Below are 70844 nucleotides of genomic sequence, written 5' to 3' on the forward strand. Positions count from 1 at the left end.
GGCTATTGGAGGTGTCCACTATAGTGGCGGAAATAGAATTTTGGGGCTATAGACAACAAAATTGGGGCTATGGACAAAAACTGGGGCGGGGCTATTAGGCGTGTCCGCCTTATAGTGGACACTCTAAAGAACCTGCCATGTTTGAGGTTTCATTAAAACATGAATTACCAATCAATATTTTGTAACCATAAATAGAAACCTTCGATTTCATCATCAACTAATTAAACCCCATAAAATCTAACGAATGTTCATACTAAAAATAGCAGAATACAGCAAAAACAACAACAATCTTGTAGTAAGAATTAAGGATAGGGAAAAAAGTTAGGGTACCTTAAATAGATGATGCATCATTGACTTAAAACGATAGTAGATTTTAAAAGAAGGATGATCCCATGCAATAATATGCTAATCAAATCCCTCGGTCAGGGGGAGGCAACGAGGAGGGCTGTGGCGGGGGCCGCTTGCGCTTCTTCTTCTCGTAGCTGATCCCCCTGGCCTTGGACTGCGAGTCTCTTACCTCGCGGAGGTAGAGGCGGACAGCCCTGGCCGCAAAGGGATTGGCCTCGGGCTTGCCCCCGTTTTCCTCATAGGCGGCTCTGAGGCGGCCTATGAGGGCGTCAAGGCTGCCCCAGGCCTGGCGGAGGGGGCAGGGGCAGGGGGAGGGGGGGTTGGGGTGGCCGAAGAAGGGGCAGAGTTGCGTGTGGACTTTGGTCTTACCGAACTGGTCGAGGTAGCGGAGGAATTCGAGGACGTGTGCGCCGCTGCAGAGGCCGAGGGAGAGCGGCGGCCGGTGGTTGCGGAGGTACTGCCCGAACGTGTTCCAGTCGCGACGCTTCTGGTTCTCGTATCGGCTCAGGGTCGTGGCGGAGGACCCGGCTGCGGGGCCCATCATGGCGCCCGCGACGGATGAGGACGAGGAGGAGGACGAGGGCGAGGAGGAGGTGGTGGTGATGGTGAAGGTGTTGATTTCTCCGCTTGATGAGAGCATTTCTTGAGTGATCGGATCCATGATTTAGTGATCTTCTCTAGAGAGAGAGAGAGAGAGGGAGGGAGAGAGGATCTAAGCTAGGGTTGGAGAAATTAACCAACAGAGGAAATAGCAATGATTGAGCATGAAGGGAAGGAAATAGGGTTTGGGCATTTACCATAAATAAAGGGTAGGTGAAAATTGTATGGGAAATTGAGGTTGTAGACTGAAAAAGGAGAGGGGGTGATTTTTAAATTTTTTTTTTCTTTTTTCACTTTGTTTAACAGTGGGAAAAAACATTGACCTTAAAATCTCCTTTTTTGGCTGTTGTTTGTTCAATCCTAGAAAACTTAGCTTTTATGTGGCTGCAAGAAAAATGAAGGGATTGGGGGATTTACTTTTACTTTCCTAAAATGGAGGGAGGAGTAGCATGGTGTGAAATGTGATAGTGTTAGTGTGCTTTTACGAGAGAGTATTGGTAATTGGAAAATGGTAGTATAGGTTGTTGGGAAAGAGGGACCTAGTAGGGTTTTTGTGGATGTAAAAAGAGGTTGCAAGGTAGGGCAGGGAGATTATAGATAATATAATTAGATGCTCAAATTGGGACATAGAACCCCTTAATTACTCTATTCTTAATAAATTTTTAATAGTAGTGCAGTGGATTATGTTTATATTTATATATATGTTAATAAGGAGTAGTATTTAATGGTGTATAATATCATTAATAAACTAAGAGATCATATATGTAGAATTTTGAGTGAGTATTTGGTGTGTTTTTGTACACTGTGAGCTCTCATCAAATGTTTTATTACACATGCATATTTTATTTTTGTATATAGGACGTGGAATTGTATGGAATGTGCATTGCAAAACCACATACGTATATTTATAGTGTGAGTCTAAATGAAATGCAAATTCTAGAAACACTTTCTTTGATTTGACAACACCTTTATAAGTGACCACAATGTCTCAGTTAAGAGCATCTCCAGTGGGCGGACATCCCACTAGGACATCCCAAAAACACCTCACGCCACGTCATTAGGACTTCTCATCCCACTGCCACGTCACTAGGACATCCCCTGCACAATCCGCCATTCCCATCGCCCTTCCCACTAGGACATCCCGCAATAAAAAAAATCACAATAATTTAATTACGTAAAAACGGAAATATAATTTTGACACGGAATACGGGAAAGTAAAATACGGGCAAGAATACATATTCATAAAACATAAAAAAAAACATAGTTAGAAAAAAAGCAAAATACATAGTCATTCAAAAAAAGAAAAATACATAATCCAACATCCCCGGCTCACTCCGCGCTGTCCTCGTCGCCCGTGCCGCCCCCGTCGCCCGTGCCGTCACCTTCGCCCGTACCGCCCCCGTCGCCCGTGCCGCCCCCGTCGTCCCCTCCGCTAATCTCGGCGCCATCATCTCCAATGGGGGGCATCCCCAAATCGCGCCGACATCCATCGATGACATCCTTCAGCATCCTCTTGTACAGCGGATCGGTCGTGCTATGCCACCTATGCATGGTCCGGACCAAGCTTGTCGTTAACTGCGCGGGGGCGAGGCGGTCGATATCTTCTTGGGGAGCGGGGGCCTCCGATTCGACCTCGAACGACCCGCTACCGCTGCTGGTTCCCCTAGCCCTCCGCTGCGCAGCCTTTTGCCCAACCGGGCGACGACGACGGCGAGAGTCTGATTGCGGTAGCGGGGACACTTCGTCGGCTTCCGGGAGCTCGTGCGAACCAGCACTACTGCTGTATTCACCGGAAGCGTTGATCTTCGTCCGCTTCGCCCAGCCCGATTCGACTCCCCCACAAAACTTTGGGGAATCCTTCACCACGAGAAAGGCATCCCACTGGTCGAATTGTTTGAGTTTCAAGGCTCTGTCAGGGTACTGAGCAAAGGCACGGTTCCGGACATCCTCCTCGGACATACCGCTGCTTGCCTGGCGAAGGTTGTTTTGGTAGAGGCCAGCAAATCGACTAAGCTTAGGCCTCAACCGCTCCCACTGTTTCCGGCACTGTTCGGGAACGCGACGCTTCGCCCCAGCCGGTTTGTGTGTGTGGTAGGCTTCAGCGATCCGATGCCACAGTCTGTCAATATGCTGGTTGGCACCGACATAGGGATCCTCGACTATTGCAACCCAAGCCTTCGCAAGCGCGACGTTTTCCTACTGGCTCCAGATCGTCCTCTTTTCCGTCTCCTCCTCATCTGCCACCGTTCGTGAGGAAGACCCTGGGGCTTTCCCCTTGCCCTTGCCACGTCCCTTCCCCCTGCCCCCGCCCACATCATCGGGCGTCTGCCTGACTGGAGATATCCCCAACTCCTCAAAAGAGAAAGTATCTATGCCGGTGAACTGAGTATCCGGAACATAAGTGGAAGGGGTATCAGTAGACTGCGTATCCACAACCGGCCGATAGACATCGTCCGCAAGTGGTTCAGGGCCCCTGCCACCCCCTCCCACATGCATCATCCCCGGCATCATCCCCGGCATCATCCCCTGCATCATCCCACCCATCCCCATCATATTTGGGGTCATGCCCCCCATCCCCATCCCCGGCATCATCATATTTGGGGTCATGCCCCCCATCCCGGCTGCCCTGGGCATCATACCACCCATACCACCCATCTGTCCCATCCAATTGTACATATAAGGGGACATCATCCCACCCATTCCACCCATCTGTCCCATTGCCGGAACCGTTGTCGCATTTCCGCTGACGTTTCCCTCCAGGTCGATGGGAAACGCCGGAGTCTGCGACTCGCTCGTGGCCGGGGAGTTCCTATCGTTCTCCATTAAAAGTAGAAATGAAATTTGTAGTAAAAGAAGAGAGAAACTTGTTAACAACAAGTGGTGCAAATGAAATGAAGTTCAACGAGCCGTATATATAGAGTTTAAAAAAAAAAGAAATTTCGGACATCCGAGCGGGACGTCCGACCCTTGCCACAGTGGCGGACGTCCGCCCGCCCGTCGCAGGGACGTCCGAGGACACCCGACGTCCTCACGGGACGTCCGTATCCGACCCTAAACGCCACAATGGCGGACGTCCCGGTCGCCCGTCGCGACGTCCGACCGGATGTCCGACCGGACGTCCGCCATTGGAGATGCTCTAAGCCCAATTGATACAGTATATTCACTGTTTCCAATTAGTGATATAGGAGTACTGTGGCTTTATAATTTTTTATTTATGATTAACATAATTTACAATAAATAAATTCTATATCCATGAGATGCGCGTTGGTGTATTCATAATTATTTACGAAGGTCGTCCACCGTCAACATTAGTACTGAAGTAGCTAGGGGGTATTAATAATTGGTTTCCATGTGAATACCTAATGTAGTAAATGGTCCATATAATTTTTGCAGTAATATTTTTTTGGATACAAGTACTACATGTTATCAATTTTGAACTTACTCCCTTTTCGGCAATTAAATGAATTGTAAGTCAAAATTGGGTCCCTCTAAATGAAATAGAGGCCATTTATTTGAAAAGTCGACGTCCTGGACAATCTAAGTAGATAGAGATATAGTGGTCTTTTGTATGAAAGTGACTTGAGATTGTGATTCAATGAACTCGGAGTAGAATGAAAACCAATCAAGTAGAGCATTCTCACTCTAAAGTGTGGGTTTATTGAATTCAATGTATTTTTAATAATATACTATAATTTACTACTATATTAATAAATTTAATAATGACATTAAAAATCTTGGAACATATATAGTTTATTTGAATCGATATATCATAACCATCATGAAATCAACTACTACTATTTGGGAAGGAATAATGAACTTTTCTTTGTTATGGAATGTTCTAATTAAAAAAAATAGCGAGTAATAGAGTAGTTGTAGTATATAAACAATTTAGAATAAAAAACAAAAATGAAAAGCAATAACTGAACATAGAGATAAAAACTATTTATAATTGCTACGGAAGAAAAGCAGCAGAATTACGAGGAAAGAGTTGGTGATATCAACCAACCTCATCCACAGAGGTGTGGTTTCATGCATAATAATTTCAACTTAATGAAAAAGTTTCAAACAACAGTCATAAAACACGCATGATATAGCGCCTATCAACTAGCTAAGAAAATTGTAAGAAAGAATAGACTACCAAGACAAAGCACGCAAAAAAGGAACGAAAATACACAAAGGATCAAATAACTACCAAAGCAATAAACATAAATTCGACTGTAAACAACTGAATTATAACCCTGAACTACGCCAGTCCGTAATATTTGAGAATTTAAATGTCCTACATTGCTCTATTGGCCAACTACAAAAAGTTCAAAGCACAAATGATTTAGCCAATTTATAAAGTTCAAGGCATCACCATACATGAGGGCATGTCAATGAGATTTAACTAGGCTCATAAACTATTGTTGTGGTATCATCACACCGTCGATTCATCTTTCTTCAACGCTAGTGGTTGACCTTATCGAGCTATGATACAAATCGCATTAGTTACAGACAAGTCGTTGATGACAAGATATACGAGGAGCAATATAATGAGGAACACATAAACTAAAGGTTGTTAGGATAAATATTGAAAATCATGTTGTAGGTGCCATTAGGCAGTGGCGGGGTAGATCAATATCCGGGGCGCGTCAGAAGGGACGAGGCAGCTAGGGTTTGGGTCGGCTTCTGCCGCGCCTTCGTATCTTTTAAAATTCATTTTGATTAAGTACAAATTAAATTCACACTTATACGAGCAAATCGACAATCCGTCATTCGACACTCTATTGTAATTGTTCTGGTTCGGCAACATGTCCAACACAAACAAATCGAATTAGATGCACCAAATTGCATGCCATTATCAACTCTAACGATGATGTTGATAATTTAGAAAAAGAAATTAATGTGAAGAAACTGATAGTAAGATAGATTCGAATTAATTTTAAGTTCTTGGGGGGCCTCTATTATTCTTGTTTCCACTTTGATTAACCAAAGCACGTGCTCATGTTTTAATAAACAATTTATGTGAAAGTTTAAACAATCATCTGAGGTAATTGAAAAGAATAATTTTTGAGGCAATTTAGTACTAATAAGTATTTAAAAGATAAGACATTTTTACTTTTTGGTGCCACTTTCGCGCATCATGTAATTAAAATTAATTTGCGAGGTAATTTATTGCTGTATTTAAAAGTACAATTTAAGAATATTTACTATTGTTTTACCTCCTACCATTATTAATACTAGTAGTGTTGTTGTAATAGATTGAGATAGATAAGTAATTTGATGTGTTTATTACTACATAATTTAATATAGAATCCTACCACATAATCTTTGACACATGTCGATATGATCACTCAAATAAACCTACCCCTACCACCTAAAATTCATTTTCCACACATTATTAAACTATATTCAATGTAATCGGAAATAAAATACTGACACATTTTCGTACTATTATTCATCAATTCAAATATATGCTAATTTCAAACATATAGTAGTATTATGTTTAGCCATAATGTAGTAGAAAATGATGGTTTAGATTATGCTTTTACATATGAAGTATTCTTAATGAAATAAGGCCATCCACAATAGGAATAGCCCAACAATAGCCCAGCCATAGCCTAGTCACTGCCACATCATCAGCACTAAAAATCCTCCTGCCACATCATAAATAGCCCTGCCACATCATAAATAGCCCAGCCACATCACTAATAACAATTATATAAAATGACATAATTAACAATCACACAATATACGGAATTTAATTTACGAGACATATACGGGAAAAGTTTAATAATACTATTAAAATTTTAAAAAGTACAATAATTTAAAAAAAGTACATTAATTTTAAAAAAAAATACATTAATAAAAAAGAGTGACAATTCACTCCTCGTCTCCGTCGTCGTCGCCTCCGTCGCTGTCGCCTCCGTCGCCACCATCGCCGCCGCCACCATCGCCGTCGCCTCCGCCGCCTACGCCGCTGCCGCCGCCACCGGTCTCCCTCTGTATAGCCTCCAACTCGTCCTGCAGGCTCATGAGCAAGGTTTGAAGCACGCTCTTCTCCACGGGATCCGTCGCCACCCGCCATTCGGCCATCGTCTTGATCAACTGAGCGCGCGTTTGGGCGCGAGCGAAGAATTTGAGCTCCTGGGTGGATTGGCCAAGGGGGGATGCCGACTGGACCTCCTGGGAAGCCCCGGCGTTTCCTCTCGCCGCCTGCTGAGCGCGCTTGCGCCCAATCGGGCGAGGTCGGCCACCGACCGAACGCGGCGTGGGGAACTCCTGCGTCGTCTCGGGGAGGTCGTGGGAACCTCCGCTGCTGCCGCTGTAATCGCCGGTGTAGTTCAGTCATTGCTTCTTCGGCCAACCAGAGTCGACGCCTACTCGGAACTTCTCGGACTCGCTCAGTACAAGATAGCAGTTCCAGTAGGTGAAGTCCTTGTATAAACCCTTCAGTGGGAAGGCTTTCTCCGCTATTCTCCTGCAGTCATCCTCCGTTTGGCCACTGCTCATCATGCGGAGTGCGTTGGTGTACAAACCCGAAAATCGGGAGACCGCCGCCCTGATTCGGTTCCAGCCCTTCCGGGACCTCCCCTCCGGGCAAAATCTCTGGTAGGCTGCTGCTATCTTGCCCCACATGTTGACGATCCTTTGCTCGTTCGAAACGAGAGGATCGTCGCAAACACTCACCCACGCCTTGCTGAGCGCGACGTTCTCGTCGTCCGTCCACCTCCTCCGTACCTCCTCCTCACCCGGCTGCGACGACTCGCCGACCTTCTGCTTGCCCTTCTTCTTTGGGGCGCCACGCCCCGGCACTGCCCCCCCTTGAACTAGAGTCTCCGGAGCTCCGAGAGTATCAAACCCCAACTCATCTAAGGAGAAACTATCAAACCCCAAGGGTGTTTGGGTCGATGTGTGCGAAGACCCAGTCGAAAAATCAAAACTAGGGTGATAGACATCCCCCGCCGTCGCCGGGGACCCCCCCCCCGGAGTCCCCTGTGTAGCCGGTACGACCCCCGGAGTCCCCTGTGTAGCCGGTACGACCCCCGGAGTCCACTGTGTCGCCGGTACGACCCCCGGAGTCCACTGTGTCGCCGGTGCTCCCCCGGGCATCATCTGCATCCCGGGTACCCACCCCGGTGTCGGCGGAAACCCCCCCGGCGGACTCCCCCCCATTGGGGCCCCGGGCATCATCTGCTGCCACGGGTACATGTTGTAGTACCCGGGCACCTGACCCTATCCACTTCCCACAGGGATCGTCGGAGTTTGTGACCCGCTACTCCCGGAACTAGGCTCGTTGTTGAGATCCATTTCCCGTTGTTGATCTTGAACAGAAATTAAGATGGAGAGAGTACTCGTTAAAACAAGTGGTGCGAATGAAAATGACGAGCAAAGCGCGTATATATAGTGTTTCGGAAAAAAAAATTAATTTTCGCGCTAGGCGGTGCGCTGGGCGATCCTGGCGCTGCAATAGCGCCGAACGGACCGCCCAGCCGACCGCCCAGCGCCACGCGACCGCCCAGCGCTGCGCGGTTTCTCTCTCCAATCGCCCGCTGGGCGGCTGCAATAGATCGCCCAGCGCCGGCGCTCGGCTGGGCGGTCGCTGGGCGGTTATTGTGGATGGCCTAAGAGACTATTTATAAAATGTATGGAGAAAAAAAAGTAAAGTCAAGGATATATATATTTATTTATTTTCCCTCATTTATTATGGGTAAGCAGTCCACATAAGACCATCAATTTTCTCATATCAAATTGTCAATCTCCATCTCCTCCATCAACATCAAAATTTTTTCATATCGCAATCTTCAACGTATTATTTTCTTTAGTGACATAACATTTGCCACATTTTTAGGTTGCCATGTACAACTTTGATTAAGAACAATAATATTATTCGAAAACACAATATACATAACTATCACTTACAATATATGTATAGCACACAATCACAAACTCAACCTCTCATTAATCCCTTCACCATATTTTGAATTGCTACTACAACTCATTCGACTAGTTCGATAACTTCAGCCTTCCATCCTCGATTCCTGCAGATGACCAACAGCTTCCGATAATCGGAAATCAAACGGCGTATATACGAATAATCTGATCAATCCTGGATCGACACACGGGACAACCCCAGCTCTTCGCCTTAATTTCGTTCAAACACCTCATGCATCCAGCCATGTGGCCACATGGGACGCATGCGCCCTCGAGCGGGGCGTCGAGGCATATAGTACAAGAGGAAGTTGTTTCCTCGCCTTCCTTTGCATTGGCTTCACCAGTCAAGGCATCCACAGTGGACGAAGATAGATCAATTGGGCTAGTGTCGATAGACGGGTAAATAATGGGACTGGTGCCTATATCAGCATCTGAAGCGGGAGGAGCAGATGGAACAGAAACGGACAACAGAGGGGTCGGTGTGGTCGTTGACGTGAGAGGCTATAGATCCAGCTTGCTGAGTTTCTGATTTGACCCCACTTGCTGCTCCCTTCTTGTGAGGCTCAACATGATTGGAGCTATTGCTTGAGCTGGCTGTGCTTGTGGATGGACTGGCTTCGGATCCAAGATATGTGTCAGCATTTGATGCACCCTCGTGTGTGACTGACTGAAGAGAAGCACTGATCGCCATTGCCAGTAGCTCGTCGTCTTCTGCACTTGATGCACCTGCAGTCGGTGGAGCAGTGGGGGGTTGGTTGCCGAAAGGAAATGACGGGTGCATCACCTGATTTTCAATCCATTCATTCAGTTCAAGAATTCAATAACAATACATGAATGACAGAGAGAGAGAATGTGAATACCTGAGGAATTCCTTTACAGGCACTGCAAAACCTTTGCAATTGGTGCTTTTCACTTTCAATAGCAGGTGCCAGTTTGATTCGAGTACCTGCAAATGCAGGAGACACAAAAATGATTCCGCCTTCAACGACACATGTTTGCAACTATTTTCATGAAGAACGACATAAATCTCTGACACCGGTGATTAGTTCAAACTTTAAAGTAGCACTTCTTCAACTCTTTCCGTCATAATTTTAGATTCCCTTATCGAAAGTGAGAGTGAATGAAATAAAGCAGTAAGTGTACAAAATTTCGCGCCACTGGTTGGCCTAGGAATAGAAACAAGGGTAAAAATCCATTAAAGTCTCCTATTAAAAGACCTATTACCCAATATATGCCCCGCCGCAGCACATCTACTAGTTAATCCTCAGCTAATGAATAGACCAATCTAGCATTAACATGGGTAATCATAATAAAGAATAAATGTAACAACTTACTTTTAGATATATCAGATATGATTGCTGCAGGATCTGGCTGGTTGAAATTTGGTTCTTCTAAGTTGGCCTTCCATAGTTGAATAGTCATGCTTGGTTGAGCATCCTGATAAATACCACGACAACACATCACCAGGTTGTTGCAAAGTATACTCTTACAAATGAAACTATTTGTAACCTCTCTAAACCCTTGAGTTTGTCCGTGTATGAGATATGAACTTGTGGAAAGCATCTACGACAGATAAGCACACACTACAGTTGATTGGCACGGAAGAATATAATAAGGTACCTGTGGACTGGTATAAATAGCAAGCTCCAACTTGAAAGGCCTTGCAAGATTACGGGAACCGCACGGCAAGACAACCACCCATCTGCAAAGATATTAGAGAAAGAAGTCAAGGTATGTGTTAACAAGAACATAAATCTATGCAACTAGAAGAGCATATTGAAAGGCAAAGAAGACCATTTACAAGTCAAAAGGACTAGATCAGAAGAAAGCTAATGGCTCCTACTTCTTAATCAAATCGAATGATATGTGGTATATGGACATTGGTTAGTAATCCAGTAAGAGAATTGAATGAAGTGAGAACCAAGCTATATTCGAGAGGTATCACCCAAAGGACCAACTCCAACACGAATACTCTACACTAAACAATATAAACAGAAACACCAAGTTTGTACTCACACTTTTCTTGAGAGCAGTTGAGGCGCAAAACGTTCCAGAAATCCAGGTCCGTATTGTTCCCGCAGCCAACCAGCGAACAAGCAAAGATGGCTCTGAGCAGCATACCAGAAAGAGGTGAGCTATCAGAATCACCGTTAGCAAAGAAACTGAACCAGAATGAGTTACGAGTATACCTCAATAGCTCGTACAACATTGACAAACCCTTTGGCTCTAGCAAGATCAAGTGGGGTATTACAATCATCATTCATTATAAGGGCATTTGCTGAAGTTTCAATGGAAAATCCAAATAAGAAGAGATAATAAACACATTTAATCTACTTGACTCAGAATCATGGCAAATCGAGGGTGTGGGAATGCTCACCTCCGTGTGAAAGAAGTAATTTAACAGTCTGATCCAGCCCTCTTTTGGCAGCATGATGTAAAGGAGTTCCTGCATGGCGACCTTCAAGAGAAAAAGAAAGTTTTTGAAGATAAAGAAACATGCAAGAGAATCAAACAAAAACTGGGATAATTTGAATCATAAGTTTTCATAGCATGTACTTGAAGCGTAAAATCATGTTTTGCCATCCGAGAAACAGAGAGAACTTGAAACATGGCTAATGATGATTTATGTGATTGTAGTAGCATGAGCACAATCAACTGACAATCAATTTTCTTTTTTTAATGAATTAGCAACCAATAGTTTATTGACAATTTCCAGTTTCAAGCATTGCAGTTGCAGATAGGGAGGGAACGGCACTATTAGAAACGAGAAGGTAGGCAAGTAAAATCACGAAACACTGCATATATGGAACGGAAGGAACACACGAAATTACCTGGACGGTATACATTGACATTGGCACCCAATTCAATCAAAGTTTTTGCTACGTTATAAAGCTGTGGGTTCATGCAAGCTACAATCAGCGCAGTCTTGCCCTCGCTGTCAATCCACTGCCACCAGAAAAAGAATTCAGCACACAAAACGTGAATTCTTAAATACGGTTTTAACATAATAACATCAAACAAACTATCCCATCCCCGACCCTGTGAACTATGGATTCATACTAGTTATGCAGTTACGCTGTTACTTGCAATCGACTTTAATTCGCTATGATTCAAGCTTGGAGCATCAAGTGATACAGGATTAATGTGTATGATGCACCCATAAAACAACAACATAAAAAAAACACCGAACATCATTTTAGCTATTAAAACAAAATGATTTTTTTTGCTACCGAACACTCGAAACTTGTTAAAACAAAAGAAACACAAACCCAGCTTCACATATGAGCCAATTGTGCCATTTCATATGTAATCGGATAGGGATAGGGATAGGCATTGACTAACATCAACAGCATAAAACCTATACATATAAAACACGGGAAATTTTGCAAGAATGATTAGATGGGATACCTCAAGACCAGCACCTTGAGTTCTGAGAGCTTTGATGCCCTCAATATTCCCATAATTCACCTGCTGAAACAGCAATTGATCTTTAGATGTTTGCTGCCCCATTGATTTTCTTCCTTCTTGGAACAATCAAAAAGGAAGGAAAATACGAAGAAAAAATGATCGCCCAATTCGTTATCCCAAAAAAGGGATAAGAGAAAGAAAAATAAAAGTGGAATTATATAATCAAAGAACTTGGTGAATTGGGGGCGACGCGGGTCTGGATATGGAGATGTTTCATATGAGGTTGGTTCCTTACTCAATAAGAAAAGAAAATCAAATGCAAGATTCACATTTCCATGATTTAAAATTTTAATCAAAGTGACTGAGATTTAATAATTTAGCCTCTTTAATTTCCACGAATCTTACTTATTCCAAGACAATAATTGTGGTCTTCCATACGATAAATCAAAGAAAATTGCCGAATAATAAAAATAGGCAAATTTTTTCATAAAGATACAAAGTAATATATTTCAATGAAATATAGCGATAGCAAAATGGTAACAGTTTTTAAAAATTAACAAATTATTTAATATATATTTATTCGAGACTAAGTTTAAGTAAATGAAATTATAAATCCAGGCGCGGCTTGAAGCCGATTACCTTCCAATATTATTGTTTCTAATTAATTTGTGTAACTTTAGGTGGAGGGGGTGCTTCCTTTATGTATTACTAGTATTAATTTATTGTCTTATTTACATAGATTTCAAATTTATACGGAGTGGTTTAAAAAGGAAGACGAAACTTCATCAATGGATGACATGTAGAGAAATGTAGAAATAAGATGATATGTACATTGCCGGATAGTGGGATCTTCATCTTGGCACAAATGGAAGACTGAGGGTCCGTGGTGGCAAACGTCGGGTCATCCTCCGGGTTAGGCCTAGATGAGATCAGGTCCGACCCGGAGGTGCATTGAAGGATCATCATGGCCAAGAATACTGCTAGATTTCATGTTTTGTACTTTTTGTGTCTCTCTTCTTTTTTCTTCTTAATTTGGTAAAGGCTTTGCCATTTTGGAACGGTGAGGATCGAATTATGAATCTCACTTTTTTCTTCTTAATTTGGAACGATGTCCCTGAACTGAACGAAGATATTATAGATACAGTTAATATACTATTATACCGACAATACACATGAAAACTTTAATAATTCGGGGCAGATGGTCTAGTCGTTGTTAATAATGGCATAATTCTGGGGAATAATTTTATGCAACTTATAAGAAAAATACTTAGATAAATTATTCAAGGTCACTTCATGAAGGGCAGAAGGGTACTGCTCTTATTTTATAGTTGTATAAAAATATAGAGTAACACAAAAAAGTACTCTCACATTTTGAATGTATTGTATCGTAGCAAATAATATTCCATTCCCTCAAAAAAGAAAAAGAATCTCAAGTGACAATACATGCAATCTTTTCTATTGTCTTCTCCCACATGTTGACATGAATACATGTGAATAGTGAAGATTATTGATCACAGTAATGTTTTTTCACTAAAATCTGAGAAAATATTCAGAGAAACACAAGGGGTTATAGTTTGGATTCACTAGCCTAATCAATTGCGGGATCTTTGAATTTTTTGAAAACAGATTCAATATCCTGTGTCACCTCAGGAGGCAGAGGCCTCTCAGTCATCAAAAATGCATCGACGTTTTCTCTTAGTTGGTCCATAGTAGTGGCGCCTATGATCGAGCTGGTTACAAATGGTCGGTCTCGTGCAAATGCAAGAGCTAACTCAACTAGACTCAGCCCATGTTTCTTTGCCACCTCGAGGTACTTGATCGTAACTTCCTGGGGATTTATATTAGATACAGATAGATCAGTGCCATCTCATTAAGTTTGAGGGTACCTTGACTGATAGTACATGTGATAAGAGCAAGTATTTACAGGATTAGATGATCAAACAACTGAAATTGGACAGCATGTGGAGAATTAGTCTATATAAGTTTTATCTAACTTATTGCCCAAAGCAAACACTCCCTTACAGGATTCAATAGCATGAAATGCCAAATGTTTTTATTAATGTATATGTGAAGGATGTAGACAATAATGATCTAGGAATAAAGTATTTGATGAAAGTGCTCATAAAAAGTGGAGTAGCATCTTTTCTTACCTTAGCGAAAGATTTATTGTATCTTTCCATGTAGCCAGGAAATAGGTTAAGCCTGCCTTTCTTTGCAGCTTCCGAGTTGATGTCTAGATACTTCCCGCTCAATGATCCACCGGAAAGGGGAGAATAAGCAAGCAAACCAATGTTGTAATTTTTTGGATGGCACACTTCAACCAGGTCGACTGCTTACTGAGTCGACTTGCTGTATGGTAAAATTAGGACATTGAGTGTCATGATAGAACTTTCTTCAAGTTCTTCTTGAGTGTGCTGAAGTATAACTTACTTTCGAATTTGCACCTAACCAGCATACTATAATTATTTTGGATGCTGACAATTTTTGGTAGTCCTTCAACTTTTGCAGCATGAACAACTCCATGGCTCCATATGATGTTTCATTGGAAACGCCAATGTACCTCACCTGTTTAAATTTCGGTAATTGGCAACCATTATTGAGTTGTAGTTATACTAAACTGCTTGGCATTGACTTGTTCAGTATTTACTTATTTATTTGAGAGAATTTAAGCAATGTAATACTCTCTCTGTCCACGAAAAATAGAGCACATTTGTCATTTTTGATTGTCCACAAAAAAAAGAGCACATTTAAAAAAAGGAAAGTTTTCAACAACTTTTGTGGACGGAGGGAGTATCAGACAAAGCAATGTGTTCTCCTAGATAAAATTTTACATGAGATCTGTGGAAGTGTGTAATAATGCATCTTAGACATGCTCAGGAAAAACAGATTCAAAAGAGCAGCCCAATCCGAACCACTGTCATTCATCTGATCAGAAACTCATGTATTTCATTTCAATGGAGTCAAGAAACGACATATACACCCAAAATCTGACTAGCTACGAGTCTTATCTGCTATCATCTTTTCGTGGTGAGGTTTTTTTCTTGCTTTTGTGACGTAGTGATTAAAAAATATCAAAACAAGTGTATTAGTAAATGACCCTATAATGTGCTTGATATATGAGGTCTTTGTTCATACTATCCACAGATAAGTGAGGTCATAATATTATTAGTATGATTATGTCTTTGCGAAAAGAAACTTAATAAATAAGGTATGCCATCAATGAATAAAATAATCTGAATCTGATCATTTGGTCAACACATTCAGTTAATAAGGTCAAAATTTTCCGGAAACAACCTGTTCCCTTCCACTTTTGACTGTTGCAAATGCCAAAAACATTACAGAAACAACAGAAGTGTACCTTCCCCTCATCAATGAGTTCTTGGAATCCCCTCAGTTGCTCAGCAAACGGTACACTTTCCCTCCACTTTGAATGATCATACAGATATTCCCCAGATAATGGAACATACCGATCAGGCATGGAGTGTCAATTAGTTGTTTATGAGCAGAATTGCAAGTATATCTGGCTTAGTGTGTGCATGTGAAGACTGCAGAGTCTATGATGCCATTTCATTGTTATCTCAATTGTTCTAAAAGCTAAACCGGCTACAGCTACATCATTATCAATGAGGATATTTTGTGCAAATGAATGATATATAGACAAGTAGAAACTTCAGAAATTTCCTAGGACAACTCCACACAAACACCTCCTTCGAGAGGAAGCTACAAGTCTCAAACCTATAGAGTGGAACCTATATCATAAAGATAAAGTTAAAATTTCATTTACCCAGGATAACTGCTTCTGTATGGACTCTGATCTATGGATGTCAATCGGGTCGGCCCGTCGAGTTTCGGGCCAACCCTACTCAAGTTGCGGGTCAATCGGGTGCGGGCTAATCGGGTTGCGATTTCTTTCGGGTTTTAAAAGTTCAGTCCTAACCCTAAAACCTTGGGTTTCGGGCTGGCCCGGCGAGTTAATCGGGTTGCTACCGATGAGATTAACATGCTATCAATCCAATAAATAAAGATGTAAATTAGTTATATTCATAAAATGTAAAATATTTAATTATGATAAATTTGAGATATATGCTTAAACTCAATCATAAACATGATCAAATACTAATATTTGAGATATTTCGTGAAATTTTAATGCATATTTTAGAAATTTAAATATTTTTTTAGTGAATTTGAAGTTTATAATTTATTTATCAACTATTATATTAATAAAAATTCAATATATAATTTGTATGTTTAATATAAAATTGAGAGTTATTTTTTAAAGTTATCTATATTATAAAATTAATCAATAAAGTGTCGAATTAGAAGTAAAAAATAGAATAATAGAAATTTTATCGGGTTTCGGGCCAGATCATCGGGTTTTCGGGTCTGGCCCTAACGAGTTGCGGGTTAATCGGGTGCAGGCTAATCGGGTTTTAATTTTATCGGGCTTGAAATTTTCAGCCCTAACCCTATAAATTAGGCGGGCTATTCGGGCCAGCCCACGGGTTGCGGGCTGCATGACCTCCCTACTCTGATCTATGTTTATAAGCTTCTTTTTACAAGCAATGACCTAAATCCAAAATGTACTGCACCTAACAAGAAGAATAAATTTTGTTTTTTACCAATAGAAGAATTATATGAACCACCAACACCTGAACATACAAATGGTAACGACTGGGCATTACTAGTTGAGGAGTCCATAATTAGTATCAGATGGCAAAACTAAATACCTTCAGGGGTTTTTATGAGTCAACAAAATAGTTTCTGAATTAAATTAAATTCAAGTAAACACATCTTACATTCCAAAAAATAAGAAGTGAAATTGGTATAAGATGTAATGGATGTTACCAGTGAATCTGGAGTAAGTTGATGTAATCGGTATTAAGACGTTTAAGACTTTTCTCCACACTTTCCCTGATATTAGCAGCATCAACTCGCGGAGTCTCTCTACTGTCACGCAAATAACGGGATCGCTCCGAGTAACCAGACACTTTTGTTGCCAGAATAACCTAGTTTGAAGAAAAGAGATGTCGTGATGTCTCACAACTCTGCCATAATGCAAAAAGCATAAGAGGACTATTATATCTGATGCATTACATGTTGATGATCCAATGAAGTTATACAAAGTACATTATATTCTGTAAGTTCTGTACCACACATTGTGACACGGTACTGACATTAAATCTTGGTCACTTGGAGTCAGCTGGGGACTGCCACAAGTTACATTTCAGGAGACTTAACAGAAGGATCCATATTGAGTTTGAAATTGAAAATTATATGAATTATCATTATCACCTGTATAGCGGCAGAAAGAAGGATCAAGCTATGGTTTAAGACAACGGATTTTGTTATTTGCGCCTGGATTGAGGTTCTACCTGGGGTATCTCATTAAGTTATGTGTTTTGTCATTGATTAATTTTGGAAAGGATTGCATTAGGGTATAAAACAGTGCTGGTCACCATTAAATATGTTGCCTAGAGTTTTCTAAATGTCAGCAGCCATTAGCTTGGATGGCACCATTAAGTTATGTGTTTTATAATTGATTTGTTTGTGGACAGTAATGCATTTCTGCTTCATGCCTTGTTTCCATAAAAAATGAACAACTTACAACAATTAATGGAATAACAAATTCATTAGTATTTGACAGTCCGTAGCCTTACATTGTCAAGTTCTTTGGCCTAAAATTAGCAAAAATATCTATGCTACAGCCATGAGATTATCACAAGTAAGATTTACGAATTACAGCCGTGGCCATTGATATTGTAAAAAGTCTATGAGTTATGACACCCCACGAAATCCTGGATCATGGGTCATAGATAGATAGTAAAAAACATTAAATCCTTCTGACTCTCAAGGTTTTGGAACAGTGAGAAGAGGAAGGAAAAAATGGCTAAAACTCAATGAAGATACCAATCAAGCATGAAAGTGAAAGTCCAAAACAAAACTAGAGTTAATATAAATCCGCACCTTGTCTCAGGATTGAGTCTTCAGCCAGCACTGATATACGGATCTGTCCTCCCCTGGGTCTCTTCTCGCGGTGGTATCGGATACTTAAAAGGGAAAGAAAAAACAGAAACAGAATCTCTTATTAACAAGAAATGGCAAACAAAAAATGTGCTTAGAAGTACTATTTTGAAGAAAATGTGAACCCACCTAATCCGTCTGTTAAAACAGGCTGTTTTAAACTTATGCAACTTCAGTTGCGAAGCATCTCAGCCAGACCAAAAAACTTGAAAATAATTAATGAAAAACAATGGACTTAACATGCTTGATTCAATGTGCAAAGACAAAGTGCAGGAAAAATTGGTAGCCTCCATCCAAATATAACTAGCAAACTCCATCCCATTGTAGGATTATTTATAATGAATTCATCACATTCTAATTCGTAGTGGCACGTATAGTTTGGTGAAGTGCTCAAACGCGTAGCTGAGCTGCTCGTGAGCCTCTTTCTCCGTATTCTGCTGGCCGTAAGTCATCTGCAATGTGCTTAACCACACAATTCCATCACTCTATTAGAATATCTAAAACCTTCAGATACCCTAGGCATTGCAAATTTACAATGTGACTGAAAATTCTATACCATAAAATTACGGATAATTTCAATCAAAATCGAGAGAGAACTCACAGTGCCGAGAGTGATTTCGCTGATTACGAGGTCGGAGTCCCCGAGTTTTCTGTACTGCAACGAGTTCTCCTGCTGCTTTTTGCTGAAAACAACGAAGCTGCTGCTGCTCTTCTTCTTCCTCTTCCTCTTCCACCTCCAAAGCACCGCGAGGTTCCTGCCGCCGACCTGCGGCGGCGCCTGGTGTAACGGGAAACGAGTCACGGCGGCAGTGGAACATCTAGCGTCGGGGAGAGACGCGAGAATTACGGAGGAGTTAAGCGATGAAGCCATGGATTCGTTAATGACACGATAGCTGCCTTTGAGCCTATATAGCTATTCTAACCGGTGCTCCAGATTATTATATTTCGCTTAGGCCCTCCATCTACTAGGTTATTATTTGTCACACCCTTTTACTTTTTGAATGGGTATCGTTGCCGCATTTCCTAATAGGAGTATTGAATTTACCCAAATTCATTTCTCGTTAACGATTAAGTCAAGACTAGTAGTACCATCTCTATATTAAATACTCCGTATTTCCTAAAAAAGTATTAGAGTATTTTTTTTCCTTTTTAGCTGTTTCCTAAAAATAGAAAATCTCTATTTTAGAAAATGAATTGACAATCTATTAACATTATTTCCATCTTTTTTTTTCTCTTCATTTTTTTTACTATACCCATTTTTCTCACTTTACCTATTTTGCATTAAAAATCGTATTATTTCCAAAGTTTCTATTTTAAGAAAACGGAGGGAGTAATATATTCATTCAACCTAATAAATAATAATATTCATATAATTCATCAAATCAAATATCCCTACCTTATTCAATTTAAATAGTAGTACGAAAAACAATTACTCCATCTGTCCCATAAAGTTTGTTCCAATTGGAATCTTTCCAAAAATACTTATTAAATACACACCACAATCTCCTGAATGGGGGACTCTTATTCCACTACACACTCCATTTAATACAAAGTCAAACAATTTTTTAAAACCCTCGCTGAATTAAATTGGGACAAACTTTATGGGACGGATGAAGTAATGTTTAGTCGGGTTAGAGTGATATCTCTATCTCTAAGCGCTCATGAAGCAACTATACGCAAGGTAACCCTAATAGGGAGTATCATGCAACTAGTAAATCATGTGATTTCAAAAAAATAATCGTCAATTTTCGGTAACATAAAAATTCAATCTGTGAAATTGGAAGCATGTGGTATTAAGAAGTACTAGTATTAATAAATAATAAAATGGCCTGAACTATTTCAGTAGCATATTTTTTAAGCTGCATAATTTCCACATTCATGCTAAGTGCTAATTCCTGACATTCATCTTATTCCCATAATTAATCATTACTCCATAGCCCAAGAAAAATTAAAAGGTCACAAATATTTTACGAATTAAAGGTATGCATTTGCAACTTTTGTTTCTTGCAATTCAGTTTAAAAATGGTTGGAATGCAAAACAAAGTTAACAAAACAAAAACTGTAATAATATTTGAGTCGTTTGACAAAAATTTAAACATGAAAAGATTCATAATGTTATAACAACGGAAAATAAAAACTGAGAAATACTAAAGTCAGACCATGAAATTTAAATGACGGGCTTTAGATCAATAGGACAATCACGTATATGCACCAGACTGATTCAGGAAACATAATTGGGGAGTAGTAGTTAATTACTTCGACAAACGAAAATATGCTATACAGCTACAGTTGGATTAACTGAAAATAACACTTTGTCATTCACTAATGCGAAAAAATACCGTGAAACATAAATTCCTATACAATTGGAGAAATGGTAAACATTTTTTTCACGATTCAAAATCAATCAAAGAAGTCTTATAATTCGATCGTAACACATAAATTGGTATTGATTAAAAATGAGATTTCATTTACACTTTTACATCGATTGTATAATATCTTAAGATTGGTTATATATTTTTGAAGTGTATCCCTGTATATAAGTCTCATTACGTAAAAAAAAATAAAGTAACACAAAAAAGTAGTACTCCATGTCACATTTTGAAGGTATTGTATCGTAGCAAATAACAGTTGACATGCATGCATGTGGAAAGTGAATATTAGATCACAGTATTGTTTTTTCACTAAAATCTGAGATTAAATATTCAGAGAAACACAAGGGGTTATAGTTTGGATTCACTAACCTAATCAATTGCAGGATCTCTGAATTTTTTGAAAACAGATTCAATATCCTGTGTCACCTCAGGAGGCAGAGGCCTCTCAGTCGTAAAAAATGCATCGATATTTTCTCTTAGTTGGTCCATAGTAGTGGCGCCTATGATTGAGCTGGTTACAAATGGACGGTCTCGTGCAAATGCAAGAGCTAACTCAACAAGACTCAGCCCATGTTTCTTTGCCACCTCGAGGTACTTGATTGTAACTTCCTGGGAATTTATATTCGATATTAGTAAGATGAAGATCAATGCCATCTCTATTACGTTTGAGAATAACTAGAATGACAGACTGAAAGTACACGTGAGAGTAAGTATTTTTTGGATTAGATGATCATACAACTGAAATTCGAAAGTATGTGGTGGATTAGCCTATAATAGTAGACAATAATAATCTTGGAATAAAGTATTTGATGACAGTGCTCGGATAAAGTAGCATCATTGCTTACCTTAGAAAAAGACATATTGAATCTTTCCATGTAGCCGGGAAATAGGTTAAACCTGCCTTTCTTTGCAGCTTCCGAGTTGATGTCTAGATACTTCCCGCTCAATGATCCTCCAGCAAGGGGACAATACGCAAGCAAACCAATGTTGTAATTTTTGGGATGGCACACTTCAACCAGGTCGACTGCACGTTACTACAGTATGTTAGTTTACTAACTCGACTTCAAACAGAATGCTGTATGGTAAAATTATGACATCTTGAGTGTGCTGAAGTATAACTTACTTTCGAATTTGCACCTGACCAGCAAACTATAATTATTTTGGATGCTGACAATTTTTGGTAGTCCTTCAACTTTTGCAGCATGAACAAACTCCATCACTCCATATGATGTTTCATTGGAAACGCCAATGTACCTCACCTGTTTAAATTTTGGAAATCGGCAACCATTATTGATGTTGTAGCTGTAATAAGCTGCCTGACATTGACTACTTATTCAGTATCCATTTATTTATTAATTTGAAAGAATTTGAGTTAAGCAATGTAATTTTAGCATAAGCAATGTTCTCCTAGATAAAATTTTACATGAGATATGTGGAAGCATGTAATAATGCATCTTAGACATGCTCATCGGGCAAAACAGAGTCAAGAAGCAACATATACAGCCAAAATCTGACAAGCTACGGGTCTTATATCTGCTATCATCTTATAGTGGTGAGGTTTATTTCATGCTTTTGTGACGTAGTGATAAAAAAATATCAAAACAAGTGTATTAGAAAATGGCCCTATAATGAGCTTGACATATGAGATCTTTGTTCATACTATCCAGATAAGTAAGGTCATAATATTATTAGAATGATTATATCTTCGAAAAGAAACTTAGTAAATAAGTTATGCCATCAATGACTAAAATAACCTGAATCTGATAAATTTGTTCACCATTATTCAGCTAATAAGATCAAAATTTTGAGGAAGCAACCTGTTCCCTTCTACATTTGACTATTGCAAATGCCAAAAACATTACAGTGTACCTTCCCCTCATGAATGAGTTGTTGGAATCCCCTCAGCTGCTCAGCAAATGGTACACTTTCCCTCCACTTTGAAGGATTATAAAGATATCCCCCAAATAATGAAACATAACGATCTGGCCTGGAATGTTTATGAGCAGAATTGCAAGTATATCTGGCTTAGTGTGTGCATGCAGAGTCTATGATGCCATTTCATTGTTATCTCAATTGTTCTAAAAGCTAAACCGGCTACAGCTACATCATTATCAATGAGGATATTTTGTGCAAATGAATGATATATAGACAAGTAGAAACTTCAGAAATTTCCTAGCACAACTCCACACAAACACCTCCTTTCAGAGGTCTCAAACCTATACAGAGTTGAACCTATATCTTAAAAACAAAGTTAAATTTCATTTACCCAGCTTCTGTATGGACTTTGATCTGATGTTTATAAGCTTTCTTTTATAAACTTAAAATGTAGTGCACCGAACAAGAAGAATAAATTTTGTTTTTTACCAATAGAAGAATTATATGAACCACCAACACCTGAACATACAAATGCTAACTGTTGGGGATCGGTGGTGCACACCCGAACTCCACATTAGTATGATATTGTCCGCTTTGGGCAAATCCCTCACGGTTTTGCTATTGAGGTATTCCCCAAAAGGCCTCATACTAATGGAGTTGGGGCATAGCCTTTATATATGCTTGCAACTCTTGTTCATTCTCTGACGTGTGATATGGTTTGCTCTCAACGAGTGGGCATTACTAGTTGAGGAGTCCATAATTAGTATCAGATGGCAAAACCAAATATCTTCAGGGGTTTTTATGAGTCAACAAAATAGTTTCTGAATTAAATTAAATTAAAGTAAACACATCTCCTTACCAGTGAATCTGGAGTAAGTCGATGTAGTCGGTATTAAGACGTTTAAGACTTTTCTCCACACTTTCCCTGATATTAGCAGCATCAACTCGCGGAGCCTCTCTACTGTCGCGCAAATAACTGGATCGCTCTGACTCTGAGTAACCACACACTTTTGTTGCCAGAATAACCTAGTTAATTTGAAGAAACAGAAATGTCGTGATGTGATGTCTCACAACTCTTCCATAATTGCAAAACCATAAAGGACTATGCAATGCTTTATATTCATATCCCGACTTTTTCTATTTTTTTAGTTGAGCTCGAATTTGCAAGCCGATTTATTTCGTTAAATCCTTGTTTCTTTTGTAGTTGGGCTTGTCTATTAAAAATGATAAGAGTCCAAATCTAATAACAATCTTATGGGCCTAGCAAATAATTTTGTTTCAAATTCAAGAGCCCAATTTCAGATCATCTAAAACAGCCCAAAGAGAATAATGTTTATTTTCTTCCGGGCGTGACTGTTTCTACCCCTAAACCCTATTTAAATCCCACAATGAATCTCACCTAGAGGTGCCCACGGTTCCGGAATCGGCGGTTACGGTTCGGAACCGCCGGTTCCAGTTTTAGAAATTGTCGAACTGGAACCGAACCGAGAAGGTGTTTCGCGGTTACGGTTCCGGTTCCAAAACCGCCGGTTTCGATTTCTGTTCCGAATCGGCGGCTTTTTACGGTTTTTTGCGGTTCCGGCTTGGTTTAACGGTTTTTTGCGGTTCTGGTTTGGAACCGCCCGGAACCGGCGGTTCCAGTACGGTTTCGGTTCGAAAATTTTTGAACTTGATCGAACCACGATTCAAAAATCGACGGTTTCGGTTCAGGTAAATTCTCACGGTTTCGGTTCGGAACCGTAATCGGCGATTACGGTTTCGGTTTTAACCGCCGGTCCGATAAACCTTGGGCAGGTCTAATCCCACTAAATCTTCGGTTGCAGTTTGTAGATATATGCATACCTCCCAAATCAGTTTCACTACTCCACATATTTCACGTTACACACATCCAAATTTATGGAGACGGTTTTGAATCAGAGAAGGAAGAGAGAGAGGAGATGACGGAGGCGGAGTCTCGCAACGGCTAATGAGGCTGGACGGAGTGACGATGGTTGGAGATAACGGTGTGAAATTGTGACAGCAACGAGGCTGCGTTCTGACCGACAGAGGAGCTGCCAACTAAGGAAGGGAGACGGCGAGAAAGAGAGAGATGCAGCAGGACGGCGGTGGTGTGAATTGGAGGTCACCGCTGCTACAGCCTGCTGAACGGCTGGGTGAGACCGAGAGAGAGAGGAGATGAAGGAGACGGCGGCGTGTGAGCGACGGCGCTGCGAATCCTGCTTACGGACAGAGAAAAAGGGAGAGAGAGCTGGGGCAACGTCGAGTTCTCTTTTGATTTTGGATCGGAGATGTCGATAGAATTAAAGAGAGATGAAAGTTGATTTGGCGTTTTGAGATGATTGAGGAGAAGAGAAAGGAGGCGGTGCTGAGGTGGAGGGAGAAGAGAGATATCAGTAGTGGTGTGAAGTAGTAATTGAGAAATTAGAAAGAGATAGAGATGAAGAAGAGGGAGAAGCCAGACGGAGGGGGAGCTAGCTCAAGAAGGGGACTTCAAATCCCATTTTGGAAACTTCACTCATCACGTAAGGTGAGAAAAGTTGAACAAGTTTTGGGCCTTGTTATATTTAAATGTTTTGTGCTATGTGAATTAATTTTAAGATTTGGGCCTACTATTTGAAAAGAAGATGGATTGAAGTTAATTTGGTTTTGGCCAAATTAATTAAATTGAAGATTGGGCCGGAATACATTAAATCAATGGGTGCCTTCACATGTGCATTTTGAGAATGGAACGAAAAGAGGAATTAAGGACTTAAGCGAACGAGGTGGGCTTTCGAACTAAAGTATTTTTAAGAGCTTTCGATTTAATATTTCGGTTTGAGCATCATTTTACGTGTGGTTGAATTTATTATTTTATTCCATGATGACGTGATAGATGTGTGTTTAAAGTGAAATTTAAAGTGAAAGTAATTGTTATGTATTGTGAATTGGTTGTGAAAGTGATAGCTTTTTGAGTAGTTGTGATTTACTCGACTTTGTGGATATGATGTGATTTGATGTTCGACATTGAAAAAAAAATTATGTGTTTCAAATACGTTTTATGAGAAAATTGGAGTTTGTAAAGGTTATGTCATGCTATGTTTTTGTTTTGAGAAATGTCTATCTGTTTGTTTAGCAAGAGAAGTATCCCTACTAGACCTATTGAAATCGAATTCGGGTTTGACTAGGGAGTGAGTCCCTACTCAGGCTAGTGTCCACCAAAGGGGATCGTGAGCCGTCTTTTGAGTCGGCCTGTCCAGTGATCGAGTTTGAGGCCACATTCTCGTTTCACAGGATGTTGTTGATGTTGATGTTGATGATGGGCTAGGGAGGGGAGTGACCCTACTATGCCAGTAGTTAGTAATTGAATTTGGGTCCTAGCATGGGTGCGTCCCTACTATAGCAGTTTCTTAAATAACTTAAGAAGAAATGGTTGTGATTTTGAAATGATATGGAAAAGGACTTTGATAAGTCGAAAGTTTGTGTTTACAAAAATATTTTAGTGTCTTGGACCTTTTCTAAATTAAAACCCCGAGGTCACTCAATGGCGGCATGACATAACTGTTTTTATTAAAATGTTTTGGCATATGTTACTCAGCCCAGCCTGTGTTTTCCATATGTGCAGGTTGAGCTGTAACGGACGCAGGTTGAGTTGTAACAAGCGTGGTGGGTGTTAAGAATGAAAGTGAAGAAGATAGTAAATGAAATGTTCCGAATATATTATGTCTTCATACATAATATTATTCCGCTAAATGTTGTTTCTTTTGAGTTCATATATTGATGAGATATTGTATCCCTTTGATTTATGATTGTCGAAATGATACTCTGATTTTATTTGAGCTATTTCCAATTATTTCGAGCTATGGTCGAGTTGTGTTTTTCCCCTTTCTTTAACCTTCCCCTAATCGCGATCAACTGTATTTTCTATCCTTAGAAAATGCGAGCGTGACAGATGGTCCAATGAAGTTGTAAGAAGTACATTATTATTTTTGTAGTTACTATGTTCTGACCACACATTGTGACACGGTAATGACAAATTGACATTAAATATTGGTCACTTGGAGTCAGCTGGGAGCTGCCACAAGTTACATTTCACGAGACTTATCAGAAGGATCCACATTCAGTTCGAAATTGAAAATTATATGAATTCTCACAATCACCTGTATAGCAGGAGAAAGAAGGATCAAGCTATGGATTTTGTTATTTGCGCCTGGATTTAGGTTCTACCTGGGGTATCTCATTAAGTTAGGTGTTTTATCATTGATTACTTTTGGTAGGATTGCATTAGGGCATAAAATAAAGCTGGTCACCATTAAATACATTGTCTAGGATTGCATTAGGGCATAAAATAAGGCTGGTCACCATCAAAAACATTAAATCCTTCTGAGTCTCAAGGTTTTGCAACAGTGAGAAGAGGAAGGAAAAAATGGCCAAAACTCAATGAAGATACCAATCAAGCATGAAAGTGAAAGTCCAAGACAAAACTAGAGTTAATATAGCTCCGCACCTTGTCTCGGGGTTGAGTCTTCAGCCAGCTACTGATATACAGGTCTGTCCTCCCCTGGGTCTCTTCTCGCGGTGGAATTGGATACTTAAAACGGCGAGAAAAACAGAAACAGAATCTCTTATAAACAGAAATGGCAAACTAAAAATGTGCTTAGAAGATGGTACTATTTTGCACAAAATGTGAACCGTCCTAATCCGTCTGTTAAAACAGACTGTTTTAAACTTATGCTACTTCGGTTGCGAAGCATCACAGCCAGACCAAAAAACTTGAAAATAATTAATGAAAAACGATGGACTTAACATGCTTGATTCAATGTGCAGGAAAAATTGGTAGTCTCCACCCAAATATAACTAGCAAAGCCATCCCATTGTAGGATTATTTATAATGAATTCATCACATTCTAATTCGTAGTGGCACGTATGGTTTGGTGAAGTGTGATTGAGCTTTACCATTTCCGCAGTGTCTAGAACATTAATTCCACGCTCAAACGCGTAACTGAGCTGCCCGTGAGCCTCTTTCTCCGTGTTCTGCTGGCCGTAAGTCATCTGCAATATGCATAACCACACAATTCCATCACTCTATTAGAATAACTAAAACCTCCAGATACCCTAGGCATTACAATGTCACTGAAAATTCTGCCATAAAATTACGGATGATTTCAAAACGCAGCAATTCGAATCAAAATCGAGAGAAAACTCACAGTGCCGAGAGTGATTTCGCTGATTACGAGGTCGGAGTCCCCGAGCTTTCTGTACTGCAATGAGTTCTCCTGTTGCTTTTTGCTGAAAACAACGAAGCTGCTGCTGCTCTTCTTCTTCCTCTTCCACCTCCAAAGCACCGCGAGGTTCCTGCCGCCTACCGACGGCGGCGCCTGGTGTAACGGGAAACGAGTCACTGCGGAAGTGGAACATCTAGCGTCGGGGAGAAACGCGAGAATTACGGAGGAGTTGAGCGATGAAGCCATGGATGCGTTCACGATAGCTGCCTTTGAGCCTATATGGGCATGGCAATCCGAACCAGTGCTCTACATTATTACTCCCTCCGTTCCATGTTTATAGAGTCAATTTTCTATTTTAAGAAGTTCTAAGTTATTTGAGTCATTTTTATTTTTGGTAAAAAATAATTCTTTTTTTTTACTTTATTCTCTCTTCATCTCTCTTACTTTGTTCCCTTTATTTTTTTCACTATCCATTTAAAACACTATTCTTAAATTCCGGGCCGAAAAGAAGTGCTTCTATTAACAAAGAACGGAGGGAGTACTATATTGTGCTTAGGCCCTCCATCTACTAGGTTATTATTTGTCGCACCCTTTACTTTTTGAATGGGTGTCGTTGTAGTCCCATTGCCGCATTTCCCAATATTGACTTTGCCCAAATTCATTTCTGGTGAAAGATTAAGATTCATTAAGTCAAGACTACTCTTATTTATTAGGTTGAATGAATATTATCAAAATTCAACCTAATAAATAATAGTACTAATATTCATATAATTCATCAAATCGATCATCCCTACTTAAATAGACATTATCTCTATCTCTATCGAGAGTTTAGTAGGATTAGAGTCATATCTTTATCTCTATGCGCTCATGAAGTAACTATGCGCAACTGCGCAAGGTAACACTAATATCACGCTAGATGCAACTATGGAAGTAAATATATACAGTATTTCTGTATTTGTGACTTCAAAGAATTAATCGTCAATTTTCTGTAACATAAAATTCAAACTGTGAAATTGGAAGCATGTTTTATGAAGTACTAGGTATTTAATAAATACGTAATAAAATGCTCTGGACCATATTCACTAGCATATTTTTTAAGGTGCATAATTTCTACATCTATCTTATCTTTTAATCTAAAGTGCCAACATTTTTACGCTGATGTGTAATAGCTTTGGAAAGTATAATACTTTATTTTCTTTCTTTGTTTTAAGTGTTCCAAAATATAATTCAAATATCGATGGCTGTGCAGTAAAGTAGAGACAATAATTTTAGGATTGAAATCTTTATAAATACCATTATAAGCTACACAAAAAAATATTACAATAAAACAATTTTAAAAAATTGAATATTGGAAGGTATAGAAATTTGAATCAAACCAAATCTTGAATTCCCGAGGCAGGCGGAAGGATGCAGACGGCGGGAGTACCGGCGAGGTAGGGTGGTAGAGGAAGAGGCTGACTCGCGGCCTTGCCGCCGGCGCCTGCGCGACTCGGTCGCTGTCGTGGGCGGTGCTGGTAGCACAGAGGCGGAACTTCCCTGCTGCAGCAACGCAGCTAACGTTCAGCAGCTTTGGAAAGCGGCGCTGTCTGGTTCTGCATACGACTCACCTCACAGGCAGCGGACGGCGAGACAGGGGGTGAGGAGTGCCGGCGAAGTAGGGCGTGGCGACGAGGCGGTTCCGCCGATTAGGCGGGAAGGGAGAGAAGAAATGGAGGCGGGTTGGCAGCTTATTATTTAGGGTTGAGGAGAAATATTAATGTATGTAAATATTGGACTTTAGTTTAGGCTTTAAATATATTGTACAATTATAGTATCATTTAAATTTAAATTTTTGGCTTTAAGTATATTGTAATGTTAGTATATTTGAATTTTAAATAATAGTAGAAAAGAATTTTGCTATTCAAAAGAATAATAGTAAAGAATTTTATAATGTATCCTTTTTAAATAAATAGAGTTTAATTTAGATGTTGAGTTCTATTATTAATTTATTATTATGTCTAAATTCTACTGCTAATCTAGATTTTTAATTTATTGGATTTTGTTCAATATATGTTATAAAATTAAATTCTTTTTCATGAAGTATTTGAATTTATACATTTATTTATTACACCTATATTTATATATAAATTATTTATTTACATGTAATATTAAAGATATATGGAGTAATTTAAAAAAAGTTTAATCTATAACAACGAGCGAATCTGCTATCAAGATACGTTTGGATGTTTGTTTTTATTTACAAGCCATTTTGTCTTTAATTTAATAAAAAAATAGTACTTAATTGCAACTACAATTAAATAATAGCTCTTAGATATTCAAATTAAGGGCCTAGATCATCAGCCACGAAATATCAATATGATCAACAAAAAACTTATTAAGGTCAATTTACAACCAATTAGTTGTAACTAACTTTTAAAAAATATCACATAACTTTAAAATGCATATAACTTTCTCGATTTAAATTATTTTTTCGCACAAAATATATCAAATTAAAGATAATTTCATAAGGATTCTAATGAGATATCATTTGCATATGTTCCGATGTCAAAATTTGAAAAAAAATTAAAAATTTTCATTTTTTTCTTACAACAACAAATGTCAACATAATATATAAAACATGTCAATATAATGCATGTAGAATGTCATTCTTAAAGCAATTTGTTGACATTCTCAAAACATTGTGTTGATATTTTCAAAATACTATATTGACATTTTCATCCAAACCCCTAATTTGGTAGTGTTTTTTTATCTATTTAGATTTAATTAACAAAAACGAAAATTACAAGTGACAAATTTTGGACTACTAGATTTGTAAAATCCTATGGTCTTAAATTAATTGTAGTTTTTTTTTTCACCCCTTAAATTAATTACAGTTAGCAACTAGAGAGTGAGTTAGCAATTGATCACTCCCCAATATATCCAATATATAGGTGATATACATATAAAAATATTTCTATATCAATTGATCTGGAACATATAGAAAGAAATAAAATATTGTTAATTTCACAAGTATAACCCTAAATAAAGCCTGAAGCATAACTCAATGTAATTATTAAAATTTTTCCAGAAAATAAAGTTTTAACTTACGTTTATAAATGTTACTTACACACCTCTATATTTATATGAAAGTAACTCTATCTATATTACAAAATGAATAATAAAAAACAGACTATTTGAAAAAATTAGAGCTAATAAGAGGATAAAGTTGTTTGCAAATATAATGCTATTATTATTTTAAATGGTGAGAGAATTAAGTAGGCAAGTAAAAGATAATAAAGTAGTACTCCCTCCGTCCACGAAAAATATACTCCATATTTGTCATTTTTGGTTGTTCACGAAAAATAGAGTATATTTAAAAAAAGGAAAAATTTCAACAACTTATTTTTTACTTTTTCCATTCTCTCTTACTAATAATAATTATAATATGAACCCCACATTTCACTAACACTACTTCTCTCTTACTTTATTTTCCCTTCTCTCTTACTTTATCAATTCCCCATTAAAAAGAATTGCTTATAGTGGGACAAAGGGAGTAATATGTTTTGTTATCAAAATTTTATTTTTTTTACTTTTTTTTCTTAGAGCACCCACAATCGTGCTCTTGCCAACGAGCACGGTTGTGGGCCCCGCGCCACTTTTTCTGCCTGCTCTTAGGCAAAAGCACAACACTCACAGTTGTGCTCTTCTGCAAGGACGAGCACAAGGGTCCCTCCATTCCATTATTCAATTTAAATAAAAACATTTCCACAAAATTAAAATACATTACACATACCCGAAATAATATTGCAAAATACATTAAAAATTAAAAATTACATAATTAAACTCCTAAAAATAAAAAATTACATAATTAAATTCGTAAAATAAAAAAAACCCACTACTCGTTGCCTAATTTCACCCACATGTGTTTGATTAGGTCTTCTTGTAGCTCAGCGTGGTATCGGGTATCGCGCATTGTGTGCCTTGTTTCGATCATCTCAACCACCGTCGTATGCACACCTCGGCGTAGGGGAGACCTCGCGCTTGAGCTTTCGGCTTCATCCTCCTCGTAGAAGCTAGCCGCCCTCGGTCCTTCGTCGGCTATAATCATGTTGTGTAAGATAATACACGTGTACATGATGTCGACGATATTATTCACGTACCGCAGTCGAGTCGGGGCCTTCACAATGTTAAATCGGGCTTGAAGGACCCCAAAGGCTCTTTCGACGTCTTTCCGCGGGGACTCTTAACGCTGCGCAAAAAGAACCCGTCTCGGGTCTTGCGGGTTGCTGAGCGTCTTCAAGAAAGTCGACCACCTTGGGTAGATACCATCGGCGAGATAGTAACCCATGTGGTATGTATTTCCGTTGACGGTGAAGTCGATCGTCGGTGCTACACCATTCAACACATCATTGAAGAGGGGTGAAGAATAGAGCACGCTCAAGTCGTTGTTGGATCCGGCAACGCCGAAATATGCATGTCAAATCCATAGGCGGTAGTCGGCTACCGCTTCAAGGATAAGTGTTGGGCCGTCGCCTTTGTGGCGGCTTAAGTGTTGCCCCCTCCAAGCAGTCGGATAATTCTTCCACCTCCAATGCATGCAGTCAATGTTGTCAAGCATTCCGGGAAAGCCATGGACTGATTCGTGAAGACGAAGCAACCGTTGGCAATCATCGGTGGTGGGTGCCCGAAGGAATTCATCACCGAAAGCTGTATGAACGCCCTCGCAAAAAAATTTCAGACAAAGGATTCCAGTGGACTCACCGACATGCAAATACTCGTCGAAGAGGTCGGCCTTTTGCCCAGTAGCGAATTGTCGGATGGCACACGTACACTTCTGCAACGCCGAGATACTTTGCCGACCGGCTGCATCTGGACCTGTTTGGAATAATTCAACCCGGGCGGACAATGTGTTGACAATACGCATAAACAAGCGCTTTGACATGCGAAAACGGCACCTAAAGTAATCTGCCGGAAACCGCGGCGGGTCGGCAACGAGCCTTTCGTGGGCTCCCTCCCGGTCATGATGGATGTAGCGGCGAGTTGATCTAGTTGGTTGAGGAGGAGGGGCGGGGGTATTCGCTGCGACATATGCTTCATAAGCGGCACGATGTTGTTCGTAGTATTCTTGTTCTTCGCGCTCTGCTTCCGCAATGAGATGGGTGAAATCCATTTGAGGTTTTGAGTGAGAGATGAAAGTGTAGATATGTTGTATGAAAAATATGAATGAGAGATGATTTGATGTGAAAAATGGATGATGAATGTGTGTATTTATAGATGATTTTGGGGGGATAAAAAAATCAAAAAAATACAAAAAAACGAGCAAAAAAACAGGCATTTTTTATTTTTTTGGTATTATTTTCAATTTTTTTCTTAAAAATAATAAAAAAAAGATTTTCCAACGGAAATGTCATTGGCTAATCACACGCTACCATGTCACTTGCTCGTTGGCACGGACGTGCTCGATGCATCGAGCAGCGCCGTGCCAGCGGCGCGAGCGCAGCAGCGGACGACGTCTTCCGTGCCGCTGGCACGGACGGACAGACGTCGTCCGTCCACTGTTGCAGATGCTCTTATGTTCTTAAACAAATAGTACTTTATTCCTTATTCACTCAATTCACAAAATAAAAACGTATAAAATCTTGTGAGTTAACTCAAAACGATCCTTTCATGTGAGTTACACTAGTCATTATCTCATAGTCAAGAAGAAAAATCAATATATATGTTACAATATAATCTCAAGGCCAAACAAAATAAGCTCATGTCATTAGGCGGAGACCAACACAATGATCTCTACTTATATTTGGCAAAACTTCAACACAACAGCACAAAGGCCATCCTATTCTCAAGCATGTCTTCTTGTCTCAGTGTCTCCTGATATCTCCCCGACTCAATGCTTTCTGTGTAAAAGAAGGCATTCACAGTGCTTTCTGTTATGAGATTTTCTTGGCAAAATAAATCATATTAATGAGGTAAGAAAATAAGATTTGCTTTGAGAAGCAGCAGTTTCAATCTCATGATATCAAGATCCTGTGCCTAGAATTGAATGGTGGATCCATAAAAAAACCATATACGAATATTTTCAGCTAATTCATGGGATGGCAACTAAGTGGAGATATAAGAATACAGAGCCATACCTTGCGCCTCTTAAATTTCCTATCTCCGCTGCCACCATTGTTAAAACTGGTCATTTCTTCCGGGGCACTACCATCAAGGGGTAAACTTTTTATCTCGTCAAAGAAACTTTCAGTGAGACCAAGCAACCTGGCACAACAAAAAAGAAAGCAGCACTTGATTGATTAGAATAGCACAGGGGAAACAATATTATCATTACAGATGACTCATCCAATGCAGCTTTGGTCAATGGTCCTCAGGAACTTACCCATTTCTAGACTTAGTTAGGTGTTTCATCTTCTGTTTCTCAGCCTTGGTTATAGGTGCACGAGTAAAAAGTTCCTCCTCTTGTCGTGCACGTTCCTCCATCTTTTCAATGTACCTCCTTGCTTCTCTACTCTCTGCTCCCACACTTTCTCTAATCTGCATTCAGCATGACCAACCACATATCAGCACATATAATCCCACAACGAAAAAATGTATATATTGTTAATGTTTTACCATAAACTCACCTCTTCAGGTCTTCCCTCAAGATCATCCATTAACTCTCTAACATAAGCACTCTGTTTTGCTTGTCGCATCATTTGTTTTTCTTTCCTCAAAGCGTTTTTCTCTTGTTTTGACATCTTATCTTCCTCCATAGCAGTTGGGGCGAATTTGGGGGGTCGATATACACCAGAACCATCCTGTAAAACAATCTCATTTTATTCTTTAAAGGAAATGATGGGAGGATAACCCATAAAGACTGGCAATAAATAATTATACTAATAAATAAAAGCTGCTGAATTATGGTATTAATCACCTCTGAAGTTGTTTTGGTTTTGCTGATAAGCAAATCTGGATTTGGGCGATATTTTAACAAGTCCTCCTGCTTCTCGCTTTTATCTGTTCCCTTCTGAGCAAGAGTTGGTTCTTCAGTTGTAGTAGCGGTATTTGTTAGCTTCTGAATTTGGTACTGCATTTTCCTGTCTACTGGGCGAATCTGCAAGAAAACCAAGAGATAAGGGAAACGATTCCCTAAACAAACTGAATCGAATTGAAAACCACAGTGCACCACTAAAAGTCATATAAGCTTCAAATTTTAGATATACAAATGTGTGCATAGATTAACACGCGCTTCCCTAAGTAATTGGTTCGCTATTTATTCTCGTCTCTTTTCATTCTATTTCTACAGTCAATGTGATGGGAGATATAAAGAGATACCTTCTCCAAGAATAATCTAATCTCAACAAGACTTCTCACAACTGGATGCCCCTGAATCGATAATCCTTTAGCCTTGCGAAGCAGAAAATAGACAAGAGACTGGCAATAGTTCAACAGAAGCAAGTGCTTGGCCTCGAGATAGGTTATCCCATCTGATGTTGGGAAATTTCCTGCTTTCACCTGTAATTAAAACAGTTTAAGTGAACATTGGAACCCTTCGATTTCATCATCCAATAATCATCACTATTAGGCTTGAGAGATGAGAAGTTCATAACATAAATCGCAACAAATCAAATAACAGCTGATCCAGTAGATATCAATACACACCTTAGAAGTCAAAACTTTGATTTTATTCGTCACATTATCCAAACCTTCCTTCATTTCCTTCAACAGAGCTACCAACTGTGGACATTCTCTGGACCGTTCATTTCATATAAACGTAAGTCTTTTTTTTTTACAAAAAGGAAAAAAAAAATCGAATGATAACCAAAATAACACTGATAACCTTACCTACTAATTCGTTCATCGCTAGGCGTAGAACTAAGTACCTCGGTCATTCTTTCTGCTGCTCAATTGATTTCACAAACTATCAATGTCTATGGCTTCCTGAGCATATAAGAAGTGGAGAATCAATAACCTTACCTATAAAAAATTCACGAGCAAAAAGTAGAGGATTCAATAAATTTACACTTTGCATTCACTTAAAATGCAGAATTTGGTTAAATTAACTAACAAGAGAAATATTATGCGAAGCAAAGTACAAATAAAACTTACTCGTTATGATAAATTTACTCTGGCGGCAAGGCGGTGAGTCAACCGCGGCGACGGTTTCGCCGGTGAGGGGAAGAGAGAAGGATATGTAGGGTTTGAGGAAATATTGGACTAACTAGTTTGGGCTTTTTACAAACTTTGATTTTAGACCTCTGTTACGTTATGTTGGGTATATAAGTATCATAGGGAAGTTTTAATTTGTTGACTTATTATATGTTTTTAAAATTAAATTCTTTTTTATTTAAGTAAATAACTTTTAAGTACTATATACTACTCCCTCCGTCTCTTTGTAGTAGATGCATATCTTTTCGTCATGGGTTTTAAGAAATTGTGTTAAAAGTAAGTTAAGTGAAGAGAGAAAAAAGTAGAAAAAGGAAAAATGCAGAGAGATTAAGAGAGGATAAAGTAAAATAGAGTAAAGTAAGATAGAAGAAAAGTTGGTGCTTTTTGCCAAAATATGAAATGACTCAGCTATAGTGGGACAACCGAAAAAGGAATACGACTCAGCTACAGAGGGACGGAGGGAGTATAAATTTATTATTCTTAGTATTCTGTATATCGCAATTATTTAAGGTTTATATTTATAAATAAATTTAGTTATTTACGTTTGATATTCAAGTTGTATAATTTATAAATATATTTATATCTAAATTACTAAATATTGTATACATAGTTTGAATTGAGTTAATTTTGATCTCTAATGGTAGTTCAAGGCTTTGATTCCCATTTCTTTTTTTATGCTTCTCAAATAATATTGAAATGTGTAAATATATACCACCATGTACTATTGAATTTAAATTTGACAAAAGCGGATATATTGATTGTGGAAATTTATATATTTTGGTATTTGCTTGATAATCTCAATATTTTCTGTTAATATTTTAAAGAGAAACTTGAAATGTTGAGACATTCCAACCATTCTTATCTAAAAGTAGATAGATTGATATTAACTTTGGATAAGCAATTTTAAAATCCTTATGAATGTCCTGATTTATAACCAATTTTTTTTATAAAAGTTACTTATAGATTAATGATTCGTACTTGTAGATTTCTACTCCAATCTCGAATACGATTTTTCAATTATCAGTTTTTGCATTATTTTATGTATATACATGGTGCGCGCGATTAGCACATACAATTAATATACATTATTAAACAATACTATTCCGATTGTTGTCAAATTCCAACTATTTAACTAAATTAGATTTGATTCTTGTTTGGTTCAGTTCAATTAAAAATGGAGTACTTAAAATAAAACTCTTGTAACACCCGTAAAAAAAAAAAAATCAAATAAATCTAATTAAATCTTTTCCTAGTTGACTTGGTCAAATATATTTCTCTAAACCATATCACCAAACGATTTCCCCATATCTATACTCCCTTAAATCTCTCCAACCACCAAATCCATCAATATCTATCAGTTTTGCCTATATATATCCAATCAATCCCACGATCTTTCTACACATAAATTCAATACCAAGAAAAACCAGGAACTAAAATTTAGAGAAAGAACAGAGTTGGAGAAGAGAGTTTTCTGCCGCCTAAGAAGGTAATCACCGATCAATTCTCAGCCTTGATTTCCTTGCATTCATTTAGGATAACTCGAATTTTGGAGCATGAAATCTGTAGTATTCGGACAGTAGGTTCCGACGCATGTTTGACCAAACAAACGAACTCCTTTTTATACGATTCTTTTTTCTGAGTAAACCTTAAGGTGTCTTCTGTGTGGTGTGTGAATTTCAACCTATTTGGACGAAAGATGTATTTTTGGTGAATTTTTGAAGTTGACTGCGCAGTTCTGCCAGAAATTATTTTTCTCGACCAGGGAGTTACGTTTTCGATTTGACCGACCTAAAAAGATTTTTTTGATGTGAAATTTTAATTGAATGATATTTTATGTGTCTACTGTATTGTGGAAAAGTTTCAGCCCCAACGGAGACCGGATAAATTTTAAATGATTTTTACAAACCAACCGCGCAATTCTGCCAGTTTTGTTGTTAGGTGAAAATATCACTTGTTGCTAAGTTTTAATGAATTATATGATGCATGTATGATTTAAGAAGGTATCCTATGGCATGATTATGTGTAACACGTTGAGAAGTATTATGGCATGTTTTTCCTTATGTTGATGAACGTTCGGGAATGGACAATCTAAGAAAACGATGAAAGGAACGATAGGACATGCATGATAATTGTAATAATGGAAAACCTGATTGTGTGGTGATATTGACAAGGGTTGTTGCACGTACGAGGGTACCAAGAGTAAAAGGTTGCGTAAAGTCGTGATTGTGTGGTATAAGCAAGCGAGGTGGGCTTTCTTTTTAAATATGGGCAATGCCCCAAGTATATTTTTATGTGAAAATGATACGAATATTTGTCATGCCGTGTTTTGTTTTATTCTATGGAACCTATCTGATGTGGCTTTTGCCATCAATGGATAATCGAATTCGGGTCTGTCTAGGGAGTGAGTCCCTATTCAGGCTAGTGTACACCAATGGGGATCGTGAGCCGTCTTTTGGGTCGGCCGGTCTAGTGACTTGGAATGTGGCCACATTCTTTGTCATCAATGGATCAGATATGGTAGACATCTATGGGAAAATGACTGATCAGTCGAGTTTTACGATGGAAATTATTTTAGTGTCTTGGGCGATTTCTAAAGTTAAAACCCCAAGGTCACTCAATGGTGGCATGATAAATACTTTTTATAAAATGTTTTCGGCATGAGCCCACTGAGTGCATCAAGTACTCAGCCCTGCATTTCTTTTTAAAATTTGCAGGTTGAGCGTGACGGGTGCGGTGGGTGTTGAGCAAGACCGTTGAAGAAATTGAAGTGTTTAGAATGTGTCATGTCTTCACACGTGGCATATTTCTTCTCTCAAATGCTTCCGCTAAGTAGTTGTTCTTCTTTTGAGTTCTTGTATCGTTGAGATAATATTCATTTTTGAGTTGTTGAATGTTGATTGTTGAGATACTCTGATTTTATTCGAGCTATTCCCATTTGTTTCGAGCTATGGTCGAGTTGCGTTGTTTTCCCTTTCTTTCCCGCTTCTTTAATCCTCCCCTAGTCGCGATCAACCGTGTTTTCTATCCTTAGAAAATGCGGGCGTGACAATTCTCGTGTGTATGATATCCAGGAGGACTACCCAGTATACATGTTCAATTCCTCAGAACAAAATAATTAATGAAACTAGCTAGTTAAATCAACGTGTGGTTTATTCGCATGCAATTGTGATAGTCGAATATGAAATGCACAAAATAATTGTATAAATTGTACGCAATTTCTTTTTATGGAAGTTATGAAAATGAATATCATTATAGAAGAGGCAAATGCCATTATTAATGCTGCAACTAGATCAAAACTATTGAAGGCAAGAATACGCCAATGATTTCTCCTCACTCAGTTCTTGAGCAGTAGCATCCAACTTCTTCCGCGAAAACTCATCAATCGACAGACCTAAACACACAATTAAAAACTACGATGATATGTCCGAAAACTCAAAGTAAGAAGCAGAAATGTAATGTATTCTAACCTTGAACAATTGACCACTCTCCATTCTTGCAGGTAACTGGAAATGAATAGATGAGACCAGCTGGGACATTGTATGATCCATCAGAGTATACACCCATTGAAACCCAACTACCCTATAAAATATCCAACAAAATATAACATAAAATCTAAAATCTACATAAAGGAAGCTGAATCAACAATCAAGCAAAAACATACCTCCGGAGTGCCAAGGACCCAGTCACGGATATGATCACAAGCAGAACTCGCAGCAGATAGCGCACTAGAAAACTTTCTAGCTTTGATTATAGCAGCCCCGCGCTGCTGCACAGTTGTAATGAACTCCCCTTTCAGCCTGACAATATACAAAAGAATTGAATTTCTAAGGCAATGATAAGTTTTTGTCTTTGTTTGTTCAATCAAACTAACTCATGTAGTAAGTACCATTCATCATTGGCAACAAGCTCGCGCACAGGTTTTGCTCCAGATGAAGTCTTGACGGATGCATGGTTAACATCGGGATACTGTGTTGAGGAGTGATTCCCCCAAATGATCACATTATTGACATCTGCTACTTGCACCTTCAATCTCTCTGAAACCTGTCCGAGGGCCCTGTTGTGGTCCAATCTAGTCAAGCAAGTAATGTTCTTCTGAGGAATTGATGGAGCAAATTCCTTAAGAATCAACGCGTTTGTATTGGCAGGATTAGCAACAACCAGAACCTGCAAGTGCAAACTAAACACAGTAAGAATTAATTTGTGATGTAAACACACAAACTATGGCTAAATTTTGGTTTCTAACCAAATAAATGGAGTATAACAAGTGATCACTGAAACCAGAAAACTAATTTAACCTTGCAGTTAGGTGCAGCATGCTTTTCAAGAGCAGAGGCTTGAGACTTGTAGATGGACACATTCTTTGACATCACATCTTTCCTCTCCATGCCCTCTTTCCTCGGGAAGCCACCAACCATGACAGCAACATTGACACCGGTGCAAGCTTCAACAACATCAGTGGTGGCTACAACACCTGATTTTCAACAGCACAATCATAACATGTCTCAGTTTATTAGCATACATACAAGTAGTCAGGACTTATGCTACCTTTAAGAAGAGGGAATGCTGCATCGACCAATTCCATTTTGACGCCATTGAGCGGCTCAGCTGCAGGCGCAATGTCGAGCATGTGGAGGATCACAGGCTGATCAGGTCCCAACATAGCTCCACGAGCAACCATAGGAACTAAAGCATATCCAATTTGTCCTATAAAAAACAAACAAGCCCTTAGTAACAGGATGCCGCTGCTAATAACATTTACAACCACTTAAAGCAAACTAAACAATCATGAAACTGTAGATCGAGTTCATCACACAAGTTTAATTTCGAAATGCAGCGCTGTGGTTCAAACACCACAGGCACAGAAGCAATATCGCTGATCCAATCATGTTATAAGCCCTAGATTCCAGTGTCAAATGATAGAACTGAAACAATTAAAATTCAGGCTAATAACATAAATCTCATAAACCTCTGGAAATGACGATAAAAATTTCCACATTTTTAACACATAGCTACTCCTTTCAATAAGCATAAATCGTTTAAACAGAAAAACTTCACTCACTGAAGCATCCGTTAGAAAGCACTCACCACATAATATCAACGGATTTATCATCTACTATTTCGCTAATTAAAAACTGATCCAAAATCATTAGATTAAAAATAAAAAAGTCTCACCTGCGGCGCCGGTGACGAGAACACGTAGTGGTTCCTTCGCCATTGCTTCGTACTGAATTGTGATGTGAGATCGATTCTGCTTTAAATCTGCGGTGAAAGCGATGGTTTGGTTCGAGAGGGGTACGTAAGTATTTATATGGAAAAATTGTTGAGGAAAACTCGATTACCATTAACAAACTACTGTGATTGGAAATGAGAATAAAAAAAACGAACCCGCTAAATATTTGTGTTCAAACCATGGACTGCACTTGGTTTTCATTCACTAATTAAGTTGTGAGGACAAGTGAAAGTGATGCATGCCTTTAGCGCATCCACAATGGGACGGATGTCCTGACGGATATCCCGACGTACTTCCCAAAAACACCTCATGCCACGTCATAAGGACATCCCACTCACTGTCACGTCATAAGGACATCCCACTACACAATGACGGACATCCCAAGGACATCCGACGGACATCCACAAAAAATAATAAAAAATCGGGATGTCCGCCGGGACGTCCGTCGTGTCAATGCAATGGTGGACGTCCCGGAAAGCCGCAGAACTCAGGTGTCCGCAGCGGACGTCCGTATCCGTATGCATGCTGCCTAATGGCCGACGTCCGCCGGGACATCCGCTATTGTGGATGCTCTTAGAATAAATGGCAAATTAAGGGTAAAATTGGTCAAATTCACATGTTTAAATTGATGATGTATATGCGTTATTAAGTGTAGTAATTTTTTGAAGAAAAAAGATAAATGTATATAAATTGTATATGTATATAATATTATATTAAATACAATTTTATCTAAATTAGATTCAGTTGAAAATTTGAGAAAAAAAATATTAAAATTAGTGATTTATACGATTGATTCTTTAAGTTGCATAATGAATCAGAATTTGACAAAAATGCATGGTTTTTTTCTAACATAGAATAAACTGTGGGTAATGTTTGTTTAGTTATGAGATTGATTAGACTATAAGAGATATACTCTTTACATTTTTGCATTAGATATTTGTGTTTAGAATGGTAAAAAGAATTCATAGCGTTTTTATTATTTAAATCCTCAAATAGACATAGGATATGAATTAGGAATGTAACATTAAATTACACCTTACTCCAACAGGAATGTAAGCTGTAAACTGCTTTGCCACTTATGAATAAATTGGAATGTAACATTTATATTAAATTTACAACTGACTCCAATAGCTAGGAGTGTAGTAAGATGTACCTTTGCCACTTTGAATAAATCTATCTCGTCATAATATTATGACTATGTGGCTTACTTTGTTCATTAGGATACAACAATTAAGTTGAATAAACAAACTATAAAGATCAACAAATGCGTAATTTCTCTATATATTATATTCGAAGTTTGATTAATGACTTAATTATACGAGCATGAACAATAATTTAAAGTTAGTTTTTGACATGTAATGACAAACAAAATCACCGATCGATAATCAATCCATCCAAATATGATGGAAGTTTCTCCACATAACAGTAAAGGATCGGGAAAGTGAAATATATTGGGTTGAAATTCGTTGGGTAAAGAAGAAGGTCGTCAGTCATCACCTAAAAATATAAGCTTTTAAAAAATCCTCAAATAAACAACTTTGAACAACAACATACACTCATCTTCAAAAGATGAGCATGTATTGGTTCATTATGTCTCAACCATCCATGTTCGATAATATGTTGTGTCGTAGAGTTAAGAGTGTATATATCTTACTTTGACATCTGATGAGTATCCTTTCGTGAATTAGGGCAAATGCGAGGTTGTCGTGTGGTTGGAGCACAAAGTTTTATTGCAATACTTAAGGAGCAACAACCAAGTCGACCTCGACCCCATCTGGGACTGTACTTGATTATCACCATTAAAGTATTTATGTAGATATGAACCAAAACATAAATTTCCTAACCATTTTTTAAAAATAAAGAAAAAGAAAAGAGTTTCTACGTTAGACAAACAATCAATCCCCTTATCATCAAGGAAGAAGTTAATGTTGTATAGCCCGCCACGAATATAAAAAAATGTTATTTTAATGAATATTTTTGTGCATTTTTTATTTGGACACGAAAGGAATTGAACAAGTACTAATATATACAAAAAGAATTCAAAGGATGAATTAAGAAATGTGAGCTGTCAAATAAGACATGCTCGGAAAAGTCTTCACGTCCCTATATATGTGTCGTTTATATTAACAATGAAAGAATTAAATTGTTGTCTTTGTCTAGAAGAAATATTGTCACATTCAACTTTTTATTGTGATTGTTATGTGCCTTGTATCTTCGAAATGGCTATATCTGAAAAGAAGTGGGGCAAAAAAAATCTGATTTTCCACATGGAAGTATGATCAACCCTTGCTTCATTCGAAATTAAGGCACTGAAATAAGCCCTCAAATTTACAAGTTGGGATCTGTATGGTTATGGAATGTACTTCACAGTTCATATCTATTGATCTGAAGACCTTCTTGAATTATCATTATTATATTTATATCAAAATGCATTGAATAGGAATATTCTATAATGCACACACACATTCGGATATTTATATATATATGGAGTATAAGATATCAACCATATACTAGTACTTATAAGTTATCAACCATAAGATCTGTAAATGCCTAGCCTTCTCTATCATGATATTTTGCTCTCATTAATTATATAGAATCATATTGTTTTTCATTTTATGAAACATTATTTTGTTACGATTCGCTTGAAAGGGTTGTCCATGATTAGCATAATTTTGACAGCGATTTAAAACTTTAATGATTAACTAATACTCATATAACTGATGAGTTGATTTTATTTTTTCACTTTTTAGTTACACCGGATCTAAGTGATAAGTAAATTATGTAAAGTTCATAGCGTCTATAAAAGTCCGACAATTTTTTTTCCCTTTTTCCCTCTATAGTCCCTAACATTTGTTAAAATTTATAGCTTTCCTAAATGTATGGATGAAATATTTTCCACACTGCATTTTGTGAACTATGCTATTCAAACCAGACCTCATGATAAAAATTATAGTAACATTAGGCAATTTTCCACGAATGGAATCATGCAAATCATATATTACTCCATTATTGTTGGTAAAATAATGGTGTTGGATATATAGTAAGCCGCACTAAGAAATTGGGTGTTACAAAAGCAAACTTTAATTATAATAAACCAGCCATTCAGAGCAGCGAAGGGGCGTGGGGTGGGCCTATGCTGCTCGCCCCATTGGGGTACATCACCCGCTTACTATAGACCCCATGTAGACAATCATAACCCGCCCCTATGTATAATATGCGGATCATGATTCTTATCTGGATTCCAATTAAATCCAACCGTCCCACTTGATTCCTAAGTCACGCCGTTTATTTTTTAAAGCAGATTCCATCTTTAAAAAATCTACTATTAGTATACCTTAGCACATACCCCTATTATTAATTTTTACACTATAGTTCAAGTTGCACAAAGACATTTTGCCTACGTGTGTATGTTGGGGCGACATTGTGAACTCTTCACAGCATCCACAGTGGGACGGATGTCCCGATGGACATCCCGACGGACTTCCTAAAAACACCTTCTGCCACGTCATAAGGACCTCCCACTACACTGCCATGTCATAAGGACATCCACTGCACAATGGCGGACATCCCGATGGACATCCACAATAATAAAAATTCACAAATTCACCAAATTAAACAATTTATGGAATTAAAATTTCGACACGAATACGGACGGAGAAAGTGCAATGATAATTTCATTAAATAAAAATTAAAAATCGGGACGTCCGCCGGGAACCCGCAATGGCGGACGTCCCGACGGACGTCATCGAAAATCCACGGAACTCCGGTGTCCTCAAGCGACTTCCGCGTCCGCCGGTAGCCTAATGGCGGACGTCCGCTAGGACGCTACGGATGCTCTAAGGATACTGACATGTGTTATAATATAGTACTATGTGTCTTCCTTCATAACAAATTATGTAACTTATTGTGAATAATTTTATATAGCAAACAAATGTACATCTACAAATTAGATCCCTAAGTCCTAATCGAACAAAAATAGAAGGAAGATATTTGTTAGATCGACATATATGAAAATAAGTCGTTGATTGTCTAATTTTAACATGAGGGGAAAGTTTGTTCAACCAATATGACCGTTATGCTCACATTATAACTATACATTTATATGATCAAATTCATGATGCTAGAGTCTAGTGATGTTCCAAAATATAATTATCCGAGCTACTAGTGGTGAGATCCCATCATAATATTTAAGATATAGTACTACTTTAATTACTACCACGTCACTTGTGTTTCCTTGGATCAAGCAGTGGCGGAGGGAGAGGGGACAATGGGGGTACGAGTGTACCCCAAAAATTTTTTTTTAGTAATATTATATATTTAAAATAATTTGTTATAGGAATTTTATAAGTTAAGAAAATGCATTCTTTCTTTCCAATTCCTTTTTTTCCCTGAAGTTCGACAGCCACACCTCCTCAAAACCTCCATACCTTATTTCTTTTAAATTCTCAAGTTCATCACTGATTTCACGGTTTGTAAAAGTAATCACGAAATTGGAAGGTTATCAAAGTAGCTCTTCTTTACTGAATTGTTTTTGAATATTGAAAATTTATATATCTTAGGGATTATGGTTTTTGTGGTTAGATGTTCCTGATTGATGAAATAAATGATGTCAGAGATGATTAACATGAATTGAGATAGAGTTTGAGATAAAATCTTGCGGAGAACTAATCTCTTTGGTCTGTCTCCTCCTAGTTTGGATTATTAAGCATGAATGCACAACATTAGAATTGAATGGTCAATATTTATTTTGACAAATTTTGTAATGACATCGTGTGCAGGAAATAAAATAAAAAGTGATGAGAAAACAATCCGATCTTCGACAATTTATGTCCAAAAGGAGAAAAACTCCTGATAGTTCAAGCTCTCCGGCTTCAAGCACTCCACTTTCAAGCTCTCCGGCTTCAAGCACTCCACTTTCAAGCTCTCCGGCTTCAAGCACTCCACTTTCAAGCTCTCCACCTTCAAGCTCTCCGGCTTCAAATTCAATTGGTATTGTATCTCCTTCAGATGCTAGTGTGTCATTACTTGAGGAAGAATTGATTTATGATATCGAAAAACTTCATTATGATCCTATTAGAAGAACCGATATAATGAAATATCCTCCAAATGAGCGAGATACAATTAGGAGGGCGTATATTATATAATGATTTATCATATGACTCGCATCCCCGAATATAAATTCCTGGATCCGCCACTGGGATCAAGCAGCATATCATTTATTTAAATCTCAATAATATGGTATAATTTACGATATATAATAAGTAATATTGTTGTATTGTTGATGTTTACATAAAATAGAGCAAATTGCCTTATAGATATATCTTCTAGATCTTTTGAGTTTTCTCGTTTTTAATGTAACCTTACATATCTCATGATTAATCATGATTAATATAAACTCCTTTTACTAAACTAGTAATACAAATCTTATACGTACTATAGTACTATTTATTATAATATTGTTATTATAATATAGTTGGTATTGACATGAAATAGTGAAATTTCACTGTATATATCTTCTAGATCTTTTAAGTTTTCTCTTTTTTAAAGTGGAGTAATTGAATATCATAATTATCCTTTAGCTTTACGTATCTCCTGATTAATATGAAAACTGATGGGGTACGTACTAAACAAGCCCAATAGCAGTGACGGCCCATCAGCCCAAAGCCCAAGGAAGAGTATCAGTTCGGCATTACCAAAGAGTTCGGCCCCAGCCTACAGCTCGGTAAAAGCCGACCAATCAAGCTCTACTCTCAGATCGGCAAAAGCTGCTCGGCAATAGTTCAGCAGTTCGGTCTCAGTTTTCAACCGAACTGGGAGATAGTGGACTCATGCAGAACCTCCACGACCTCCACTACACGATCTATTTAGTGGTGGACCCATGCAGGATCTCATGACCTCCACGACATCCACGATCTAATTAGTGATGATGTAAGCCACGACCTAATTAGTGATGATGTAAGCCACGACCTAGTTAGTGGTGATGCAAGCCACGATCTTAGTTCAATGTATAAATAGAACTTAGATCAGATAGACTAGGGAAGAGAAGAAAGCTCTCTAGACATCAAAGATCATATAGCAAGTCTGTATTTGTAAGCTGTAAACCAGATCAAGCAATACAATCTTGCCCTCCTTTCTTCCCTTGGACGTAGATTTACCTCAGTAAATCGAACCACGTAATTCCTTGTGTCGTGATCTATATTTTCTTTTACCCGCATTTGTCACCATCAAAAATTCGCCCAATCATCACTGGCGCCGTCTGTGGGAAACAGAGAACCAAATCTGTGATAAAAGCGAGTTTTTGATCCTCTTCCACCAAAAAAATGCATACCAGATCACGTAACACCCATAATACCGTTCGTGATAACCATGAGGAAGCTAGTCCAGCCCGCAGGTCTGGAAAACAGCCTCGGGAGAAATCTACTTCCAGTTCTCACGGAGAAGGAACAAGCCGCTCAAAGACTCATCGCACCGAGTCTTCCCAGCAGCCCGATTTGAACGAGGCTGTCAAGTTGTTTTTGGCCGAGAAGCAGGAAGAGTTCTTAATTTTCCTGCAAAAGGGCCAAAAGCCGGAGACGAAAACGGTGGATTCTCCCTCCTCATCCAGACATGAAAGTCACTACCGCAGTAGTGCCGTGTCTTCCAGGAAGAAGAATCCTCAACCCCGACATGTTCCTGTTCCTCCTCGGTACCGGAATCACAGGAGAACTCCATCTCCTCCATACCGAAGAGATGTCGGGTTCGCCATGTACGGAGCATTGAAGACTCCGTTCTCGGACGATATCACCCGAACTCCCTTGCCACAGAACTACCGAACTCCCTCGATGACTTATGACGGGTTAGTGAATCCTCATGACTTCCTGGGACGCTATCAGTATAATATGGCGAACCAGGGTCTCAATGAGGTCCATATGTGCAAGCTGTTTCCCGAGCTGCTTATCGGGAACGCAAGAAGGTGGTTCGATAGCCTCCCCCAAGGCAGCATTAGATCTTACCGAGATCTAATGGATGCTTTCCACAGGAGGTTCTTTCAGAAAGCGGAAGCCCGAATCACTTCGGCTCAGCTGCTTTCTATACGTCAAGGTCGCGACGAAAAGATCAGCGACTTTATGACGAGGTTCCACAAGGAATGCCTACAAGTAGATGATCTCAATGATCTACTTGTCATTTCGGCATTCCAAAATGGAATCCTGCCCGGAGCTCTCTACAGAAAGCTCGTGGAATGCAGTCCGCAAACAGCTCAAGAGATGTGGGACATTGCGGACCAGTTCTCCCGTGCCGATGAGGCAGACCGTCGCAAACGGTCTTTAGACAGCTCATCCCGAAGAGACAGGAGGAAGCCCGATCATAGCGATCAGGGACATCCTCGCCGAACTCCTTTTGGCGATCATGGACATCCTCGCCGAACTCCTTTTGAAAGGATCCAAAGGACTCCGGTGCAAGACCGATTGGGGCCACGTCTCAATCCTGAGAAGCCGCCCGCTCAGTTCGTACCATTGAACAAGCCAAAGGACAATGGGTAGAAAATCTCCCTCAAGTCCTATGGTCCTACCGAACTACACCCAAAACCTCCAACGGTGAAACTCCGTACAGTCTGGTGTACGGCACTGAAGCCGTGATTCCGGTTGAGATCGGCGTACCCAGTCCCCGAACTCTAAATTTCTCCTCAGAAATGAATGATGACGGACTGAGAGCCGAACTAGATCTGGCCGAAGAAAGAAGAGAATTGGCCTGCATAAAAGCAGCCAAGTACAAGGAGCAAGTAGCCCGGTATTATAACCAAAGGGTGAAAAAGCTGCAATTTCAAGTGGGAGATCTCGTCTTGAGAACAACGAAGTAAGCCGAGCAGAAAAGCTGGGCAAACTCGAACCCACATGGGAAGGTCCATATCGGGTGTCAGAAGTCCTCGGCAAAGGGTCTTACAAATTGACTCACGTGTCAGGAGAACAAGTACCCCGAACATGGCACATTTCCAACCTCAAGAAGTTCCATTTGTAAGAGACAGTCCGGTCAGTCAGTCTTGTGTCTAGTTCGGTCCTAGGGGTATGTGCTTTCTTTGTTTTTTACTTGTTTTTCGTCTTTTTTATTTGTCTATGTGCGTTTTGTCTGTCTATGTGCGTGTCGTCTCTTACAAATGTTACTGAGGTATCTTGTTCTTCGAAGGCTGATCCCCTTTTTAGAACATATATAAGCCAACGATTGTGAGTCCAAGCTTCTAAGGAGGATACAAGACCACAATTCAGCTTAAGAAACAAACAGTTCGTCTGAAACGAACTGCAACAAAGGGAAAGTCCGATCCACGCGATAAAACTCGCCGAATTAGGACAAGGGAAAGTCCGATCCACGCGATAAAACTCGCCGAATTAGGACAAGGGAAAGTCCGATCCCCAAATTAGGACAAGGGAAAGTCCGATCCGAGCGATAAAACTCGCCAAATTAGGACACAAGCTTAGTCCGGTCAAAGAAATTTACTTCATAAGACCAAAGACGAGTCCGGTCAAAGAAGTTTACTTCATAAGACCAAAGACGAGTCCGGTCAAAGAAGTTTATTTCATAAGACCGAGGACCAAGTCCGGTCAAAGAAGTTTACTTCATAAGACCAAAGACGAGTCCGGTCAAAGAAGCTTACTTCATAAGACCGAGGACGAGTCCGGTCAAAGAAGTTTACTTCATAAGACCGAGGACGAGCACGATGAAATTTTTTCGCTGAGCTGTAAATACGCAGTGATAGAAGCGAAATGAAGATTTCATTTATTAAAACTTGTTCGGCATACAACTCCGCTGCCCTACGAGAAGGCGTTACGCTATTACAAAGGACTATTCTACTGTCCACGGTTGCTAAAGTTGAGCCACCTATTCAAAAAATCCTCGTGAAGCCGAGTTCGGGCGTTCCGGGCAGCTGAAGAATAAGCAGGTCGACGAGATGCTCTGATCGACCTACCGCCTCTTCCTTGAGTCCGGGAAGTTCTGGCACCTCGGCGGCGAAGAGTCTCTTCACGAAGCATTTGTTGATCTTGCTCACTCATAATCACAGCTCCTCTACGAACTTCAGTCCGTCCTTGTCTTGACGTTTCCGGTTGCTCCTGAGTCCGTTCTCGTCTTGACGTTTCCGGTTGCTCCTGAGTTCGTTGCTGATTTGGAGTAGGATTTTGAGCAAGTGGATCAGAGGTTTGAGCTGGAGTGTGAGCATCTGTTGGCGGGAAATGCCTAAGGAATCTCTCGATTGAAGGACGCCGGGAAAGAACGATGTCGTACCGAGAAGCCCAGCGCCGCAATGATTTCACAACTTGTTGGCAAGCCGAGCTCTCCAGCGCATTGTTCCTCCGGAGTACATGAAGCTCCTCCCACAGTTCATCAACTTGATTCTGAACTTCAGATATGCTCATTCCCCCGCGTCCGCAGATGAAATCCTCATACGCAGTCCTCTCAGCGACGGCAGTATTCAGCTCGGCCTCCAGATCTTTCTTTTCGGACTCTAAGTCCTTATTATCGGCCTCCAGCTTCACTAAACAAGCCAAGAGTTCGTCATTCTTCATCTGGTCAGCTATGGCTTTTTTCTCAGCTTCGTCTAAAGCGGAAGAGTACAGCCGCTTCCAGTGAAGTACCTCCAGCTCCTTAAGAGTTAAGAATACAAAGCAGCTATGTCAGTTCGGCATTTCATTTTACTGAGCAGGTAGTAAACCACAACAGGAGTAAAAGAGAGTACGAAAAGCTATACGAAGACACAAGTGTAGAAAGAAGAATTTTTTCATTCATAAGAAAAAAATTTTTTACACAAGGAGGGCTTCAAGGCCATTTTACAAGAAGGAAGAAACTAAACTAAGAGAAGGGAGACGAAATCATACTCCGCCAGCTTCGTCTCCGGCTCCTCGGTGAGGTTCAGCTTCCTTCTCCTTGTCTGCCTCAGCTTCAGCCTCGGCCTCCCTGCTCCCCCCAGCCTGCTCGGTGCCCCCATCACCGATTAGCAGCACCTCTTGCTCGGCCTGCCTGTCTCCGGTCTGCTGATCAAGCTGCTCGGTCTCACCCTCTCCGTGGAAAATTGGAGCGGGTGAAACTGGCCCTAAGGAGGCAAAAATAGCCTCCATATTCTCGTCCCGGTCAGCTCGGCAACTACGAACTCGGTCAGCAGAAAGCAGGACCGAGGACGAAGCAAGCTCCTCAAGGAGCGGCAGACTCTGGAGACGAGCTGCTATCTCTCGGCCGTACAGCGGCAGGACGACTTCGGGCCCTTGCTCGGCATTATCGGTCATCAGTTTCAGAAGATCACCGACAAAGGCCGAAAATTGATTGCTCAGAAAGAGTTTCTCCGCGAAAGCACGGAGAACCTCCCCTTGGGCAACCACGGCGGCAGCATCCCTCCGTTTCGTCTGCTCTCGCTGGATGACGAGCTGGTTTTTGGCAAACTGGGCTTCATCCTGGGCCGAGATCCTAGCAGCTCTGGCCTTCTCAAAGTCTGCCTTAGCCTGTTCGGCCTGGTGACGAGCAGCCGCCAACTTCCTCTGCATCTCAGCATAGTCGCTGGACGCTTTAGAGAGTTCGACTGCGACGAGCTTGCTGAGCATGCTATTCCTCTGAAAATGGAAAAAGGAAAGAGTCAACAGAGGGGCCACCAAAAAAACATAGGAAAGAAGCAAAGCCAAAGAATCAAGAAGAGAAGTTACCTCAGCAAAGTCCGTTGGCCATGCAAAAGGCTCACAGACATGCTCCGAAGGGGGCGCCAAGACGATGTCTCTCTCCGGCGCTCTTGGGGGCTTCTGGGTCTTCCCCTTCCCCTTTGCCGAAGTGGACTCCGGCTTTTTTGGATCCGAAGAAGAGGTCTTCTGCCTCTTCGGATTCTTCTCGGCATCAGGCGCCGAGCTGGTAGCCTTCTGTTTCTCCGGCTCCTTAAGCTCGGAGGATTTGCGGCTAATCTTATTTAGCAAGTTCACTGCCAAAAAGCAAGAAAGCAAGGTTAGTTTTCGCCACAAAAGCAGTAAGGCACAAAAAAGAAGTCCTCACCCTCAGTCTCTTCGTCCGAAGACGAGGAGTCGAACACGAAGTCGCCCTTGACGAGCTCAGACTCCAGGTACTGCTTCCTAATCATAGGAATCTTATTGAGCTCGCCCTCGAGCTCGTTCAACGGTTCTAACCGAGGATGAGGAATCACGGACTTCGGCCCTCTCCAGGGAAAGCCCGGAGCCGCTGTCCTATTATAAAAAAAGAAGCGATGTTGCCACTTTGGCCACTTGGTTTTGCAAAAGGCTCTAAAGGGCTGTAAAGGGATCAAGTAAAACCAAGATCCCTTCCTCTTAAATTGGAAGAAATTAAGGATTGCCCTCAGAGACAGATCCTTATCTAGCCTACGCAGTTCGGCAGCAAAGGCCGATAAGTGCCTCCAAGAGTTCGGAGTCACCTGACCTAAAGGGAGTTGAAAAAAATCTAGTAGCTCTACAAAGGCAGGGGGAAGAGGGAAACGAAGCCCGCATTCCAAGCCGGCTTCATAAACGGTGGCGTAACCCTCCGGCGGCGAGTCAGCCCTATGAAGGTCGTCGGGAATCGCAACCTTCCCCCCAGGAAAAAAATATTTTTCGTGTAAGGATATCACAGTATCCTTACTCAAGATGCTGTGAAAATACTCTACGGTCTTCTCCCCGGATTCTTTCCGGCTAGAAGACCCCTTACCCCCTTTCCTACCGCTACCTGACTCAGAAGAAGAAGAAGAAGACATGGTTCTTACTCTTTGAAAGTCTGAAGAAATTCTGAAGAAATTCTTGAAAGCGGAAGGAAATTTTTACGCAAAAGAGAGAGAATGCAGAAGAAGCAATAGCAAAAGTGTTCAAATGATGAAGAAAGGACGTATTTATCAGATTCGGAGAAGATTTCAAAATCATCGCACCGTTTCGACTCCCACCTTTTCAGGATTCAACGGCCGGATTTTACTGTCGCATTTAATGCAGTCACGCGCAAGGCACGTCCCCTGACGTCAGCCTCCCCCGTACCTTTATCCAGAATGCCGAAGTGACTCGCTTCGCCGAAGTGATTCACTTCGCTTTTCGGGGGGGTAGTGATGGGGTACGTACTAAACAAGCCCAATAGCAGTGACGGCCCATCAGCCCAAAGCCCAAGGAAGAGTATCAGTTCGGCATTACCAAAGAGTTCGGCCCCAGCCTACAGCTCGGTAAAAGCCGACCAATCAAGCTCTACTCTCAGATCGGCAAAAGCTGCTCGGCAATAGTTCAGCAGTTCGGTCTCAGTTTTCAACCGAACTGGGAGATAGTGGACTCATGCAGAACCTCCACGACCTCCACTACACGATCTATTTAGTGGTGGACCCATGCAGGATCTCATGACCTCCACGACATCCACGATCTAATTAGTGATGATGTAAGCCACGACCTAATTAGTGATGATGTAAGCCACGACCTAGTTAGTGGTGATGCAAGCCACGATCTTAGTTCAATGTATAAATAGAACTTAGATCAGATAGACTAGGGAAGAGAAGAAAGCTCTCTAGACATCAAAGATCATATAGCAAGTCTGTATTTGTAAGCTGTAAACCAGATCAAGCAATACAATCTTGCCCTCCTTTCTTCCCGTGGACGTAGATTTACCTCAGTAAATCGAACCACGTAATTCCTTGTGTCGTGATCTATATTTTCTTTTACCCGCATTTGTCACCATCAAAAATTCGCCCAATCATCAAAAACCCTTTAAATCCAATAACAAATTCCAGAATTGGAGTAATCTTATCCACATTATATGGAGTAAATCCCTTACCGATCATCTTAATATCTTGATTACCACATGAAGGACATTCCATCTTTAATACTTTTACAACAATCAACATGAATAAGAATTATTTAATGACGGTGAGAAAAAACACTTCTGTTCATAAAAATAGAAATTCGTTTCATCGAAAAACATTAATAATAGTATGTTACAAGTAGACAATCTGATATTTTCGATATAAGATATTAGCAAATAAATCCCAAATTCATGATTTCCCACAACTAATCTTTATATTTATTTCTATCTATTCCTATATTGAAGGGATATTTCCTTGAGGAGGAGGAATTATTACAATTTTATATTTCAATTCTTATTTATAAATCTTTTTTTTGGAAGGAATTGTTCGCCACCGCAGTCCGCGCCGCTGGAACGGATGTGTCTCGCCGCCGCTGCTCGATGCATCGAGCAGCGCCGCGCCAGCGAGCAGCTGACGTGTCGCGCGACGATTGGGCAACGGCATAGCCGTTGCCTTTAAATGTTTTTTTAATTTAAAATCGGTTTTTAATTAAAAAACGATAAAAAAAGAAAAAAAATTTCACTTCCCAAAAAAATTATAACCGTTTATTACCGTTTTTTACACTTATTTTTTTATTTTTTTATTCCCCCCCCCAAAATACACACTTTCATCTATAAATACCCCCACTTTCACACCCAAAAATTCACATCAAACTACACAATTCTCATCTTCATTCTCCAATATCCATTCTCATCTTCATTATCCCATATCCATTTTCATCTTCATTCTCTCATACCCTAACAATGTCCAGCCAAGGCGATGACAACCCGCCCTCTCACGGTTGGAACCCCGAATGGTTTGGTGCACAACCGTTTCCTAGTCCGGAAACGGAATATTCGGCCCCTCCTCTCACCCAAGATTCGGTCGTTCCGGGTGGCTACCGGCCATACCCAATAGACGATCAAGGTGCCTCCGAAGGGCGATACGGGTGGACACCGGAGCCTAGGCCGACCGCCCCCTCCCAAACTCTGCCGGCTCCTACTCGTAGCGGTGTCCGAACACCGTACACTCCGGCGGAGATGGATAAATTGTTCAAGGCGTACTTCGAAATCTCCGAAGATGCGGCGGTTGGCACGAACCAATCCGGCGATTACTTTTGGTGGCGCGTCTCTCGCCAGTACAATGCAAACCGGCCGCCGGGAATGATCGAGCGCAACGAGAGTATGGTGCGCAACTGCATCGGCCGAGCCAACGGAGAAATTGGCAAGTTCAATGGCTATTTCCTCCAGGAGTCGCGGAATGCCGGGAGCAGCCGGAGCGAGGTCGACATCATCACTGCCGCGCTGAGCACCTACCAATCCTTGAACGGTAAGTCGTTCAAGTACCTCAACGTTTGGCAGGAAACGCCGGAGCTAACTTGGGTAGCCCCGACGCCGGACCAAGCGGTTCCCAACGCCGACCGCAAGGAAGGAAGAAGGCGGCGGCCGACCGCCGGCGCTCCGCGACTCCATCGGCCCCCGCCCCCGAACCCGCACCCTATGTTCCACCTCCACCCCCGAACAACTCGTTGTGGGCCCTTTTGGTCCAACTCAATATGGCCGATAGGTCAACTATGACCCCCAAGCAACTTCAAACGCACGCGGACATGATATTGAGTCTCAAAAAACAATTGGGGTTGGTGCCGCCGGATGCGTAGTCTTCCTCGGGTAATATTAGCCAATAATCATGTAATTTTTAATTTTTAGGAGTTTAATTATGTAATTTTTAATTTTTAGGACTTTAATTATGTCTTTTTTTATTTTATTTGTAATTTGTAATATTTATTGTGGTTTTTTAATGAATTTTAGTATTATGGAAATGTTTTTGTGTAATTGAATTTTAAATTAATTGTGCTCGTCATTGCGGAAGAGTACAGCTGTGGGTGTTGTGCTTAGGGCTGGGGAAAAATATCGGAAAAATGATATATCGCTCGTATCGTATTGAAAAATATCGAAAAATTATCGGATTTTCGATATATCGTAATTTTCGATACGAAACGATACTGTATCGTAAGTTTTCGATACGATAACGATATGAATTTCCTTATATCGCGATATATCGTTTTATATCGAATATACGATATATATCGATATTTTCGATATATCGTTTTATATCGAATGTACGATATATATCGAATATACGATATATATCGATATTTTCGATATATCGTTTTATATCGAAAATATCGATAATATAGGGTATTCGATACGATATCGATATATCGTACTGAAATTCGATATGAAATATCGATACGATAACGATATTGATATTATCCATATCGAAAGTTCGATATATCGAAACTTTCGATACGATAACGATATGAAATTCTTTCATATCGATATTTTCGATACGATATACAATACAACATTTTCGATACGATATATCGTATCGTCCCACCCCTAGTTGTGCTCTTGCCAGAGAGCAGACAGAAAAAGTGGGGTCAGGTCCACAACCGTCCCCCTTGCCAGAGAGCAGACAGAAAAAGTGGGGTCAGGTCCACAATCGTGCTCTTGGCAAGAGCACGGTTGTGGATGCTCTTGTATTGGTGCAAAATTAAAATATTAGTCAACAAGGAAACACCTGATCGAAAACCGTCAATCCTCCGTCAACCCGCATAACACGTGTGCTCATATAATTGGCTGCCTATTTTAACCGAATATTCCTCTCCGAAATTCCAACTACCAAACACAACACACACACTCTCTCATAAATATACCCCACCGTACGAACTGTTTGATCCTGTAGAGAAAAACAAAACAAAAAAGTGATGAGTGGAGAGCTAGAGAGAGACTACACAGTGGGCGACGAAATTGGTAGGGGCAGATACGGCGTCGTTTCGAGGTGCCACTCCACCCTCACCGGAGAGTGCTTCGCCGTCAAGTCCATCGACAAGCGCCTCATCCAGGACGACGCCGTCGACAGCCTCTGCCTCCAAAACGAGGCCAAGCTCATGCAGCTCGTCTCCGGCCACCCCAATGTCATCGGTTTTTTCGATGTCTACGAGGACGACGACTTCCTGCATGTTGTTTTGGAGTATTGCGCCGGCGGCGATCTTTTCCAGCGGATCACGGCCCGCCCCGCTCTCGCCGAGTCCGAAGCCCGCCGATTCCTGGTTACTTCTTCTTTTCTCTCACTTTGATTTTTTATTCTTCTACTGAATGCGATTCTGTAGACACATTATACTTAGCTTCTGGAATTTTGTTTTTTTGAAAATAAAATTTAATTAGAATGTTTCCCCAAATTTGGTTCAAAAGAATCCCTTTTTCCCCCAATTTGTTATGTTTTTGTGTACTTTACCGGAAAACCTTGTTTTTTTTTGTTGAAGCTGTTAATAATCAGTTTCTCAAAAATTAAAAATCAGAGGAATTCTGGTAAAGATCATAGTTGAGCTTGAACATAAAAATATCTTACTGCAATTTTTGGAGAAATTTGACAAGGTGTTCATTGTAGTTATAATCAGGTAATTTTTCTTATACGATCCTAAATTGAAGTTAGGAAATTATATGATTATTTACTTGGAATGGACATTGGAAAGATTCACACGAGATTGTCATTGACCATTCTTGTGTTAAACAATGTGGGATTTGAGCACATGTAAAGTTTCTCCTTGTTTGAGATAATGAATTAGGGGAATTGCTGTTTTTGCAATCAATTTTCTTCATTAGTTGATATCTGTAACTGTATGTAGTAACAAATTCCCAACTATAGTAAAAGTAGAGGAGTTGCCTTCTTCAAAGATGGTTTTGTTGTATGATATTTATGCTAACTTACTTGATCATGACACACTTATGCAGTTGCCACTAATGGAGGCCATAGCACACTGCCACAACCACGGAATAGCCCATCGTGACATCAAACCCGATAACATTCTCTTCAACAGCTACAACGAGCTAAAGCTTGCGGATTTTGGTTCAGCTGAGTGTTTTGGCGGTGGAGGTCTGATGTCTGGGATTGTCGGGACCCCCTACTACGTTGCCCCGGAGGTATTAGCAGGCAGGGACTACAACGAAACGGTTGATGTGTGGAGTGCAGGTGTCATATTGTACATAATGCTAGCCGGGATCCCTCCTTTCTATGGAGAGTCGGCACATGAGATTTTTGAGGTTGTGCTTAGGGCGAACCTGAGATTCCCGAGGAAAGTTTTTAGCTCAGTTTCAGCAGAAGCTAAGGATCTGCTGAGACGAATGCTTAGCAAGGATGTGTCTCGAAGGTTCTCAGCTGACCAAGTCTTGAGTAAGCATATATGCCAACTAATAACTGTCTTGTTTTCTCTGTTTTGGTGAATACTATGCTGCAGTGATTGAATGGTTGTCATGCTTGTTGTTTCTTAGTGATTAGAAGCTGCATATCCTCTCTTTTTGCTTTTATATGTAAACAATGTAATAGTACTAAACTAGCTTTCACATTCCGTTTGTGAAGGGCATCCGTGGATGACAAATGGTGGCGACTCCATAGACGTGGGTCTTCTTGCTTGAGTATGTTGTTTTTAATGCAGCCAAGAACCGAGTAAATGGATATGAACCCGTTTTATAGGCACTGTGTCCATAAACTTAGCTATGTATATAGTAGTAGTAGTAGTAGAATGTTCTGCACCATGGTCTTGTACAAAGTTCGTGCAGAAATCGGAACTAGTAGCATCAAATGGCGAGTGCCTTCCTTTCAATGGAAGTGTTTGTATAAGCACTAGCCTTTTGTTTTTCCCTTCTTTGATTCTCAATTTATTAGTATGTTGAAGAGAATAGACCCCCAATCACCTGTAAATTTGGCTGATCAAGTCTTCTTTTTATAAGATTTTGAACTTCTCATTTGCATCAGGTTAGTTCCAAATTTCTCTGTCTACTGTTAAGTTTTTGTTAATTAGTCTGAGATCAAGAACAAGAGCCGATTGTTTTGTAAGAATTCATCTTCTAGTTCATCAAGAAAACAATCTCCCAAAACTAGAACATGATTTGACATGGATACAATTACAACATAGTAAAATTATCATGTTATACAAAACGACGCGGATCTAGCCAAACACAGCATGAAACTACCGTGAGTCTTATTGTATCGACACGATAAGGCTAAACACTCGTCCATTAGTTACATCAAGTCTTAGTGATTTTGTGTTGGTATCATGGTATGAATGTGATCACTTTAAAATATACATGACAGATAATCAGTTAAACTATAGGAAAAATAATTAATCTACATCACTATGTGAGTAAAATTGTATTCTACAAATCAGCCGAATATCATGGCAAAATTGTTGGAATGGTGGTGATTTGGATCTTCACAGTTGACTTCTGATTAGAATACTATTATCGATCTAGTTCTGATAAAAGATCTCTTGCACAGCATCTTCATCTTCTTCGATTTTATAACAAAAAATAAATAATGTTTCATAACTGCCTCCGAATTATTAGCAGAAAAGAAAGACTTAGACCAATCAAATGTGAATTAAATTATGCACATTTCCATGTCCTAGTTTCACATAGCAAATGAAACCCAGTTTGTATGATAATGTTGTGTTGGTTGTTTTAAGTTTTAGGACTTAATCCATAATCTCGGTAATGAATTCCGTTTACATTCAAAACCGACTGGTACAATACAAGATGGCTTAAAAATAGTACTATCATCTAAGATATGGAGCCCTTACACACAACCACATCATATTCATATTACACAAACAAAGTATGGCCAAGTTCCATCTGAATCACACCGGCACAGTTCTAGAATCTCTTACACCCATTTCCGTAATCTCGTTTTCATTCCTATCCTCATTCTCATTCTCGTTCTCCCTTGCCATATCCTCCAGCGACTTCCCATTCGACTCGGGCACCAAGAAAGTAAACAACACCCCCAACGCGTTCACACAGCCGAGCACCAGCAACGAATTCCTCACCCCAATCCCGGCCGGGTACCCTGCATCCGTCTTCTTCGGATCCTTCGATTGAGCCGCGTATAGAAACCCGAACGCCCCCACCATCGCCCCGGCCTTCCCCGCCGCCGCCGAGATTCCGTGGCACGTCGACCGGAACCTCGCCGGAAAAATCTCCGCCGGGACTACAAACGTGGTCGCGTTGGGGCCGAAATTCGCGAAGAAGAACGTCAACGAGTACATGATCACGAACCCGATCCGGTTGTCCCGGTGGGTCCAGTGGTCGTAGGGAATCGCTAGAGCGAACATGAAGATAGTCATCATTGTGAACCCCATGATTTGGATGGCGAACCTTCCGATTCTGTCGATGAAGAAGACGGTGAACCAGTAGCCGGGGACGGTGCTGCAGAGCGCGATCAGCGTTTGAGCTCTTGCGATTTTGTACACTTCTTCTAGAGCGTTCATCGTTTTGGCGGCCGGAATCCACCCGATCGCGCTGAAGATGTCCTTCTGGAAGAGGTTCTGGCTGTAGAAGGCGATGTCGAGGAGGAACCATGTGCTCGTGGTCCCCAGGAGGTGGAGCCCGTGTCGCCGGAGAAATTCCTTCGAAAACAACCCGAATTGCTTCCGATTTTCCTCGGTGACCCGCTCGGGCTCCGCCTCCAAATCCACTTGCAAAACCCGAGACATGTCGGCCGCCGCCTGTTTCGCGTTTTTCGCGACAAGGGCGGTGTACCGGGCGGTCTCGGGCATCTTCATCCGCCAGTAGTAGGTAAGGGCAGCAGGGAGCGCACCGAACATGACAATAAGCCTCCACACGTAGTCCGAGGCGGGCGGGATGGAGGCGACCGCGTTGTCCTCATATGCCGGGGAGGGGTAGGCCGCCTTAAATGCGGCCGACATAATGATTGCCACCATTCCACCAGCCAGGATGCCAAATCCCTGCATGGCAAAAACCGCGGCGATAAATGCGCCGCGGGTTTTTTTATTGGCGTACTCGGACATAATAGTGGCGGAGAGAGGGTAGTCACCGCCGATGCCAAAGCCAAGCCAAAAGCGGAAAAAGCAAAGGGTGGCCATGACCGCCTTGGGCTGGCTCCCCAAAGAGAGGCCGGAGGCGATGGAGCAGATGACCATCATCATGAGGGTCATGCCGTAGACTTTTTTGCGGCCGAGCTTGTCGCCGAGCCAGCCGAAGAAGAGCTGGCCGGTGAGGGTGCCGCAGAAGGCGACGCCGTTGACGGCGGCGGCTACGTTAGGGGGGAGGGAGCCAGGCTTCTCGGCGCCCGGGACGGTGTAGTAGAGGCGGCCGAGTAGCTTCGTGACGAGAGAGATGCAGAAGAGATCGTAGGCGTCGGTGAAGAATCCCATTCCGGCGATCACGATCGCCGTGAAATGGTACCATTGTGTTTTGGCAACGTCTAGTGCGTTTAGCACTTCTAATTGTTTCTTAGCCATAACTACCTAAAAAATTAATCCAAGACACAATTAAATTAATGGTGCGAATCAAGATAAACGTGCTTAAATTAAGATGCGTTGTTGATTATAAATAAATATGTCAAATTTTGACATGATTTTAAAGAATTTAGAAATACTAGTATTATTCTTTTTCTGAAGTAGTAGTAGTACATGATATAAATCATATAGGAAAATGATATATTTCCAAGCATACTATTCCTGTTTAAGAGTTTATTGAACAGAAGTTTCTAAAGTGATGAATGGTTGTTTAGATAGGACATGGAAATGGATGACATATTGACAATGACACGAGATGAGAAGGAAAACTCTACTTCTGAAGTCAATAATGGTAGTATAAGTCAAAATTTTAGAATTAATGCCCACAGCTGTTTCTATATAGCACAGATCCCTATAATTATTTTATTGAATGTTGAAATTTCAATACTTATTATCGTTATCGAACATGCTCATTCCGCAATTTACGTATGTGTCCACGCCGTCAAATAGAAAATATACATTTATAAAATTTTCAATTATTATGATAAATATTTTTTGATATACCATTAAGTACAAAATTTTGAGTATGATAATTACATTAACCAAAGTTTTCAAATAAAATTTTATGTTGTATAATGAAATATATTGGATTCATAAAAGATACTAGTATATCATAAATGTGTGGTTCACAATATAAAAAGAGACCGCAAAAGGTGGCACTTTCCCAGAAACTTTGGAAAGGCCGTTTGAAAATAGAGCAAACAAAATAGTACTCCCTCCGTCCCGTGCTACTCGCACGTTTGCTTTTCGGCTCGTCACAAAGTCCTTACACTATTTATAATTTAAGTTAGAATTAATGCATTTAATTAATATGTTAGTTTAAGTTAAGAGCTCTTTTATTAAGTGATGTCTCATTACACCTAAAATTCTTTTTTAATTACACAAAAAAATCAATCCCAAATTTACGGCCTAAAATGAAAAGTGCGAGTAGCATGGGACGGAGGGAGTACTAAAAAAGTTCAATATGAAAAATAAATAAAAGAAGAAGGAATTGTAACTAATAATCGTTGCGTGATTCTTCAAACTCAAATTCACAATCAATTCAAGAGATATATAATTAGATAAAATTCTCTTTTCAATAAGGTGAAAAAAGTCCTCTTTTCACATATTCATTCTTCAAGCAGCAAATGCATTTGAACCTCATATATAATCATCTCTGATCAGATATAAACTAATAAAAGAAGAAAACATAAATATTTAAAAAACACTGACCTCAGCTGTGCTTCAGAATCGAAGAGTCTTGATTTTTTACTTTTTCTTCAAATATTTTTCAGTAATTATAGGGGGAAAAAAAGCAACACGAGGAGAGAGAGGGAACAGATTCGATTTCGATGTGGAAGTAGGAAATACGAAGGTGGTTTCGTTCGTATTTATATACGATGTGAAGAATCTATGCGGCATATTCGGGTTCGGGTCCCATATTCAACAGCTCTACCTTTATGGGTTTGACACGTGTGGCTTAGACTTTACAATCTCTTGGTCAACGGATTGGTGTGTTTTATTTTACCCATTAAATTCATTTTGTTGGAAAGTAAAACTTTTGTATTTCAAAAAGAATATCCTCGGTATCAAAAAGGAGAAAAGGTATAATTCGCAAGTATAAGACGAAGTAGTATTAGTATACTATGGGTAACAGAACTTTGTTATTTTTCACAAACCTAAAGTTGACTCTTATCATATAAATTGTAGTAGTAAATTTTTAATGAATTTTCCGCTATTTGTAATTTGAGGTAATTTTTTAGGAATAATTTTAAACCCGAATAAAGTATAAAACAATATTGTTTCATATCTTTAAAATTAAGATCGTTTCTTGTATTAACCAGTTTGAATACCTATATAATTCAACGTGCCATGTCGAATTTAATATAGGGACAATAGAAGACGTAAATTCATGATATTAACCGCCATGTTTTAAGTTCATGAACAAAAACAACTTTTCAAGAAAAATTATTTAACTATCGTTATCCCTTACAATACTAAAATGATCGTGTTTTAATTTATTGACCAAGGAAATTTATAATTTACATCCTTTGCAATTTTATTTGATTTATTTGTAATTTCTTCCATTATATAGGAGTTATTTTTTAAAAGGAAAAAAACGTAACCGACACACCGTCTCACTAGAAATAAATACAGCACAATGGGGAAATTACACTGAAAATAATTTTCTCTATACTGGAAATAATTTTCTCTTGCTTGAATGGATACGTCTTGATAAGTTCAAGCCATATATTTTACAAATAGATACGACTTGCTAAGTACAATCCATTATCCATACATATTGGTAGATATAAATTTATTATCATTTGCTTTCAAAAAAATAAAAATAAATTATCATTTGGTTTTCAAGGACTGTACTACTACTTAGTTAAATGGGTGCAGTTTTCGGTAATTCGGACCTAACAATACGCGCTTTATAAAATACCCTTTCCGTCCTAAAAAAATAGATTAATTTTACAATTTTACGTTGTCTTTTAAATTTATGCTAAGTCTAAATATGAAAAGTTTTTAACTAATTATCGCACTACTAATAATGTGAACTTCATAGTGTACTAATACCGCTTTCACTATATTTTTTCTTTCTTTTACATTTTTTATATCTTATTTATTTTATCAATTAAATATTAAAACACATGTTATAATAAATTGTTTTATTAATTAAGGACGAGGGAGTAATTATTGATAGCCGTTATTTTTATCTATAAAGTTAGTTTTTGTAGTGATTAGTGTTTGCGTTTTTAATCGAAATATGCGTCGTTTTATATGTTTGACTTCCGTATAGAATGCTGAATTAATAATTAAAGCAATAATGAGGTGCATTATGCATATAATTTCAATAGACAAGTTGCTTCACACACCTGAGACCCTAATATAACCTTAATTCACAGTAAGTTTTTATAGTTAAAAATCCCCCTAATTAATCATGCAATCGAGTTCATTTCCCTATAAATTTTGTCATATTCAATAATAAAGAGGAGTACTTTTCCACATAAAAATATAAAAACGAGGCCTTCTTTTTTGTTTGCAAGCCGACTTAAGTCAGTGACATCGGAAGTTGACAAGGAGTAAACGATGCGTGACAATATCACCAATAAATCATAACCATGTATACACGCGAATTACACATGGGAGCATTGCGGTGCCATCATAATTAGATTGACAACGTATCACCAACCTCGTGCTGTCAGGTGTCATGCTATCCAGTAATATTAAGAGCGTATCCAACAATATAATCGTAAGCGTTTTATATGGATTTCTATAGATTGCATGAGTATCACCAACCTCGTACTACGTGAAATGCAGTATAGAGTGGTGAGTATTACATTATTATCTATATAGCAAAATAACGGTATAAAAAAGCAATATATATATATATATATATATATATATATATATATATATATATATATATATATATATATATATATATATATATATATACTGCATCTGAAACATTCTATGCCTATACTGCAATACGCAACAATCTACACTGCAATCCACCTATTACTATCATGCAATCGGTAATGCCTACTAAATGAAAATTGTTAGATAAACCTCTAATATTGCTAACTCGTCAAAGTAGTGTATTAAAAATATCAACATGGTGATACTCAAATGTCAACATAAACTTAAGTTGATATTTTAATACATTGTGTAGACATTAATATTTAAATGTCAACACAAATACAACTAAAAATGACAATATGTGTTGACATTTTAATGTGACCGTATTGACATTTTTAATACACTACGTTGATGTTAGAGTTTGTATACTAGAAATCACATTTCGAGTGATTGAATACTGTAAAACTCTATATTTTATTTTCCAATGGATGCAACAGATTATTTTTGTCATAATGTTGTTATGTTTTACGATTAATGAACATTTTTATTGCATATTTAAATGTATAAGCAACGTAACAAAGTCTAAGTCTTTATTTTAGTAGACCGGTTGTGGGCGTCGTCCACGTTAAGGTAACATGGTCAGTTCTGAACAAAGAAAAATAAGAATTGCACAACCCAGATAGGCCTAGACTACCTATCGTGAAAGGTTGCAATGTCAGTCCACATATTTCTAAGTCTTACTGAAATAAGATGACATTGGTGTGGTATAGCACTGAATTGGATCTAACAGCGAGACAAGTCTTTATGCTATCTAGTGAAAGACGAGGTCTTGATAATTAATTTCGTAATCAATGTACGTTAGTAATGAGCATACGGTATTGGTTATGCACTACTTTCACTTACCAAATGGTGCGAGTTTTTCGCAACCCAAGAATCCTAGTATATTGGGTAGTGGTGATTGATATCTAGCGATGCTAGAATTGCTATTATATTGAATCGTGCGCGAGGTGAGTCTCGTTTGATAACGTCCACAAGAGGAGCTCGAAACAAGGTTTTATTATTCGGAACCTAGCTAGTTGGAGTTTGATTACTCTATGAATAATAAATAGGCGTTTCTTGCCAAGTCCACTCTTGGAGTTAATAATATGTTAATTAATTAAGTTCATAGCAGACATTAATTAATTAATTAATGGCCGTTTCTATCTTAAGCGCGGGAAATGAACGACAAACAAATGAAAACTCGGAATACTTGTAATTTTGGATTTGGATGGGCAGTGCAATATTACTTCTGTAGTGGCTGCTCGTAATATTCCAATATAAGCTTATATTAAATTGTGGATTTAATTTAATTAGTAAAAAACTAATTGGGGGAGACAATATCCAAATTCTTCCATAGATCCCTGACTGAGCCCTATATGTGACTTAATATAAATATGAGAATAAAGGAGACAGAAAATACACTTAATATTTTCTCCAAATTTTCGTCCCCCTCTCCTTCTCCAAGAAGGACGATTTCAGCTCCCTCCGTGAGCAGTTTCCATCTTCTTTATTCAAGTCTTAGTATTCTGGTGAGATCAACCCACACTGATATCAGTGTACACTCCGGGAACCAGTCAGAAGATCCGTGGTTAGGTTCTCAAGATCTTCACGTGGAGAAGGCGCTAGCCAACCTCGATTCTTTGGAGAATCTACAAGGTAAATTGGCTAATTCCGTAGTAAGCATGTTTTAGGTTTCAATTACGCTAAAGCATGAATTAAATTCAAGTTACGAACATGATACGTGTGCGAATTACGCGAATAGATTTTGTCTAAATAATCTGCTATATAGATCAGAATTATTATGTGATCAATTTGATGCACGCTTCCGCTGCCAACCCTTTCAGTTGATGAGTTAGCATGTTAGCAATTTAAGAAATGTTAGCATTTTAACGCACCCCTATATATATACTCTATCCGTCCACGAAAATAGAGCAAATTTATCATTTTTGGTTGTCCACTAAAAATAGAGCCCATTTAAAAAAATGAAAGTTTTCAACAACTTATCTCTTATTTTTTCCTCTTCTCTCTTACTAATAATATGGACCTCACATGTCACTAACACTACTTATCTCTTACTTTTTTTCTTACTAATAATATGGACCTCATATTCCACTAATACTACTTCTCTTACTTTACCAATTCCACAATAAAATCCGTGTAATTCACGATGTGTCCTATTTTTCGTAAATGGAGGAAGTATATAAATTTTAGGTAAAAGAAGTGGTGATTCCAATTTTACGACAAAAACAAAATAAAACTATGTGAGTAGTTGATTAAGATCACCTTGACGTACAAGATGGGTTTATATAAATTATATGTGAAATATGACTTTGGACTTTGGTTACACCAAAGTTATAGTGAAAATGCTCCTAATTATAGTGAAATATGACTTTGGACTTTGGACTTTGGACTTTGGACTTTGGACTTTGGACTTTGGAAAAGGGTTACACCAAAAGTCACACCAAAGATGCCTCTTTTAATTTTGATAGTATTAAATTATTATTTAACGATAAGAATTCTACTCCCTATGTTACGTAGTATATTAAATATGTATATATATTGTTCCCCAACTACATGGCTGCAGCATGGCCCATTCACACTTGCATTCTCAATTAGGGGTCCATAGGCACATATGAGAAAAGTCCATGTCAACTGTGACAGCCACACTATCTAATTTGAATACGGAGTACATCAACTGCGACACTTTATCTATTTTTCTTATGGTGTGTGTCAAATAATTAAATATATACATACATTCTACTTTATTGTTTTCCGATTATTTTGTGTGATCGATATATACCTGAATTTGATAATTTTAGAGTAGAAAATGAATAATGAGCTCCTAGGAAACTTGATAACTTTTTTTTTTTGTAATGGAAAACAAATTAGTGGGGATAATAAAACTTTGATGACCCAATTAAAACAGACAAAAGGAAAAAAATAGAAGACCCATGTAAATCTGAGAGTAAGACGATAAAATGCAATTTGGTTGATTAGATGATTATCCTCCCCTTATTCGCCTGATAATTCCAATTGGCGGACATACCTACTATAAAAAAGAAATGGAGAAAAATTGCAAAAACAAAAAAAAATGGTTTCGAAATGATGAATAAAATGTCTAACCGAGGAATAGAAAGTAAAAGCAAATAAAAAATTTATTAGGTGTGATCCGTTGCTAGCTTTTTTTAAGTTGCTAACTCATCAACGTAGCATATTTAAAATATCAATACGATCTCATTAAAATATCAACACATATTTGTGTTGACATTTTAATAAACTGTATTGTCATTTAAATATTTAAGTCAACACAGTTTATTAAAATATCAACTTAAGTTTATTTTGGCATTTTATTATCATCGTGTTGACATTTTTAATACACTATGTTGATGCGTTACCAAATTAACAACTTAATAAAAGTTAGCAACGGATCACACCACTAAACATAGTTATAATTAAGCTAGATGCTAGATTAATGTATTATGCTGATTTAATAAATGTTCAAAAAAGTCTTAAATAAAAAATCTTTTATTAATATTTTTTCTACAGCCGTTCCAAAAGTATATGTCATATTCTAAGTAAATTTTGGAGTAAAATTGGACATTTTCCTGCAACGAATCCAAACTCTAATGATGAGAATCATGGGATCGGAATTCTTTTAATTTTTTTTACATAATGGAGTAAATATATTGAGGAATATTCTCGCATATATGTTTCAGTCCTTACTTAAATTGCATCTATTCTTATGATTCAATGATGAATCCAACACTATAACTTATTTATTAAACTAATCTCGTTTCTAAGCTAGTGTATTTGAGCTAGGTTGGTAAAATTTATTCCTATGGATATTTTGATAAGACTATTAAACATCTAGAGACTAAATGAAGCAATTAGAATTGGTTAAAGACTGATATTGCACTAATTATTACAAGTCCGAGAGATATATGAGATCCTCTGTTTTATAATTTTGGCTGTCCCACACCAGTAATTTTCTATATTAATACAGATTTTATTTAAAACAAGTATAATTGCAAAACAAACCTTAACTGATTTTTTATCACCAAAAAATAAATTATAGTAGTAAGTGCTACTACTAGTAAAGTTATGTATATATGTGCTAGTACTTTTATCTTGCTTCTTTTAGTTGGAAACTAGGCTTTCATCAAACTTACTCAGTTTTAAAGAAACAATCATTTTCAAACAACTATAGTGGAAAAGCGGTTTAAATATTGTTGATCTTTTACATACATACACTTTTTTTTTAATTTACAATATTTTTTTAGAAAAATAGAAAAAGGGAAAGAAAATGCATGTTGATGAGAAGAATAAATGGAACTCCTAGTTTGACTTTAGTGGTTAAATTATTCGGCGTACAAGGTAGTCCAATTATTGTCTCAATCGATAATATTCTAATATACGTTTACTTATAACTTAGAAATATTATTCATCTTTCATTAACTTGTGAAAAATAACTTCCATAAATTTTCTATTTTTTCATTATACATAATTAATTAACAGAGATGTCGCTCATGAACTTTGTTCTTACGCGATTGAAATTTTATAGAATAGCTTTAGGTTTTCAAATTACAATAGTTGTCACGATATTTTTCATGTCTCGTAGTTGCTATTCCATTATTTTATGCTCTTGATTAGGATTTTATCTTCTTATTTTACGGTTTGAATTTCTTATTTGTATCATGAACTAGAGTTCGTCGTTTTTTTACTCAAGCGTTCAGTTTATAAAAGAACTCCCATTGATTGTGGGAATTCCACCGATCCACTTTGAGAGGACAAAATTTGGAAGAGGTAAATCCCCAACTTTAGAGTTTAAGCAATCATTGCTTATTCATTTTTTTTTCTTTTAATGTCAAAAGACAAACGATAGTGTAGCCATCAAACAACGTTTCTCCGCCGCACACCGCAGCGGCGGGCGGCGATTACTAATTAAAAAGTGTGACACGTTTCAAATATTGGCCGTCATTAGTGACTTAATTATGCTTAAATTTAAATAACGAAGCAATGATATCATTAGGGTCGGAACTATGATTTTAGTTTAGGGATTCAATTAATAATAATCTCGGAGTAGATAAAATTAATGCATGTGTGTTAAATTCAAATACTCCCTCCGTCCCCAAATAATATGCACTTTGGGATCGACACGAGTTTTAATGTAAAATTGGTGAAGTAAGAGAGAAGTAGAGAGAAAAAGTAAATAAAGTATTGTTAGTGGAGAATGAGTTTCACGTCATTAAAGAGAAAAGACTTCTAAAATTAGAAAGTGCATATTATTGTGGGACGGACTAAAAAGGAAATAGTGCACATTTTTTAGTGACGGAGAGAGTATTATTTTAAATATAGCTAATGCATCATGAAAAATACGCCAGCTATACTTTGCTTATATGATCATATAGCTAGTACGAGTGATACTTTTCTTCTATGTATATAAAATATGTTGAAAATGTTAGTGTATATATATATAGAAATTTCAGTCGTAAATCGTAATAATTAGACAGATATGTCTCTTTCTATATGAAGTATTAACTCAGATTAATCAAATATCAATATTTCTTACATGTTCGCTGATGGAGTACGAACTAAACAAGCCCAATAGCAGGGACAGCTCGGCTAGCCCAAAGCCCAAGAAAGAGTTCAGTTCGGCCAAGAGTTCAGTTCGGCACAACCAAAGAGTTCGGCCCTAGCCTATAGCTCGGTAAAAACCAACTAATCAAGCTCTGCTCTCAGGTCGGCAAAAGCTGCTCGGCAATAATTCAGTAGTTCGGTCTCAGCATTCGACCGAACTAGGAGTTAGTGGACTCATGAAAGGCCTCCACGACCTCCACTACACCCACGATCTATTTAGTGGTGTCAAGCAGTCATTAACTCAGGCAGGATAGTGGACCCATGCAAGGTCGCCACGATCTCCACGACATCCACTACCTAATAAATGCTGCATGCCACGATCTTGGTTCAAAATATAAATAGAACCTAGGTCAGATAGATAAAGGATCTTCTGTTAACTTCTGTAAAGCTCTCTAGAGAGAAAATAGCAAATAGCAAGTCTGTATTGTTAGCTGTAGAAAACAGATCAAGCAATACAACTCTGCCCTCTTTTCTCCCCGTGGACGTAGATTTACCTCAGTAAATCGAACCACGTAAATTTCCGTGTCGTGATATTTATTCTCTACCAGCATTTACAAACATCGGAAATTCGCGGATTCATCACTGGCGCCGT

General features: G+C 39.0%; 8 protein-coding genes across 9 annotated transcripts; 1 reads left to right on the forward strand and 7 right to left on the reverse strand.

Annotated features, from left to right (window-relative positions):
* Positions 1–205: 205 nt before the first annotated feature.
* On the reverse strand, positions 206–1407 carry LOC121809740 (protein LIGHT-DEPENDENT SHORT HYPOCOTYLS 4-like). The gene has a single exon (XM_042210513.1). It carries the CDS (start codon positions 1007–1009, stop codon positions 410–412), a length of 600 nt encoding a protein of 199 aa, XP_042066447.1. The 5' UTR covers positions 1010–1407; the 3' UTR covers positions 206–409.
* A 7392-nt stretch (positions 1408–8799) lies between these two features.
* On the reverse strand, positions 8800–12598 carry LOC121809739 (putative E3 ubiquitin-protein ligase XBAT35). The gene is given in 10 exon segments (XM_042210512.1): positions 8800–9325; positions 9327–9646; positions 9723–9808; positions 10197–10299; positions 10483–10564; positions 10879–10970; positions 11052–11140; positions 11240–11320; positions 11694–11808; positions 12271–12598. Coding segments are annotated over 10 exon segments (1392 nt in total). The 5' UTR covers positions 12373–12598; the 3' UTR covers positions 8800–9003.
* A 1053-nt stretch (positions 12599–13651) lies between these two features.
* LOC121807966 (aldo-keto reductase-like) lies at positions 13652–19325 on the reverse strand. Its single transcript, XM_042208303.1, is given in 7 exon segments — positions 13652–14098; positions 14421–14599; positions 14701–14787; positions 14790–14835; positions 15629–15755; positions 18643–18743; positions 18893–19325. Coding segments are annotated over 7 exon segments (1050 nt in total). The 5' UTR covers positions 19163–19325; the 3' UTR covers positions 13652–13858.
* Positions 19326–20857: 1532 nt separating this feature from the next.
* Positions 20858–28005, reverse strand: LOC121808492 (protein tas-like). The gene is made up of 8 exons (XM_042209019.1): positions 27722–28005; positions 27471–27566; positions 27022–27105; positions 23398–23564; positions 22533–22650; positions 21787–21922; positions 21509–21687; positions 20858–21272 (listed from the first exon to the last, which is right to left on the reverse strand). The coding sequence occupies exons 1-8, from the start codon at positions 27983–27985 to the stop codon at positions 21033–21035; spliced, it is 1284 nt and encodes a 427-aa protein (XP_042064953.1). The 5' UTR covers positions 27986–28005; the 3' UTR covers positions 20858–21032.
* A 5359-nt stretch (positions 28006–33364) lies between these two features.
* Positions 33365–35934, reverse strand: LOC121806459 (neuroguidin-like). Of its 2 annotated transcripts, none has more exons than XM_042206503.1 (9): positions 35807–35934; positions 35543–35638; positions 35360–35447; positions 35033–35212; positions 34632–34811; positions 34342–34515; positions 34098–34252; positions 33853–33979; positions 33365–33615 (listed from the first exon to the last, which is right to left on the reverse strand). In XM_042206503.1, the coding sequence occupies exons 2-9, from the start codon at positions 35587–35589 to the stop codon at positions 33580–33582; spliced, it is 987 nt and encodes a 328-aa protein (XP_042062437.1). In that variant the 5' UTR covers positions 35590–35638; positions 35807–35934; the 3' UTR covers positions 33365–33579. The 2 variants fall into 2 exon arrangements, with proteins under 2 accessions (XP_042062437.1, XP_042062438.1); XM_042206504.1 differs by having other exon boundaries at positions 35543–35674.
* Positions 35935–38963: 3029 nt separating this feature from the next.
* Positions 38964–41259, reverse strand: LOC121806229 (malate dehydrogenase, cytoplasmic). Its single transcript, XM_042206202.1, has 8 exons — positions 41252–41259; positions 41039–41125; positions 40412–40570; positions 40162–40337; positions 39753–40030; positions 39528–39663; positions 39334–39445; positions 38964–39257 (listed from the first exon to the last, which is right to left on the reverse strand). The coding sequence occupies exons 2-8, from the start codon at positions 41079–41081 to the stop codon at positions 39163–39165; spliced, it is 999 nt and encodes a 332-aa protein (XP_042062136.1). The 5' UTR covers positions 41082–41125; positions 41252–41259; the 3' UTR covers positions 38964–39162.
* Positions 41260–56608: 15349 nt separating this feature from the next.
* Positions 56609–58670, forward strand: LOC121806447 (phosphoenolpyruvate carboxylase kinase 2-like). Its single transcript, XM_042206484.1, has 3 exons — positions 56609–56968; positions 57651–58089; positions 58276–58670. Exons 1-3 carry the CDS (start codon positions 56624–56626, stop codon positions 58329–58331), a joined length of 840 nt encoding a protein of 279 aa, XP_042062418.1. The 5' UTR covers positions 56609–56623; the 3' UTR covers positions 58332–58670.
* A 719-nt stretch (positions 58671–59389) lies between these two features.
* On the reverse strand, positions 59390–62563 carry LOC121806720 (low affinity inorganic phosphate transporter 1-like). The gene is made up of 2 exons (XM_042206846.1): positions 62444–62563; positions 59390–61180 (listed from the first exon to the last, which is right to left on the reverse strand). Exon 2 carries the CDS (start codon positions 61172–61174, stop codon positions 59552–59554), a length of 1623 nt encoding a protein of 540 aa, XP_042062780.1. The 5' UTR covers positions 61175–61180; positions 62444–62563; the 3' UTR covers positions 59390–59551.
* Between the last annotated feature and the right edge of the window lie 8281 nt (positions 62564–70844).

The sequence above is a fragment of the Salvia splendens genome, chromosome 6 (genome assembly GCF_004379255.2).
Source record: "Salvia splendens isolate huo1 chromosome 6, SspV2, whole genome shotgun sequence".
Taxonomy (NCBI): Eukaryota; Viridiplantae; Streptophyta; class Magnoliopsida; order Lamiales; family Lamiaceae; genus Salvia; species Salvia splendens.

Bases quoted from the DNA above. Each gene is read 5' to 3' on its own strand.
- LOC121809740 (XM_042210513.1), bottom strand. From the start codon at position 1,009: ATGGATCCGATCACTCAAGAAATGCTCTCATCAAGCGGAGAAATCAAC.
- LOC121808492 (XM_042209019.1), bottom strand. From the start codon at position 27,985: ATGGCTTCATCGCTCAACTCCTCCGTAATTCTCGCGTTTCTCCCCGAC. The intron at 27,567-27,721 runs GTGAGTTTTCTC...TGCATATTGCAG, and splicing joins GCGAAATCACTCTCGGCACT to ATGACTTACGGCCAGCAGAA. The intron at 23,565-27,021 runs GTGCGGAGCTAT...CAAATTAACTAG, and splicing joins AGACTCAACCCCGAGACAAG to GTTATTCTGGCAACAAAAGT.
- LOC121806459 (XM_042206503.1), bottom strand. From the start codon at position 35,589: ATGACCGAGGTACTTAGTTCTACGCCTAGCGATGAACGAATTAGTAG. The intron at 34,812-35,032 runs GTATCTCTTTAT...GTTTTCTTGCAG, and splicing joins TTAGATTATTCTTGGAGAAG to ATTCGCCCAGTAGACAGGAA. The intron at 33,980-34,097 runs GTAAGTTCCTGA...TTGTTGTGCCAG, and splicing joins CTAACTAAGTCTAGAAATGG to GTTGCTTGGTCTCACTGAAA.
- LOC121806229 (XM_042206202.1), bottom strand. From the start codon at position 41,081: ATGGCGAAGGAACCACTACGTGTTCTCGTCACCGGCGCCGCAG. The intron at 40,031-40,161 runs GTTAAATTAGTT...TTGCACTTGCAG, and splicing joins ATGCTGCACCTAACTGCAAG to GTTCTGGTTGTTGCTAATCC. The intron at 39,664-39,752 runs GTACTTACTACA...GTATATTGTCAG, and splicing joins CTTGTTGCCAATGATGAATG to GCTGAAAGGGGAGTTCATTA.
- LOC121806447 (XM_042206484.1), top strand. From the start codon at position 56,624: ATGAGTGGAGAGCTAGAGAGAGACTACACAGTGGGCGACGAAATTGGT. The intron at 56,969-57,650 runs GTTACTTCTTCT...ACACTTATGCAG, and splicing joins CCGAAGCCCGCCGATTCCTG to TTGCCACTAATGGAGGCCAT. The intron at 58,090-58,275 runs GTAAGCATATAT...CCGTTTGTGAAG, and splicing joins CTCAGCTGACCAAGTCTTGA to GGCATCCGTGGATGACAAAT.
- LOC121806720 (XM_042206846.1), bottom strand. From the start codon at position 61,174: ATGGCTAAGAAACAATTAGAAGTGCTAAACGCACTAGACGTTGCCAAA.